At 43.3% G+C, this 67,309-nt stretch overlaps 4 protein-coding genes, 3 long non-coding RNA genes and 1 pseudogene across 60 annotated transcripts; 5 read left to right on the top strand and 3 right to left on the bottom strand.

The window, feature by feature from the left end:
* Positions 1 to 2,721: 2,721 nt before the first annotated feature.
* On the bottom strand, positions 2,722 to 7,621 carry LOC100836272 (elongation factor 2). Of its 2 annotated transcripts, none has more exons than XM_003574994.4 (3): positions 7,428 to 7,621; positions 6,020 to 6,149; positions 2,722 to 5,389 (listed from the first exon to the last, which is right to left on the bottom strand). In XM_003574994.4, the coding sequence occupies exons 2-3, from the start codon at positions 6,108 to 6,110 to the stop codon at positions 2,949 to 2,951; spliced, it is 2,532 nt and encodes an 843-aa protein (XP_003575042.1). In that variant the 5' UTR covers positions 6,111 to 6,149; positions 7,428 to 7,621; the 3' UTR covers positions 2,722 to 2,948. The 2 variants fall into 2 exon arrangements, with proteins under 2 accessions (XP_003575042.1, XP_014756629.1); XM_014901143.2 differs by having other exon boundaries at positions 6,020 to 6,154.
* Positions 7,622 to 22,235: 14,614 nt separating this feature from the next.
* Positions 22,236 to 27,163, bottom strand: LOC104583772. Of its 25 annotated transcripts, none has more exons than XR_002965387.1 (4): positions 25,918 to 27,163; positions 25,382 to 25,486; positions 22,791 to 25,272; positions 22,236 to 22,707 (listed from the first exon to the last, which is right to left on the bottom strand). XR_002965387.1 is itself a non-coding variant. In XM_024462082.1 (3 exons), the coding sequence occupies exons 1-3, from the start codon at positions 25,055 to 25,057 to the stop codon at positions 22,702 to 22,704; spliced, it is 324 nt and encodes a 107-aa protein (XP_024317850.1). In that variant the 5' UTR covers positions 25,058 to 25,712; the 3' UTR covers positions 22,236 to 22,701. The 25 variants fall into 25 exon arrangements, 1 of the variants encoding a protein (XP_024317850.1); XR_002965386.1 differs by having other exon boundaries at positions 22,791 to 25,282; XR_002965385.1 differs by having other exon boundaries at positions 22,791 to 25,059; positions 25,180 to 25,282; positions 25,382 to 27,163.
* A 457-nt stretch (positions 27,164 to 27,620) lies between these two features.
* On the top strand, positions 27,621 to 33,079 carry LOC112271973. The gene is made up of 4 exons (XR_002965568.1): positions 27,621 to 27,853; positions 27,962 to 28,130; positions 32,003 to 32,223; positions 32,318 to 33,079. It is a non-coding gene; the product is annotated as an uncharacterized LOC112271973 (long non-coding RNA).
* LOC112271972 lies at positions 30,751 to 31,497 on the bottom strand (annotated as a pseudogene).
* A 2,431-nt stretch (positions 33,080 to 35,510) lies between the features above and the next one.
* On the top strand, positions 35,511 to 36,048 carry LOC104583773. The gene has a single exon (XR_731759.3). It is a non-coding gene; the product is annotated as an uncharacterized LOC104583773 (long non-coding RNA).
* A 369-nt stretch (positions 36,049 to 36,417) lies between these two features.
* LOC100836888 lies at positions 36,418 to 39,893 on the top strand. The gene is made up of 4 exons (XR_138316.4): positions 36,418 to 36,913; positions 37,597 to 37,661; positions 38,898 to 38,949; positions 39,459 to 39,893. It is a non-coding gene; the product is annotated as an uncharacterized LOC100836888 (long non-coding RNA).
* A 3,499-nt stretch (positions 39,894 to 43,392) lies between these two features.
* LOC100837407 (potassium transporter 19) lies at positions 43,393 to 54,385 on the top strand. Of its 29 annotated transcripts, none has more exons than XM_024462617.1 (15): positions 43,394 to 44,095; positions 44,812 to 44,978; positions 45,729 to 45,830; positions 45,917 to 46,031; positions 46,356 to 46,396; positions 47,350 to 47,459; positions 47,822 to 48,062; positions 48,309 to 50,129; positions 50,558 to 50,769; positions 51,588 to 51,810; positions 51,889 to 52,137; positions 52,212 to 52,262; positions 52,375 to 52,688; positions 52,776 to 52,890; positions 52,974 to 54,385. In XM_024462617.1, the coding sequence occupies exons 9-15, from the start codon at positions 50,671 to 50,673 to the stop codon at positions 54,125 to 54,127; spliced, it is 2,205 nt and encodes a 734-aa protein (XP_024318385.1). In that variant the 5' UTR covers positions 43,394 to 44,095; positions 44,812 to 44,978; positions 45,729 to 45,830; positions 45,917 to 46,031; positions 46,356 to 46,396; positions 47,350 to 47,459; positions 47,822 to 48,062; positions 48,309 to 50,129; positions 50,558 to 50,670; the 3' UTR covers positions 54,128 to 54,385. The 29 variants fall into 29 exon arrangements, 27 of the variants coding, with proteins under 27 accessions (XP_024318391.1, XP_024318385.1, XP_024318388.1 ...); XM_024462611.1 differs by adding an exon at positions 45,151 to 45,271 and having other exon boundaries at positions 43,395 to 44,095; positions 45,729 to 46,031; XM_024462614.1 differs by lacking the exon at positions 45,729 to 45,830 and adding an exon at positions 45,151 to 45,271 and having other exon boundaries at positions 43,395 to 44,095.
* Positions 54,386 to 62,079: 7,694 nt separating this feature from the next.
* On the top strand, positions 62,080 to 65,944 carry LOC100836164 (protein indeterminate-domain 12). Its single transcript, XM_003572521.2, has 3 exons — positions 62,080 to 62,255; positions 62,961 to 63,357; positions 64,468 to 65,944. Exons 1-3 carry the CDS (start codon positions 62,108 to 62,110, stop codon positions 65,399 to 65,401), a joined length of 1,479 nt encoding a protein of 492 aa, XP_003572569.1. The 5' UTR covers positions 62,080 to 62,107; the 3' UTR covers positions 65,402 to 65,944.
* The last annotated feature ends 1,365 nt before the right edge of the window (positions 65,945 to 67,309 follow it).

The following is a 67,309-nucleotide window of genomic DNA, read 5'->3' on the forward strand; positions in this document are numbered from 1 at the left end:
CAGAACGGTGTTGCGGACAGGACAGAGAGAGGGGAACGGGTTTGGGTTCACATACGTCAGAATTGAGCTCGGGGGCTTACCGTACTACGGAGGAGGGTCGCTGGGGTGTCGCCGGAGTGGGGTCATCCTTGAGGGGCGTCCGTCAGATCACAATCTAGCACACTATCACCTCGGCCCCCTTGCCGGTGCTACGGTCGCCCTCAATCGTCGGTCAATCGTCGCAAGAGCCGCGAGTGCGAGAAAGAAAAAGAGTGGGCTGAGAAATGAGGTTGGGGAATTCCGGGAGGAAATTGCGAAGATAAATCTCATTCATTAATTCTATGTGGCTGATCAAAGTGAGTCAAGCGGACACATGGACAAGTCAGACCTGCTCCGATGTGCTTAGGACCGTCGTTGACACGGTTAATGTACTTTTAGTTTTAGGACCCAAACGTGCACTTTCATACTATTAGGACCTAGTTTTTTTTAGAGACATAGTACACACGCAGACGCTCATAACACGCGTGCTCACTCACCCCTATGAACGCACACGCGCACACCCTACCCCCTATGAGAACCTCCGATAGACTGACCCGGCCGACAGATCTTGAGAGATTGACGAAATTAACCGCAGACACCTCGCTGTTGACGGGTACGTCACCTATCACTGAAAGAATAGTGCCGGTTAAATTCTGAAATAAATCCAGGAAATGTGAGCACCCATGTTAAGTTTAGAACTTGAACTTGGCTGAGCTGGTTCCACCACAAGGAACCAGACCAGCTGAGGTAACTAAGTTCACTATTAGAACCTAGTTGACATCAAACGAAAACTTTTATGACCCCCAGGTGCTTTTAACTCTTTTAGCATATAGATACGTTCATATTTAGACGAATTTGAGTCATGGAGGAAATATAATTTACTTGTCGTAGAAAAAAATTATAACAGGACTACAGGAGGCACAACAATTTCTCTTCTTCCTACTGTCCCGGATCATCAACTCCAGCATCACTCCAACCAACGAAAACAAGCAGCCGATAAGCGGCCAAACCACACGGTGCCACCCCAACTATCTACCCCCACGATAGGTTCCAACCACGTGTCCCGCGGTACTCTCTCTCCTTGCTTCTTAATCTTGATTAGCAGATGATCGTTGGTCCCAGCGGTACCCGCTCGTCAGAAGCCCACGCTCCTTCTCTCGTTTTCTCTCTCGTCCTCTCTCAGACCCGAGCGGCCGAGGCCGTGCTCTTCTCCTCCCCGCGGGGCGGCCTCTTCTCCTCCCGTGAGGCTGTCCTGGCCGCCGACCCAGCCCGCGCCGGCTTCGACCTCCCCCGCCGCCCCTGCCCGCGTCGGTCGTTGTCCCGGGCTCCGCCAATGCGCCGGCCGTCGTCCCTGGCTACACCGCCGCCCCCTCGCCGTCTTCCCAGCCCCGCCCATGTCCGCCGCCTCCCAAGGCCCTCCCGTGTCTGCCGCCGCGGCCTGGGACGTGGAAGCCCCCGCGCGCCGTGGAGGTGACGGAGAGATTTGTTTTTGATCATTTTTTCTCGTGGTTTGAGGTTTGAGGATTGACCAAGTACTACTTGATTTTTGAAGATCGACATGGACGTTGAATTTGTACTTGATTCGAGATTTGAGGATCGAATTTGTACTTGTTGGTACCGTGATTTTGTCTTGGTACATGATGTACCTCGCTTCAATTCCTTTTTTCTATGTTAGATTCATGAGGTACTGTGTTTTTTTTTTGCGGGGATGAGGTACTGTGTTTTGATGACTATTCGTACTGTGATTTTGTCTTGGTACATGATGTACTCCTCTTTGATTTTTTTTTCCATGTTAGATGATTGGTACCGTGTTTCGACGATTGTTTGTACTGTGATTTAGTACACGACGTACTGTTATGAATTGATGTATAAAGTCTTCATATGACGAAGTACTTAGATTGTTTCTTCTTCTTTTTTCTATCTCCATTGAAAATTGAGGAGGTACTTATCATGTAATGTGATGTAATTTATCGTTGATGAGGTACTTATTAATTGTATGAGTTGAGAACTATCATGTACCTTGATGTATATGTGATGTATCTTCATGTACTTGTCATATACCTTGATGTATCTGCCGTATGCATGAGGTATTTCAAAAACTGTTAAAATGCATGTGATGTAACATACGATGTACTTGTATCATAAGTTCATGTACACGGGATATTTAAAAGCTGATATGGTACAATTCATATAACCTAATGTACTAAATATGTACTTAAAAATATTTCATGTAGCACAATGTACTTAAAAGAGGAGAGAGAGAAAGAAAGAGAAAGTTGTCCGATGGTAATACTGTTAATCCTGCACTCTAGTTTAAAGTGTCAAAAATTAACTAAGAGAGAGAAAGGGAAGAAGGCCAAACATGTGGCTAAGGGGTGCAAATACTTACTCAACTACTCCGTATGTCACAGTATAGTTGAAATCCAGAGGTAGACAATAATAGCAGCACGACGCAAAGGTCTCCGAGGAATCGTTCGCTGAGCCACTGCGAGGTCCACCTGAGCCTTTATGTCCATGGTCGCCAAGGCGCATACCGTCCTCGTCTTCTTCTTCGCTTCCTGTGCCATTGGTCAGCCTCCTTTTCTTCCTCCATAGCAATTTTTCAAGTTTCCTGCTAAAACAGCAACTGAGGGTACGAACCAATGTAACTGACAGATAAGAAACTATCAACTATAGAACCAGGACAAGCAAGATAACAATGAATAAAGTGGGGAACATCCAAGGACCAATGTAAAAACTACCAAGTTCACCACAGATATATAATGTATGTTTCATATCTGATACATCATGGCAAACGGTAAAATATAGTTCCAACAGCACACTAGATAAGACTTGATGTTACGACAACTGAACGCAAGTACGGAATAAAGCAGCTCAACAATAAGAGCAAGTCGACCAGGTAAGGTAATAGCACAAAACATGACCAAAATTTAGAGCTTGTCCTCGAACTCAGACAGAGGAGTCATCTGTTCCTTCAGCCCCTTCCTCTTGCGGATCTCCGTGACAAGGGTGGCAGATTGGGTGCCAGCCTCCAAAGGATCAGAAGACATGATATCCCAGTGATCGAACACACATTGAGGGAATGCCTGGCCAGATGTTGCAGCCCTGAGCGTACTTGAGAATCCAAAGGACTCTATGACAGGGAGGTAAGCCTTGATGTTGTACAGTGGGGTACCAGGCCTCTGCATCTCCTCGAACACGTGCCCTCTCTTCTGATTCAGAACACCATAAATACCACCAAGGGCATTCTCCGGTGCCTGGATCTCCACCAGGTAGACAGGCTCCAACAGCCTTGGCTTAGCAGTGAGCTGAGAAGCATAAATGACCCTCCTGGCCGTAGGAATAACCTGCCCACCACCTCTGTGAATGGCATCAGTGTGGAGCACAACATCACAGACCTCAAAGCAAATTCCACGCATGTTCTCCTCAGCCAATGCACCTTCTTTTGATGCCCACTGGAAGCCAGCCACAACAGAATCCTTGATTTCATTTAGATACTGTACTCCCTTACACATATCAACAACCATGTTCGGACCAGTGGTCTCAGGTCCAAAGCACCAAATCTTCTTGGCAAGATCCTTGTCCCATCCAAACTCCTCCGAAAGGATCTTGGAACGCACCTTAGGATCATCACGTGGGCCTATGCGGCCATCATCAATGGCCTCAGCTAGTCCCTCTTCCAACGGGCGAGCTTCCATGTACAGACGGTTGTGTTTGTTGGGGGACTTGCTCATAACAGTACGGCTAGACTTCTCAAGAACAGTCTCACGGAAGGAGACAACAGGAGGGGAAACAATGATTTCAGCACCACCCATGAAGTCATCCTGCAGATCCTTCAAGCAAATTTCAAGATGAAGCTCTCCAGCTCCAGCGATGATGTGCTCGCCAGACTCTTCAATGGTACAGAGAACCATAGGATCAGACTTAGCCAGACGCTTCAAACCTTCAACAAGCTTAGGAAGATCAGAGGCCACCTTGCACTGAACAGCAACACGCACAACAGGAGACACAGAGAACTTCATTGCTCTGATTGGGCAAGCATCAGTTTCCTTCTCATTTGTGAGGGTCGCATTCTTTGTGATGAACTGGTCAAGACCAACCAAAGCAACAGTGTTACCGCATGGAACATCCTCAACAGACTCTTGTTTCTTTCCCATCCAGATAACAGTACGCTGGACACTCTTCACATAGAGATCCTTCTTCTGACCAGGAACATAGTTGGGACCCATGATACGGACCTTCATGCCAGTTGCAACCCTCCCAGCAAAGACACGACCAAAGGCAAAGAATCTTCCCTTGTCAGATGCTGGAATCATCTTGGAAACATACAGCATAAGAGGGCCTTCCGGGTCACAGTTTCTAATGGCGGTTGCATATATATCATCAAGGGGTCCCTCGTACAAGTTCTCCACACGATACCTCTGTGCCTTCGAGGGGGAGGGAAGATGAAACACCATCATCTCAAGCAGAGCACGACTGGCAGGCAGCCAAGTTTGCATGACACGCTTCATGAGAGCCTTGCCCATTAGGTCCTTCTCATCATTCTTCATGGTCACGCCAAGCTTCTTCAACATAGGCCACAACTTATCCTTCTGATCATTCATGCAGGTGTTGATGATTTGCTTGATTGGCTCATAACAGAACTGAACAAAACCTCTCTTACAAGTAGCTGAGCCAGTATTCTTGGTGGTCCATTTCTTTGTGGTTGGGTCAAAGAAGTTCTCACCCCACAGCCTCTCCATCATCTTTGATTCATCAACTCCAAACTTGGAGGCATACATCTTAGCAAAATTTGTGAGAGTGAAAGCCCAGCCATGCAAACCAGCAGAGAAAGCCACGGTCCCCTTTTCTGGGTACACTTGGACATCACCAAGGAGCTTGTCTTCATACGTTGCCATGATGACATTGGCATTTTCAATGACACGGGAGAAAGTCTGATACGCTTCCTCACCTTCAACTTGAAGCTCAAGGAAGCACCTGTCCATCTTATTCACAGTAAGGACAGGTCTAATCCTCTCACCAAGAGCTTGGCGGAGCACAGTTTCAGTCTGCACACAGACACCCTCAATACAGTCAACCACCACCAAAGCACCATCAGTGATACGAAGAGCAGCTGTGACCTCCGAAGAAAAATCAACGTGTCCAGGTGAATCAATAAGGTTGATCAGGTATTCATTCCCATCCCTCTCACCCTTGTACATCTGGAGTGACTCATCAGTCATCTCATAGAAAAGAGAGATACCGGTGGATTTGATTGTAATACCACGCTCTGCTTCATCTGCGCGGGTATCAGTCATGCGAACATCACCAGCAACTTCCTGGGCAATAATCCCAGCAGCAGCCACAAGGGAATCCGTAAGTGTAGACTTGCCTGCAAAGATGTAGATAACATGTAAGAATATGGCACAATTATTGCATTCAACAGAACAGAAAGCATGAGCACGATGAACAGTTGAACACAATTTATATGCATAGACAATTGAACATTTTAACCTCTAAACTAAGACTAGTAGTACACAGCAATCCAGTATACTGAAACCATCCAGAGATAAAACAAAATGTAAATAAGACAAAGTAGGTGCTCGGTGACACATCTTGACAAAAAATATAATATACATTTGCAAAACAACAAACATATAAGATAATATATGCAGTAAGTACAGCAGTGAGTTTGGAGCTTATAAATTGTAATAGTCACAGCAATTAACGTGATTATACCACAAACTAGGTAGATTCTGAGCTCTGGGATGACAAGTTAATATTAAAGCAGAAATCAATCATATAATACGCTGTAATAGTAAAGTCCATGGTGCAATATAGACTTGGTATTTTTAGAGATGAAACTAAGCATTACAAAAGAATGTCAAACAGACAAATCAACTGGTCTAAATAGCAGAATGATTAATAATAGCACAGACATCACAAACAGGCTGTAAACACATCAAGCAAGAAAATTCAGTATATAAACTCAACAGTTAAAAGTCACTATTCAGGCACATACCATGGTCGACATGAGCAATAACAGACATGTTACGGATGTTATTCTTCTTGTCCATAATCCTGCGGAGCTCCTCCGCTGTAAACTTCACCATCTTGACTGCTTTTGAATATCACGCTGAGAATATAAGTTCCTGTTCTAAGATAGCAAGCTATTAGTACATAAGAAGAATCAGGGGTGTGAAGAACTAAACGAGAAAAATCTCACAGTGCACATATAATAATAAGTATTCAAGTAAACAATCAAAACTACCCACACAAAAGAGCCCTTGAAATTAGTACTGAATATCACAAAGGTTTGAATAACGTATAAAATACTTTAACCAAGAATCACATCGCCATAAAATGAAATATATGCACAGAATATTGTCACTTAAGCATGATCAGAAAACTTAGTTGACCAAAGTGCACCAAGAACACTCCAAGAAACATGGTATTTTGATTAACTAAACCATCACATGTTTCCATCATAGTTTAAAGCTAGATATGCTTCATAAGTATACACAAAATAGCTTGCAACATGAATAAGCATGTGCTTCTGAACAGTAGATCATAACAACTTCAATATCATATACTCCCTCCGTCCCATAATTCTTGTCTCAAATTTGCCCAAATATGGATGTATCTATTCCTAAAAAGCGTCTAGATACATGTAATATTTCGACAAGAATTATGGGATGGAGGGGGTACCTCATAACCATTTTAATCAGCATAAAACATTAATTGTGATGCAGAATAACATGCGGACAAGAACGTCATGCAGAACGCCCGAACTAAAATCACATCAAACACAAGATAATTATAAAGCTATATCCATTTTTTACATAATAAACCTAGGAGGTAATGATATGTACAATATCATATACCTCATGACCATTTTAATCAGCATGAAACAATAATTGTGATGCAGAATGACATAATCAGCAAGAAACTCATGCAGAAGGCCTGAACTAAAATCACATTAAACACAACAAGATAATGATATATGCATCAGCAAGAAACAACGATATGTACTCCATTTCTACAAACTGAACACGAAAACAGGGAACAACCGAAACAGCTAGGCCAAGGCAAGCAACCTAGCACTGGCAGAACCCTGTAGCTACATATTAGTGAACCCCGTAAACAGGTGGCAGAATAGCCAAACTGTACAAACAGACCAACAACTTTTCTTCATAGAACTAGATCGCTGTCCACAATTGACAACACGAGAGAAGCAGATCTAAGTTTGAAGACAACGATATAGAGCAGCGAACAAGTGTTGTGCCTTGAGTACCCGATAGGGATTTTTGCCTCAGTTACGAATTGGGGAAGATTAAGGAGATGCAAAACGGGAAAAGGGCTGGATCTGTTCGTGGGGTGATGGGGGGAGAAACGGTCGGGAACGAGAGAATTGAAGGGGAGATACATACCTGCGGTGGAGGCGCTCGCACGAGGAGGAAGACGTGCGACGGAGCGAGGGGGCTGGGGCGCTCGGCAGCGGGACGGGGAGTGAAGGGGTGGCGGCGCTCGCTCGAGGAGGAAGACGAGCGACGGGGTTGGGCCGTCGGGGCGCTCGGCAGCGAGATGGGCCGGGGAGAGGGAAGGTTCCCAAGCAAAACAAATAAAATGACTGATACCCTGCCGCCGCCAGGGAGAAAGAGACGAGAAACTTAGGGTTTTTTGACAGAGCACCGTCCGGATTCACCAGTTCCACTCACCTTGTTCTGTCGCGGCGTTGCGAGTCGTGAGAAATCTCGGGTGATCCTAAGCGTTTTCACAAGTTTTTAGTATTACGAGTCTTGTGATTTTCATCGGCAACGCTACGACGAAGGATGTGATGCCGTCCAGGATAAAGGTATTCTGGTTCTTCCTCTGCTGCAGCGGTGCCATATTGTGCAGTGCCACGGGGCCATAGAGTTTTACTCACCGGATATTTGATGTGTCCGATCACGCGTATTTTGAGTTTATGTCCTCGCAGATCTGTTCGTACAGATTTGATGAGTTTTGTCAGTGTGTCATGATGTTTTTGTTGGTCTGATCTTTTGTGATTTTGGAGTCTTTCTCTGGCGTTTTCGTGAAGATCATGTGGTTCGACGATCTGCACCTCTAGGGCATCATCCCCAGCCCAAGCATGTTAAACGCTCACGGCTTCTCATCTTTTTAGATGGGCGACTCAAGGGGCTTTCTAAAACATTTGAAGGTAATCAAGTTCGTGCAGGGGTACGAGTGGCGACGTTGCCGCTCAAGTCTAATTGCAGTTCTTTTGCTGAAGTTTGGAGAGTATTTCGTGTTGCAAAGATTGATGCCACGGAGAATATGTTTTCGAGAATTTTCATTGTACTTCTTAGTCATAGGAGTTACTTTGTAGTTTCTTGTGTCTAAGATCCGAAGCATTGTACATGTAATGGTTTTCGAGTTTGAATAAAGTTACAGGAGATTCTAAAAAAACAAATTTAGGGAAAAATTATACTCTCATGTTTTCCTCGGCGTGAAACCCTAGCCGCCAGAGGAAAAAATCCCGTTTGTGACCAGGAGGTGAGGGGGAACCGCGGATCAACATCTGACATCGTTTTAGTACCTTCTTGTAAGGTTTTTGTGTGTTCTTAGTGGCGGCAGCCTGACGGTGGATGCGACGACGCTTGGATTAACGGTCTCTCGGCTCCATCCTCGTTGTGGCATGGCTATCATGGTCTACTCCATGGAGTTTGTGAATCTAACGGCTCGTAAATTCGTGATTTTGATCATCTTCCTCATCGGTTGGGCTATGATTCAATGGTTCGACAACCAGTCTTGCAAGGGGTGTGTCCCCGGCCACCGCGCGTTCAACAATCTTAAGTTCTCACCCGTTGGGGTGGGCGACTCATGCGGCTCAGTAAAACCTACAAGGTTAGTCCAGCTTATGCATGTTTGGTCATCTACTGTTTTGTCACCAGAGATTTGGAGAAATATCAAGATGCGATCGGCGCGGCTAGAGAACTTGGCTTCAAAGTTTTTTTTTATGTAACTTTCGGGTTATCCAAAACTTTGTTGCCGTCTTAATTTTTCGATCAATTGTATTTTGTTCGTTGAATAAATAAAGTCAGATCTTTGTTCTAAAATACAAAAGCAAAAAAGTGAGAGATAAATGAGCTGAGAGCTCCCACCCTAGGCCTAACTGAGAAAAAGTACTTTAATAATTTATGTGATGTAAAAAATTTGTGGCTAGTTGGTACAGTCTACCCGAAAATGTGTGGCAATTAGAAAAAACCGGGAGCTAGTGAGACGGGCCCCACAAACGTGTTTTTTTTAATTTTACCCTGTTTATTATGCCAAGTATCTATGGGTTTTTTGAAACTTTAAGTAAAATATTTAATTCTTGGTCGGTAGTATCAAAGCCCCTCACTTCCCTTATGTTGCGAATTTTAAAGCACAATCCAACGGCCGAACAATCAACTTATCTCTGACTAAAAATCATGCGACTTAGATATAACAAACCTGGATATCTATTTTGTTAAGTATGTAAGTATGTAATTGTTTCTGGAGAAAAATATAATTATATATTTACTTCTGTAAAGACCTAACTTGATAATTCACCTCCATGTGTTTATCCATATTTGAAACATCAGATTATTAGAAAAATGGATAGCATTAAAATTATCACACACTTATAATTTATACCCATATATGATGCGACATTGTTTTTCCATTAAATTTATTGAAATATTGAATGTTAAAAACAAAATGTTATTAGAATTATTAAATAAAATAAAAATAAAAACATTAAAATATATTCTGCAATTATAAAATATAAATATTAAATGTTATATGTCTGTTATACGAATCGCCCTACCTAAACATTTTTTGTCCTTCCACCACAGAGATATGTGTTGTCTAGCAGGCCATAAGAACGATCAGTGGTAGAAGTCTTTTTAAGGCCTGACTAGTGTGCAGTTTTGTTTCATTTCGTGCATAAGTTCATGAACATGTTTCCTAAAAATAAGTTCATGGGCTTGTTTTTCATGTTTGGACTTTTTCATTTGTTTTTTTAGTTTATGTTGTCTTTACTTATCATCGAAGCAAATGAAACCAGCATGGGATTCTAAATCAAATTGAAGCCATCGATGAATACAAAAAAAAATTGCATATATTTTTCTTTTCATAAAATAACTAATTAGAGTTGGAGAATACATATGTGTCAAACTTTGTCAGCGGTAATAAAATTAATATATAGTTGTACGTGGTTGCATTTGTTTTTAGTGTCCGAACTGTCTGTCTACTTGTGTTGTGTAAATTTTTTCGTGCAGTAAGTTGCACAATCAGTGCTAGTAAAATGCACAATTAAAATAATGTTCGATTTTTGGCAATAACAATATGCATTGCACGTGCATTGCCACGGCCTCTTAATTTCTTTGCTTTCACTTGTAAATATAATGCACACAAAATGCATGTTCATAGACAAGACAACAACATAATTTGACGCTCAATCGAAAATGAATTTAGATAAGTCAAAATTTGACTTTCCGTGTATGGAGTAAATGTATACGGGCAATACACTGTCTCTTGAAAATAAATCCTAATGGTTAGACGATGCAGCTGCACTTTTTGCTTGCAGGGAGCGCACGCACGCCGTAGACGTCCGATCGGGCTGCTTGCATCGAACCGCCCAGCCACGTCCCGACCAGGTGTACTTTTTGGGCCAACGAGCGCACACCCATCCGCGTATCTGAATCGAGCCCAACAGGCAACGGCAAGCTGCCCACGTGCGTCCCGACTCCCTTCCCCGTCCTCCCCGGTCCCCATCGCCGCGTCTCCCCCATCGCTGCTGCTCCTCTTGTCCCTCCGCCTCCTCCTCCTCCCTGTCGCTCCCACCTCCGCTCCTCCTCCTTCCTCCGTCCGGCGCGGCGGGGACGGGGCTGCAATCGCGGCGGAACTCGGCGGGTCTGGCGAGCGGCGCAGACAAAACCGTTAGTGAGGGAATCCAACGCGGTTGGGATAGAGAGGGATTCCGGCGCGGCGGGGACGGAGCGAGCCGCGCCCAAGCGGGGCGGAGGGCCGGCGAATCCAGCGAGTGGCGGGCCGGACTGCTTCTGCACACCACGACCTCCTCCACGCGCAAGGCGCCGCCCGTCGGGATGGAGGCTGCTCGGCTCGATGAGGCCTCCGCTAATCAATGGTCATTGGTTGATTTCAGTTTATTTAGCCGAACCGAAATGGCACAGAAGAAGGAAACGAATCGAACCTGCAGCTAGCTAGGTGCGTTGCTTTTGAGTCCGTACGGTTCCAGCTTCCTGATTTCGTACTGCTGTTGCCGGCTTGTTGGGTTTTGTTCGTTCTCTCCATGCATCATGTGTGGAGAGCCAGTACGTCGACACCAACAGCCGGACCTGCTGTCCCGCTTCATGGCCGACGGCCGTGTCCGTGGGCACAGACGCCATGGGAGACGAGGACTCACCTTCATCCCCGCGGGCGCAGGGCACGACACCATCTCCTCGGCGCTCACCACTCCGAGCCGTCACGGCTGCCATGCACGCGGAGGCCGCCGCCGGCAGCAAAACGACAATTGATGCAATTCAACTTCAAGTTGATGATCATTTGCAGGAATTAGTTGTCCATTTGCAGGAATTAGTTGCTTATTACCATCATAATGTTGTTTTGATTGATGCATGGCACATGTTTGGCGGAGTCCGTCCCATATTAAGTGATGAAATATTACATGTATCTAGATGTTTCTTATGTATAGATACATTTATATTTAGACAAATTTGAGTCACTTAATATAGGATGGAGGGAGTACATCTAGTTGCTCTAATTGGAACACATGGTTGCAAATTCCCGTGGAAGAGTTGCTAATATAAAGTTGCCACATCTTGGCACATCGTAAGGTTGACCTTTGCCAAAGTTGCAATTATGGAGGCAAAAATGCATTTTTGTCAAAAAAACTGCTACAAATGAAGCACAAGTTATGATCAATCGTTCCATCGTGGTACTGAAGAAAACTTTAGTTGTTTGTTGTCAAATTTTTACTGCACATCAAACAACTTTGACTATTTTTTGGCAACATTATCTTCTCTATAGACAAAAAGTACCATCGGTATATGAGCAAAAGTAGCTAGTATAAGAACTAAAGTTGTTGGTGGGAGCCAAAGTTGCTAATATGAAAGGTAGAGTTGTTGGTATAAAAGCCAAAGTTGCTGGTATGCTAGTCAAGGTTGTCACGAGGCATACCGACATTGTTTGTGATGGAGCGAAAGTTGCTAGCATGGGTTCAAAATTGTCGATATAAGAGCCAAAGTTGCTAGTATGAAAGTCAATTGTCGGTATATGAGACAAAATTGCAAGTATGTCCGAGTCAAAGTCGCCGACATAGGTGCCAAAGTTGCTAGTATGTGAGTCATAGTTACCGGTTTAGAAACCAAAATTGTTAGTATGTGAGTGAAAGTTGCTAGTATGGTAGTCAAAGTTGTCGGGATAACTACCAAAGTTGTTAGTATGTGCAGTGAAAGTGTCGGTACAAAGGCCAAAGTTGTTAGTATGTGAGTGAAAGTTGCTGGTATAGAATTCAAAGTTGCTAGTATGTTTGTGAAAGTTGCCAGAATAACAACCAAAATTGCTAGGATGTGAGTGAAAGTTGCCGATACAGAAGCCAAGTTGCTAGTATGTGAGCGAAAATTGCCGGTTAGAAGCCAAAGTTGCTAATATGGTAGTCAAAGTTGCCGGTATATAAGGCAAAGTTGCTAGTATAGTAGTATGAAATTCAAAGTTGCTAGTATAAGAGGCAAAGTCGCTAGTCTGGAATCTAAAATTGTTGGTAGAGACCCAAAGTTGCTACTATGAGAGTAAAAGTTTGTCAATATGTCAGTCAAAGTTGCTCGTATGAGTGTCAAGTTGCCAGTATATGAGCCAAAGTTGCTGGTATGAGTGTCAAGTTGCCAGTATACGAGCCAAAATTATAAGTATGAGAGTCAAAGTTGTTGGCAAAAAAATGCAAACTTGTAACACATTAGCGAAAGGTTCCACCCGAAACATTAAAAATGTTTGCGACATAGTGAAATTTGCTATAGTGGGCAAAAATTGCAACCAGTATGGAAGTCAAAGTTATCGTATATATAGAAGCCAAAGTTCCTAATGTGAGAGTCAACGTTGCTAGTATGTGAATCTAAAAGAATAGGTTGTTAGCATGTAAGGCAAAGTAGTCGGTGGGAGACAAACAACGCCTCAACGGGAGCAATTCCTGGGGCTAGGACAGTGAGAGAAAGGAGACAGTCCTGTCCAAGATGCGTCGCTTGTTGTCTCGTGATCGGTCCATTACCTAACTCTCATTCGTCTATGGTTCTATCCACGGATGAAATGCGAATGGTTAATCGTCAACGGCCATAAAAAAAGAGGAGAAGAATTGCTCTTGTGCGATGGGACCGCTCTGGGATTCCCCATCCACATCCGTAGTATGGATGGGTTCTTTACGTGTCCTTAAGGGTAAACACTCATGAATGTTTTCACCAACTTTGCGAGGGTTAACGAGCGGGATGTTTATCTCTAAGCATGAGTAATGGAGTGCCATGCACTTGCTGATATGCGATCCAAAGTTGCCGGTATAGAAAGTTTTCAAAAGCCACGAGAGTGGAGCAAAAATTGCTACCGGTATAGGAGCGAAAGTCGCTAGTATATATGAGAGCAAAAATTACTAGTATGTGAGCCAAAGTTGTCAAACAAAAGACAAATTGCCAGCACAAAAGAGAAAGTTGCAATCACATTAGCGAAAGTTGTCACAACATACCAGGGTTGTCTGTGTTGGAGGCAAAATTGCGAGTGTATGAGACAAAGTTGCGAGTGTAGAAGGCAAAGTTACTAGCCAAAGTTGGCTAGTATTGAAGTCGGTTGTGACTATAGGAACCAAAGTTGCTAGTATGTACTCCCTCTGATTCTAAATTCTTGTCTCAAATTTGCCTAAAATATGGATATATCTATTCTTAAAAAGCGTCTAGATACATGTAATATCTCGACAACAATTTATGATCAAAGGGAGTATCAGTTATCGACATAGAAGCTAAAGTTGCAATTATGTGAGACAAAGTTGTCGATATATAAGCCAAAGTTGCATTTTTGTGTATACTACAGCATCCATGACTCATTTTATGGACAACGTTGTCCTTACTTTTCTTTAGCAATTTTTTCTTTCAAAGTAGCACTGCATACAAAGTTGCAAAAAATACAAAAAGTGACATTGTTTAACAACAAAATTGTTTTTTTTTTTAAAAATTAGTCAAAATATACCCAACTGAGATCTAGTTTTGAAGACCTCGTCGTGATACAGCCAACAATGAAAACGGATCATAATTACGATGCTCCGTTTAAAAGTTATGACGTTTTGAAAACAAAAAACGAATTAAAAGCATGCGCTGGACAGCACGTCTGCACATGGGATTCAAGCATGTTCACACCTTCACAGGCATCCCACGAACAAGTTGGGTAATTTTTTTTCCTTTTGCGCCAATCGAGTGGATTCCGTCCTTCCCATACTGGGTGTTGGCTCGCAACGGTTAACCATCAGCCGGCCGCTCCCTGGTCGCGTTCTTGTAGAAATCGACTTGGACTCCTCTAACTCTAACCACGGCAGATAGGTGTCACCAGACAGCATCCTTACAAAATTCCATAATAAATATGGAGGTTACTTTTGGTCAAGTGACTTTGGAATACCATATATGCAATTCATATTTTTTGAACCAGTGTACCACTGTTTTCCTTTTTGTAAGTGCAATGTGGTAGATATCATCAAAATTCCACAGATGCCTTGAATTAATTATTGCTTGTTGACATAATTGAACAACACTGATTTGATTCCTGCCAAATCAGTGCTCCAAGATATTTCCTATGTTTGCCACAATCAGGATTACTACTGCTTCTGCACGGCTTGAACACATCAACGAGCACACATCTAGAATCTGGCTGAGAAATCCACAAAGTCTGAACCACCAAGGCAAAAATAAAAGGACCAATATCGACACAATTGGAACCAAATGGGGGCCGGTGGGAGCTCAACCTACTATCTTCACTAATTTGATTTTACAGACAGAAGAAAGAGACTACAATTTGTCAGGCAACCTAACGACCCATGAGTGAAACAACTAATAAGAGATCACTGATTGAACACTGAACCAGCGGCTTGGTTATGTGCGCTGCCGTAGCGAGCGACTTGGTTGGGTGCGCCGCCACCGCGACCAGCAGACTCGGGTCGCCGCCACCTGCAGACTTGCGTCGCCAGGACCGACAAGACAGGGAAGAGACGGGAGGAGAGAGAGTTAGGGTTTGGTAACCACTTATCGGATGAAGGTAGGCGCCGCCGCCACCTACTCCTTCGCAGCGCGCCTCCACGCGAGAAGTGGACCCCCCCTGCCGTGCGCCGCTCGGCCGCGCGCCGCCCCGCCCCGCTGACGCCTCGTCGCGCGCCATCGAAGCAATGTCCGACCAGCGACATAGGGCCGGTTACCTTGCTGCTAGCGCCGCGTCGCCTGTTCCATGGAGGAGGGCCGGAGAGGGGAGAGGGAGAGGGAGAGGTGAAGAATTGGAAGCCCGCGAAGCGCCGCCGCCGGTTGTCCAGTCGCCGCCGCCCTCCACGCCGGTCGCGGCCGCTGGTCCCCATTTTTTCTCTGGTCGGGTGGGGGATGGGAGGAAGAACAGCGTCCGGCGGCATAGTACGTACGGGGTGGGAGGAAGAAGTGACAAGGGGTGACCCGATATTCTGGTTGATCTCGCAGTAGACGGATGATAACTCACGAGAGGTTTACGAATCTCTGACTGGTCTCTCGTTGCCAATGCAACAATTCTCAACCTAGTTGATATTCGCAACACCACACGCTTGTGCACGTAGCCTCTGACCACGAAGCGGTTTTGCAATCCACCAATTCCCAATGAAACAATAGATAACACTTGAATTTTCAGTAGCAAAAACATCAGATCGAAACAAAGTGGTGAAGATGAATTTCTGATCGAATCAAAGAGAAATATAATTTCAGATGAATGCTTGCAGCTGTTCAACGAAAGGTTCTGAATAATCTAAACATGATCTAACCCTAATCGTGCGCGCCCCTCAGCTTATATAGGACGGTGGACATCCAGCAACCTAATTGGATTCGGCTTCGAATTTGGTTCAACCCAAACTTGATACAAACTGACCCAAAACGTTGGATTCAGCCCAAACTAGGGGCACGCAGGCCCAACTCTCCCTCAACGTGCGTTGATGCCTTATACATGTTTGACGTGTCATAAGACTTGTCCTACCATCAGCCTATCGACTTCTATTGCTGTTGGATTTCCTTCTCTTCATGTGGTGCGCCGGCCTCCCTCTCCTCCTTCGCGCTCTTCTTGATATTGGAAATCAGTAGCAATGGATCTTACTGCAACTCTCCTCCTCCACGTGCAATGCTTGAGTCATCTTCAAATCTGATCATACATAGATACATAGACTTAGGTAATATAAAGCTCTCATCAATTAAAATATCAGATTCAATTAAGAGTGAGTTCACCTGTTGCTCAAGTAGCTTTGCACGTGCTCTTGTTATTGGCCCAAGTCTAACTTCATTGGGCTTGTCTGGTGCAGCAACATCATCAATTGGGGTTGATGACAAAGGACTAGGGATGTCCTCATCATCCTCCCCCCTTGAAAAGGCGTCGACCTCGACGCAACAAGGTCTTCTCCAGCATATGGTGTCAAATCAGCAACATTGAATGTATTACTAATGCCAAACTCATCGGTTGGGAGATCAATCTTTTATGCATTGTCATTAATCTTGGCAAGCACTTTATATGGTCCAGCACCACGTGGCTGCAACTTGGACTTGCGACGTTCTGAAAATCGGTCCTTGCGAAAATGTACCCACTCCATGTCGTCGGGCTGAAACAATACCTCCTTGCGCTTCTTGTTCACACGTTCAGCAGTGTACTTGCCTTTCTTCTCAATTGCTTCTTTTGTCTTCTCATATATCTTCCGCACAAAATCTGCCCTCTTGGATGCCTCCACGTTGACACGCTCTTGCATGGGTAGGGGCAGCAAATCAAGGGGTGTTATGGGTTTAAAACTACAGACCACCTCGAATGGACAGAGCTGCGTTGTTGAGTGTACTCCCTTGTTATATGCAAACTCCACATGCGGCAAACAATCCTCCCACACACGCAGGTTCTTCTTGATCATGGATCGCAGCAACATTGATAGTGTGCGATTCACCACCTCCGTCTGACCATCAGTTTGGGTGACAAGTAGTGCTGAATAATAACTTGGTCCCGAACTTCCCCCAAAGTGTCTTCCAAAAATAGCTCATAAACTTCACATCACAATCAGAAACAATTGTCTTTGGTACTCCATGTAAGCGCACAATGTCCCTGAAAAACAGATTAGCAATATGCCACGCATCGTCGCTCTTGTGGCAAGCAATAAAATGTGCCATCTTGAAAAAACGATCTACTACCACAAAGATTGAATCATGTCCTTTTCTGGTCCTAGGCAAGCCTAACACAAAATCCATGCTAATATCTCCCCAAGGAGTAGTAGGAGCAGGAAGAGGAGTATACGAACCATGAGGTTTCAGCTTGGACTTTGACTTATTGCAAGTGATACATCGTTTCACAAACCTGTCCACATCATGCCTCATCTTAGGCCAATAAAATGATCAACAAGTATAAGCAACGTCTTCTCACGTCCAAAGTGGCCCATCAAACCACCTGCATGTGATTCCTGCAACAATAGCAAACGCACGGACGATTCTAGAACATATAGTTTGTTAGCACTAAACAGGAAACCATCATGTATGTGATATTTTTCCCAGGCTTTCCTGCTGTACATAATATGGGGCAGCAAAATCATGATCAGCAGCATATAATTCACGCAAACTCTCTAAACCAGGAACTTTAACATCCAAAAGTGTCAATAACATGTTTTTCCTAGATAGAGCATCAGCCACCACATTATCTTTACCTTTCTTATGCTTAATAATGTACGAGAAAGACTCAATAAATTCAACCCATTTAGCATGATGTCTATGCAAATTAGATTGAGCTTTCAAATATTTCAATGCCTCATGATCAGAATGTATGATAAATTCTTTTAGTCACAAATAATGTTGCCAAATCTCAAGAAAACGAACAAGAGCATACAATTCTTTATCATAAACAGGATAGTTCAATTGTGCACCATTCAATTTTTCAGAAAAATAAGCAATCGGTCTACCCTCTTGCATCAACACACCTAATACCAATTCCACTAGCATCACAGTCAATCTCAATTGTTTAGTGAAAATCAGGAAGTACAAGCAAAGGTGCAGCAGTCAAACGACGTTTTAGTTCATCAAAAGCATTATCTTGGGCTGGGCCCCAAAGAAACTCAACAACTTTTTTAGTTAACTCATTCAAAGGTGCAGCAATAGTACTGAAATCTTTTACAAAACGCCTATAGAAACCAGCAAGACCGTGAAAACTTCGTACTTGACTAACATTCATTGGAGTAGGCCAATTTTTAATAGCTTCAATTTTAGACTCATCTACCTCAACTACATGTTTAGAAACAACACATCCCAGAAATATGACCTTATCTTTGCAAAATGTGCACTTATCAAGATTACCATAAAGCTTAGCATCACGCAACACTTGCAAAACTTGTCGAATATGATCATAATGTTCAGATTCATTGCGGCTGTAAATTAATATACAATCAAAGTACACAACCACAAATTTACCTATGAAGTGCCTTAAAACATGGTTCATCAAACGTATGAAAGTACTAGGTGCATTAGTTAATCCAAAAGGCATGACTAACCACTCATATAAACCGAACTTTGTTTTAAAGGTTGTCTTTCATTCATCCCCTTCTTTCATTCTAATTTGATGATAACCACTACGCAAATCAATTTTAGAGAAAATAGAAGCACCACTCAATTCATCTAGCATATCTTCCAAACATGGAATTGGATGACGATATTGAATAGTGATGTTATTTATAGCTCTACAATCTACGCACATGCGCCATGTACCATCTTTCTTAGGAACTAAAATAACAGGAACATCACATGGACTTAAACTCATGCGAATATAACCTTTGTCGAGAAGCCCTTGTACTTGTTTCTGAATTTCTTTCGTTTCCTTGGGGTTGGTGCGGTAGGGGGCTCGATTGGGCAGCGAAGCTCCTGGTATCAAATCAATTTGATGCTCTATGCCTCGCAATGGTGGCAAACCAGCAGGTACCTCGTCCGGAAACACGTCGCTGAAATCCTGTAAAACATGAGAAACACCAATGGGCAGCGGGGTCATGTCGTTAGTAGAAATGAAAACACATTTGCACAGAAGCACAAAAGGCATCAGTATAGGATCCTCGCTGAACTCTCTCAAATCAGATTTGGTGGCTAGCATTACTAAGGAATTATCTCCCTCACCGTTCTGTTTACCACTCAAATTTGGCTTGTAGCTCTTGCTCACCGAAAGTGGAGTCGCTCGCCTATCTAATCTCTCACGCTCATTCTCACAATTTACTTCAACTTTCTGCCTCGATTCATTTACGATTTGCTGCGGTGTCATGGGCCTTAAAGTAACATCCTTGCCACACCAATTCAAATGATAAGTATTGGCTCTCCCATCGTGGCGGACGTTCCTATCATATTGCCATGGACGACCCAACAACAAGTGACACACGGTCATGGGAACCACATCACACTCAACGGTGTCTTTGTATGGTCCAATCTAAAATTCCACACGCACCATATGGCTGATCTCCATCTCCCCACTATCACTCAACCATTGAATATAATATGGATTGGGGTGCGGCAAATATTTCAATTTCAGTTTTGCACATAGCTCCTTACTAGCCAAGTTTCGACAACTACCACCATCGATGATCACCTTGCATGCCTTGCTAGGACCAACAATAGTCTTCGTTTGGAACAAATTCTAGCGCTTATTTTCAGAATTAGGGGAGACATTCAGCACCCTTTGCGAACACATAATGGTAGGAAAGTGTGTCGCGTAGGCATCAACAACACCTTCATCATAAGCATCTTCATCCTCCAAAGGTTCAGATTCAGGATCAGCATCATCACCGGTCTCATACTCCAGATCCTCATTCACCAACATAACCTTCTTATTGGGACAATCTCGCTTGAAGTGACCCTTGCCACCATATGTATGACAATTCATATCCCTATTTCTTGATGTAGACATAGAGGAACCGGCAGCACTAGCAGCAGGTTGTGTCGGTTTCTTGGTGTTGATAACAGCAGATTCGGGCTTGCTTGAAGAAGTATCACGAACACCCGAAGAAGGACTTGGTGTAGGCGCCCCACCCGATGGGCGTGGCGTGAAACGACCTCGAGCCGAAGTGGAACGAGCAGCAAACTTCATGTCTTCGGCTAACTGAAGTTCAGCCTCCCGTGCATGATGTAGCAACTCGGTCATGTCATAATATTGGTGATGCCGAATGATGCGTTTGATATTGTATGTCAAACTAGAAAGAAACCGCTGCATGGTCTGTTCTGGTTGCTCACGAACTCTAGCATGCTGCATAATCAACTCTATCTCCTGAAAATAATCATCCACGGACATAGTGCTTTGCCTCAAATTCTGCAGCTTATCATAGAGAGAACGAATATAGTTGTGTGGAATAAAACGTTCTCGCATCACTTCCTACATAGTTCTCCACGTGATAATTGGTGGATCACCATCTTTCTGCCTAGTACGCACAATGTTATCCCACCAACGCAAAGCATATCCATCAAATTCCGAAGAAGCTAACTTGATTTTTCTGTTCTCGGTGTACTCATGCAAACGCCATAATTTCTCTACCTTCAGCTCCCAAATAAGATATTCTTCCACATCAGTAGAGCCCTCAAACTTGGGAATAGAAAACTTCGGTTTGCCCAGCCTGTCATCATCACGATGAGCGTGCTGTCCATCATCATGATCAAAGTCACGGCGTGCATGACCCATAGGGAAGGCACCAGCATGACCATTCCCACAACCTCCATCACCACGGCCATGCCCACGACCTCCATCACCACGACATTATGACGCCGATCCTGATTATGCTGCTAGCCACGCACATTATGGGCTGCACCACCATCATTAACGCTATCATCATCATCATCATCATGGTGCTGATCTTGCTGTTGTTGGCGCTCAACGAGCATGCGCAAATCAGCCACCGCTTGCGTCAAATCAGCGAGAGAGCGCTGCATGGTTGTCACGTGACCTTGTGTCGCTTGACCCGTGTTAATGGCCTCATCAACCTTCATCTCCACTTGCTGCAAATCTGAAGATATGGGTTCAACCGCTTGATTTATCTTGAACTTCAAGTGATCACGTAGGGCTTCATATTCATGCCAATGCACCACCTCAGTAGCAGCCTTCTTCTGCAAAACATCACTTGCACCATCCTCGGTCGACATGATTAGAGCACAAAAAGGAAAAATATGTGTCAAAAACTCTCAACTCACTCAAAACTGAAAGAAACAATGTATCTTACCGTTCCAAAGTGAATTAGTATATCTTACCAACTTGGATGGATAGAACGTGCACGGATGTGATGAAGCGAATACCAAGGGAGAGATTATCACACGACAAACCAGGGTATATGGTGGAGCTTGGTAGGGATACCTAACAACACCAATTCACAAATCCTAATGCTGATCGTATGACACACTACTCACAGGAAACGCACACACAAAGATAAGTGGGGGCAAAATCCATGAAAGGAACGAGCTGAAAATGTGAGATATATGTCGGAGTAATGCTCGTGTTGCAAATGCACTAGAAGAGACGCTAGCAAAGCTCAAGGTATCTAGGCACAAGATTGCTCCAACTAGTAGATAGAACAACTCAAAATAGCAAATTTGTAGCACAGCTTTCAGCCACGTTTCTGCTCAAAATTTTCCCGCTACAACGGCGGATGGCTAAAAACAATCCCGGAAGTGTAAAAATAGTATAGGCTCGAAAAAAAATTTGGAGAGCTTTCCATGGAAATCTGATACCAAGATTTTAAGGGGTGGCCCGATCTTCTCGTTGAGCTCGTAGTAGATGGATGATAACTCGGAAGACGTTGACGAATCTCTGGCTGGTCACTCGTTGCCAATGCAACAACTCTCAACCCTAATTGATATTCGCAACACCACACGCTTGCGCACGTAGCCGCTGACCACGAAGCGGTTCTGCAATCCACAAATTCCCAATGGAACAATAGATAACACTTGAATCTTCAGTAGCAAAAACACCAGATCGAAACAAAGTGGTGAAGATAAATTCCTGATCGAATTAAAGAGGAATATAATTTCAGATGAATGCTTGCAGCTGTTTAATGAAAGGTTCTGAATAATCTAAACGTGGTCTAACCTTAATCATGGGCGCCCCTCAGCTTATATAGGAGGGTGGACGGCCAGCAACCTAAATGGACTCAGACTCGAACTTGGTTCAACCCAAACTTGATACAAGTTGACCCAAAACGTTGGATTCAGCCAAAACTAGGGGCACGCAGGCCCAACTCTCCCTCAACGTGCGTTGATGCCTTATACATGTTTGACGTGTCATAGGACTTGTCTTACCATCAGCCATATCGACTTCTATTGCTGTTGGATTTCCTTCTCTTCATGTGGTGCGCCGGCCTCCCTCTCCTCCCTCGCGCTCTTCTTGATATTGGAAATCAGTAGCAATGGATCTTGCTGCAACTCTCCTCCTCCACGTGCAATGCTTGAGTCATCTTCAAATCTGATCATACATAGATACATAGACTTAGGTAATATAAAGCTCTCATCAATTAAAATATCAGATTCAATTAAAAGTGAGTTCACCTGTTGCTCAAGTAGCTTTGCACGTGCTCTTGTTATTGGCCCAAGTCTAACTTCATTGGGCTTGTCTGGTGCAGCAACATCATCAATTGGGGTTGATGACAAAGGATTAGGGATGTCCTCATCAAGAAGAGCCCAGACCTCGATCCGAAACCAAAGGCGAAAGAAAACGGTTCGGCCCGCATGGGGCGGCCCGACCCACTCCTGTTGTGCATCCATGTTGAGCTAACAAGTTTTTTTAATTTACATAATGACAACATTTTTCTATTTCTCAACAAGTAATTTGCACAATTAGTACTAAGAAATTGCACAATATAATTATGTGTAACTAAGGCAACAAGAATACGTGCGCAAGTAATAGGGTATGCGACCGAGAAATAAGTATTTCTGAATCAACGGTGCCATAGTTAGACCCTTTTAATAATTAATAAATATGTATCCTACAAAAATATTTGAACACTGATTTACAAGCGACTGTTCGGGATCTTCCACCAACCTAAAACTGCACCCTAGTGAAATGACTTTTGTGTACTCTATTTAAACTCTTCAAGTACTTGGTTAAAAAAGATATATGCTTTACCCAAGAAGAAACAAAGCATAAGGGAACAAATCTACAATAACATCAACTCAATTAGGAGTTAGCTTAGAGTAACTCCAATGGGATCCCCCAAATGTCCTTTTTTTTGTTCATTTGGGGGAGCAAGTGGACATGTGTCCGCCCCATGTCCGCCCTCATCACCCAACCACACCACCCAAATTTCTCTCCCAAATTAGATTTTCCTTCTCTTTATCCATTTTTTCTCTCATTTTCACATTTTCTTCTCCTTTTCCCATCTCTTGTTGTGGGGCCGGGGCGGACAAAAGAGAGGACCGGACAATGTCCGGACACTCCAAACCTCTCCCAAATTTAGGGTAAGTTTGGGGATGTGTCCGGACAAACATGACATTTTGTTCATTTAAGGGATACCGTTGGGAGATGATTTTGGGGGCAAAATATTCATATCCCCAAATAAGACATTTGGGATAGCTTTGGGGGATGTCATTGGAGATGCTGTAAACTCATTTCTGAAAATAGAAAAAACTAAACTTTAATCTAATTATACAGTTGTCCAAAATGACATGAGAAGTCCTATTTACCAAGCCTTTGTGAGTATTGGTTATGTGTAAGAGGTCGTGTTTATGAAACCAAAATTTATGTCTTATGTTTACCAAAGCCACTAAAATCACTCCACTACTTAGCTTTGTTGACCAACTTGTCATGTCAGCGTGTCGACCTTGCCTGCCAACAACATTACGTGTTTAGAACGGATGGAGCCATACGAAGTACTACTTCCATTTCTAAATAAATGTAATATAAACTTGGATAGGAAGTCTGATTTAGCATAAAGATGTAGTAGAACATCTTATGTTTAGAACGGATGGAGTACCTTAAAAAATGTATCCAATGAAAATTTGTCACAAACGAAGAGTCTACGTAAGTTTTGGTTAAAAAAAAATCGGGCTCTCAAATAATTGATGTGCATGGATTCCTAGAATTGAACCACCCTAGAAACATATTCATACCAACTCATGGCCACGGAAATTTTGTTTTTTATGCTAATTTATCCAAGTAAACTCATATTTTAAGGAATAGCTAACTGCCCGTGCGTTGCAACGGAGATATAAACTATTTATCGCTTAATAAGAATTGTAATGTACCAGTGCGTTGCAGTATGTTTTGTTTTTAATTCAGTGATGCTCATGTGATTTCTAATTGTTTACAACCACGCTGAAAATGTTAGGTTCATCTTGCAAATATTATGTCTTGCGCATGCTGGCATCAATTGCAAAGGGGTATTATGATGCTGCAATCAAGACATGTACTAACAAATAAGGAAACACGATTCCAATTAAATATGTACTGTATACAACATGTATGCAGCATACCTAAATAGAGCCCAGTTAAATATAATGCAAATTAACATCAAACGGCACAACTGGATCTTTTGTTAAATTATCCGGCACCACACTTAAGACTAATTCATATTCAAGAACCATCAACTAAGTATACTACAAATTTCTGGAAGAAATCAAATGTAAATGCTAACCAATATCACACAGTTTCCTTCACACAAATGAATAGACTAACCAATATCAAAGCAAAACAAAAACTCTTCTCTATTTTAAGTTCTAACCTTTAACTTGGGAAAGAAAAGAGCATGGCTTCTAAGGACATCACTGATGATCACACTAAGGCCAGGTTCTGTGAGGACAATATCTGAAGCACTCATACCTGCATCAGCAATAGAAAATACCAATATCGGCTTTCTTTAGGGCTAGCCCATCATCTACTCAATCATCAGTCATTCCACGGATATGCTTCCGTGTTTGCAGATGTTTCATAATCTCATACCTATGTTGTACTTTATGAGTTATTCACCTGGATGTAGTGCAGGTCATTGCTTTTTCCATTGCCTTTGGACATGAAAATACAGTCCCCTATCAACTGTAATGAGCTAGTATTGCACCAGGTGAGTGGACAAATGCTTTGAAGCCTGTTCGAATTACTTGTAACATCATGGAAGGAAATTCCAAAAACGACGACAGATGCTTACTCTAACGTGATTAGTGGCCCCAACTTTCTCAACTTTGCGCACAAACTGTTCAAAGGAGTTGTATCAGACCATGTAAAGCTTGATCAAATTGGCAAGGTCCTACACCTGACAGAAGACATAAACTCAAAATTAGGAGGCCAAAAGATATCAGAATCTGCACATGTATATCGTGAGGAATGGTAGGTTGTGCTCCTTCATACACAACACACATAAGCTACAATCATATCACCGAATATTTAGTTGACACATCTGCAGTAAATAACTGAATGATTCCAGAGCGTTTATTTTCCCTGATCAATGTGCAGACAGATGAGCTATGTATCACAGCAACCTGTAAGAACAATGCAATTAAAGTCGAAAAATGAGCAGATCAACCCATTGCAACCAAAATGTACAACAAGAAAGTGCAGCATCAGCACGTAACACCGGTGCTTCTACACAAATTGACCATCTAACTGGAACTGCACAAAGGAAAAAGAGGAACCATTGTCCCTTTTTTGTCTGAATTAATCGGGGCAGGCAAACTGCAAACACACCTCGTGGCCTCACCATCAGTCATGGAGCAGCAGCTTGCACTTGCACTTGCACGAGCAGACAATAAACTAAGTCCCGGCAAGCACTTTCAGTCCTACTGAGAACCATGACCAATATAACGAAGCACTAACTTGATAGCATACAGGAAAAGATCGCTGCTGAATACAAGCCTACAAGGTATTGTACAGATAAAGAGATAAATTACCCTGGAGAGTATTTGATTTTGATCAGAATATAAAGATGGTTCTATTGAATAACAAAGAAGTGAATGAGTTCTTCAGTGACAATAACTCATATACTTTTATGCGGTCATGAAGTAGATACTGTGGCTCCAATTTGTTCACTAAAAAATGGCCTGGCATTCGTGCAAAACAAAACTGATACGTCGCCTATCATATTAGTACACGGTCTGAACTATCGGTCACCTATTACACATATCAGGATCAAATCACTGAAAAGTGGTAAAGCTGTAGCTAATGCCTGGTGATGGGCAGACGATTTACTAACATGTTACACATTAGCTAAAATAACTGCAGTTGAAACAAGTTTGCACAGTTAAACAGTAATGCAATATATGTCACTGGCGTCTTAACAAAGTTTGCATCATATGTTTCAGCCATATATAATACGATCTCTTTCAGGTCACAGGAGGAAAAAATCATAGTCCAGCTCACCATAGGCAAAGAATTTAAAGCGAATGTCAGCTTGCTTAAAAAATCACAAAGCAGGAACTGCTTATTTCGTCCTTATGTTCATACTGTACCCAAAAAAAATCATCCAAGAATAGTATGATTCAGTAATCAGGACCCGTATGGGCTTACGGGAATGGCAGGTGGGAACAAATATTGGCTTAATAAGACCATGCTTTTAATTTAGTGAGATGATAGCAGGTCGGATGAGCATCAGAATTACCTACAGCTACAAGAAACAGAACTCGCCGATAATTCTTAATTGATGGTGGTGTAGAGCCAAAGAAGTTTGTAACGGGTCGTGACTCGTGACTCCATGGCGGCAACGCGGCGGCGGCCGTTTATGCTCCATGGCAGCGGCGGCCGATCCAGAGTCGATGGCGGCGCGCGGCGGCGACGGGCTGTCCATGTATCTTGGCCGGCGGGGCCGGATGCGGGCGGAGGCGGCGGGCGCAGGAAGGAGAGCGGCGTCGGTGATGGACTTGGGTAATCGCCGAATCGGGCGATTGGGAATGGAAAACCGGGCGAGCACGGGTCTTCGTTCGTCCTTTTTCTTCTTTGGCCTGTGTTTCCTTCCGTTTTTTCCGTGCGGGACAGAGACGTGCGATCGGGGAGCGAGCGAAGGGGCGCGACGTACGACGGACGATGGACGTACGCAAAGTGCAAATTAATAAGCAGTAAAGATAAAGATTAAAAATATCACTTGTAATTAAAATTAAGGCAAAGCCTACTTTTTTTAGGAACCGTGCCAGATTGCAATCTATTTTCATTAATAAAAAGAAAGGAGCCGCCAAACACAATACAATAGCCCTACTTGAACTAAAATACTCATACAATAGCCCTACTTGAACTAAAATACTCATACAATAGCCCTACTTGAACTAAAATACTCCTATTCAAATTCAAAAAGATCCAAATTTATCAAGATGAGCTGAAACGTTTACGGTAGGGCCAAGAATGACAAAATACTCATCCCTAATAATTTCATACTCCTTACAATTCTTTTACGAAATACTACTCCGTATACGTGAGTCGGCTCATATATGTATTTCCGCGATCGCAGGAGGTGAGCCGGCTCGCGGAGGAACCGCACGGGATCTCAGGGCGGGGAACACAACATATGCCTTTGATCTCGTGTATCACGCGGCACAAAATCGCCTACTCTACTAGCTCGCCAGAGAGAGCTCGCCTCGGAGTAGGCGACTAGATCGATCTCCCGCTCAGCTGCTCTAGACGAAAGAAAAAAGAGGTAAAGTCTCGATGCTAATCCATCAGTTCATCTGTTACTGAGTTAATAACTAGGAGTACTGATTATGAAATCTTGATTCCTGCTCTTGTTCCTTTGAATCTGTTGCAGCTTTTATGCTTGCACGACCTGCTGAATCTGAACTTGCGAAAGATATAGGGATCAAGCTGCAGACAGAGCATGCTCGCAACCTGTTCGTCGGAATGCTGCCATGACTGTGGACTGCGTGCCGGCCCTAGAGTCCATACGATCATCTCCTCTGAAGGGAAACTATCGTGAGGTGAGTTGGTTTTGACGGTATACCATCTGTTACGGTGATGAAAGCAGAGTTGGTTTTTTTTTTTAGACAATTGGCAGCACCCTATTATTCGTAAGTTGGATCTGTGTTGAGGAAATAGGAAGACACAATGGACACAGGCAGAGGATAACCGACGGCTCGGTGGTAATGGATGTGTGGTGGGACAGGGGAGGACGGGAGTAAATCGCTCAAAACCACCACAATTGAACACCTCATACAGCATAATCACCACTCTTCATGTTTTTCTTCTTCAAAAAAGAGCCACTCGCAGGGCAAGTCGTTGCAGAAAACGGCAATCGTTGATTGCCGACTCTTAGCATTTTCACGGCTTTTCTGACCTGTGGGGTCCAGGGTTGATGTGGCATAGCTCAACTCTGAGGTGGACATGGGCATATCTCTCCATTTCATCTCGGAGCAGCGCCCGGCTGGGAGATCTGCTGCATGACGTTGTAAATGACTCGGCCAGTGGCACAATGTAGGCGTTGAGCTGCTCGGTGGGAGAGCTGTTCGTGGTGGGTGCAACGAAAATCATCTCATGGCTCCCCTCGTTCCTCTTGAAGGAGTACTTGCACTCTCATTGTCGCATTTCCCTGCACGGACACCTCATACATACCCACTCCATCCTTGCTTTTCATCGCATCGCCGCGGTGATTCCACGAACACCTTCTCCAGACACGCTCCACACTCCGAGCGATGGTCAAACACATGCACACGTCCACCTTAGAGTGGGAGAGGGATAGAGATGGGAAAGAAGATGAAAGTGGGGCCGCGTCCACCTCAGAGTTGAGCTATGCCACATCAACCATGACAGGTGGACCCCACAGGCTACAAACGCTGTTAAAATGCTAAGAATCGCCGATCAGTGTTTTCTGCAACAACTTGCCCCACAAGCGGTGTTTTGTGAAAAAGAATGAAGTGTGGTGGTTATGTTGTTTGATGTCTCTGTGTTCACTTGCAGTGGTTTTGAGCAATTTACTCAGGAGGATGGCTAATTCTGAGAGAGATTGACACATGGCCCCATCCATTTCTTGATGTATCCTGTTACGACCTAGATGATCTGGATCTTTGTCGGATGGTCGAAAACAAAAGAAATAAATTCTAAACCATAGACAGGAAATAAAACGAAACACAAGGCTAATCCAATGGCTAAACTTGGTCGATCGAGATTTAAGAAAGCTCACTCTGCCGAGGATTAGGAATTCTGCTTTATATGGTAATATGCTAGATGCTTTATTGGGTAAAGTGACTAATATGTAGCGTTGAACTGTTGATGTGGCATATGCGTGGGACCTAGCCCATCAAACTTTTAGGGAATGGGTTGAGTAAGGGAGTCAAGTGACTGGTTCTGATACTTCAATACTGTTTTTTGGACAGTTTTGAAATTCCAGGTTGAAATTGACATCTTGTCCTATCATTCCATTTTGTAAACTGTGGAAATACTTCAAGTTTCTCATGTATATATCTCCTTGAGTAGTTGAGATGCCGCCCCCATAGTGCTTGGCACCATTTTATTTTATTTGAAGATAACCTTATAATTTGTGTTAAAGGCGGTGGAAATGAAGCAAATGCCTTTTGAAGTACCATTGTGTCCTTATTGTATATTTCAGGTCAGGAACCTAATTGTTTTCATTCTCCACCGTTTCGTCATAACACCCCTTTGGCAAATGTTGTTTTCATCTCTAAACTGTTTTGGATGCTGATCATGGATTACTGAAAGCTAATAAACTATCAGTCTATCACATGCTGCAAGGATAACTATCAAACCGGTAATCTCTTCCATTCTGACCCCAATATGTTGGAGGTCTAGCAAATCAGATTTTTCATTTGAAGTGTTTTTTTAAATTGAAACATAAGTATGGAACAAAGAGAATAGAAGGTGGCCAAACCAGAAGATCGCCAAGAACAAAAGAAAAAGGAAAAAAAAGGAAAGACCTGGGACGGGTCAATGAAATCTAACTACATTTAGATGCCAGGATAATGTTAGGCTGGACGCCTGGACCTATGAGCTGCAGTCCAAGGTTTCATGCCATCAGACCATGGAATGAAATCTTATGCCCCCTAGACCCAATACATCAACGACCCAATTGTGGACCCAGCCCTTAACCGTTCGATCACATGATCTAATCGTGCCTGAATCCCAACTCTGCCTGCTCTTCCCACGGATCCACATCCTACGAGCACTAGATGGGGTGGAGCCTTGGGTTTCGGTTGCAGGGGTCGTATAGGATTCTTTTTTTTGCCTCAAGAGCATACCTCATAATCTTGACATGCATTGCTCTTATTAACCACAGAATTATTTTTAAGTAAGATTCTTCTTTGAGAAACTAAGAATATAAAGATTTTCTTTGAGCATACTGTGCAGCTCTATCATTTGTTCAACACCAAGTTGAGCATACTGTGCATGCACAAACAAGTCTGTGTATGCTGTTTATGGTGAATGATGACTTAGATCTCTGCCATCACACGATCTAAGACATGGGAGTTGTCTGTTCCTAGTTCTTGATGAGCCTGTCACTTAGTTACCATGAATAGAAAGCTTAATATGTTGGGAGAAACTTAACAAAGCAGGACTCAACCATTTTCAGGGCTGAGCCTTATCTAAGAAGAACAAAAGGAACCATTTCAAGGTTTGTTATCATAGAACAAGAGCAATACAGGTTGGCACTCTTACATCCTTATTCGGCGACTATTACATTCTTATTCAGCGACTCGTTAACCCACACACCACGAAACAATTTAATTAACTGACTCACAGTTAGCACAGAGACACATGGCAAGCACAATTGAACCCACTGACTCACAAATACTCTCACCTTCTCACACAACTGACCATTATGTAGCTGAAAATTCAAGAACACCACATAGAATACACATACAATGAGTGCATGATAGTGGCCAAAAGGACACAGTAAACCGGTGGGTAAACTAAGAGTAGCCCTCTCCTCCAAACACATATTTAGATGGAGAGAGGGAGACCTGGAAGAAAGGCTTAGCCTTCCCTTGCCGATAAGACTTGCCTTTTTTCTTCTGCATCACTGAAGCACCCCTGCTCACACGCCAACCTCCAGTGCACCCGGAAGAAGGCATGGCAAGCATGCTTCTCTTGCAAACTCACACTGCTGACAGCGTGATCAGGTAGCAGCAGTGTCCTCTACACTTCTTCTTCCTCCTCCTTGACATCATTCACGAGGAGCTCTGTTTAGTTGGCTAGGAGGTTAGAACCAATGCTAATATGGCCATGCCTTGTGGTCCTCTTATATAGGCATTTTCACAGCAACTGAATCTCAAGTCTCTGCGAGCGATTGGTCTGTATAACAATTGTTAATTGGCAATGGGGGATTCTCTTCTTTGGCCGTGCTGAGGATTCTAGCATATCAGCACCCACTTATCTTTCAGCCATTCGGTTCTAGTGCTTTGGTTACTTTTATGGGTGGCCATTAAGGCCTTAACACTTTGTTGAGTAGTCTAGCGGAGATAGACTCCAACCAGGCATTATGAGTAGTGGCCTGGCCTTGTCTGATTAGTGCAGATACTCTGAGGTAAGATCAGTGCACACTTGTCACTAAATAAACAACAGTTTCATACTTCTTTTTTGAGACCAATGCCAAGGGGTCTTCTACTACCTCCTTTCGTTTTTATACTCTGAGGTAACATCTACAGCTCTGAATTAGTTTTGTTAAACCTCATGATATATCTTCATAGTAATACTTATTTGATATTGTAGATACTAGTACATTTTTTTATAAACTCGGTCAAACTTTAAGAAACTTTAAGAAGTTTGATTTAGGACAAAGCTAGACCATCTTATAAAAAGGAACAGAGGGAGTAGGTTGCAAATGATTTTCTGTCTGCAGCTGCAGTCTCAGAGGAATATTTTTGAGACAAATCTGTAGGAGAGGCTCTGACAGAGAATATATTAAGAAAAATAATATGTACAAGTGCATACAAGGACGCAAGCTCAAGGCAGAGCACCAGAAAAGGGAAAAAGATCTCAGAGGAATATGAGTACTGAACTGCTGATTCACTATTAAGTGGCTCGTCAAAATTATTCCAAGGACTAATATACTGCACACAGGTACTTGAAAATAACTCATTGATCAGATACTAGCACGCCTTTGATCACATAAGTTTGTCAAGAGGAAAATAAATTGTTATGCTTTTCCATGCAGATGGATTCACATAGTGTCTTCTGCAGACAAGTTCTCTCAGCCATGAGATGTTTTCGCGTGACCTTGCCGAATATCCACCTGCAATGGCAGAGAATGGTCAAATCGGGGGCCCAGAAGATCCAGACATTCTTTTCCCTATGGAAGATGGATGTTAAGGAGGAGACGACTCCCTGTATGCATGATTCATCAAGTGCAGTCCAGCACTAAAGGAAAGCGAAATAAAAGAGTGGCACGCTTTTGGAAAGCACCATGGTCCATCCATGGGCAGTTGAGCACGCCCCTGCAGGAACCCCAATCTGGAAAAGGATAGAAGAAATCGAGCCAGAATCTGATTATTTATGGACACACCTCCGGTTGGGGTATCCACCATCATCCAATGCGGAGCACAGTGCGTGCTGAAATAGAGGAGGTGGCGTTACAAAGATTCATACCTGCCATTCTGAGCTTACACCGAACTCTATCGGGTAATCTGAATGGAAAGCAGGGCTTTCCACTGGGTGGAGCTGATCGGTCATTTGTCTTGTAGCAATGATCTTATCGCCATGTTTGCATAAAATGGAGGCCATAATTACCACTTTATCATGCTTCTGCCTGCCTTTCCTCATGGGGATATGCTATTTTATGCTATAAAGAGCAGATCATGGTCAGGGATAAGACTAGAATGACCTGCAAGTGGTTTGTTGCTCATCATCTCTACTTTACTTTCATGAATGATAAATTGCAGTGTTCTCGTTTCTCAAGAAAATAAATGATGATTGATTATGTGCTTTCCTTAAATTATGCATGATTTAACATGCATGCACGCTATCAACCACATTTTTCTGATTCAACAAAGGAGAAATATCAGACTAGCCTTTCTGGTTTTAGGCTTTGCCATATTAGCACTTAAATTAAAGGAGGTGTTCCCCCTAAATTCTATTGTGCTTGCTCTGTTATGTTTAAGCTCTTTGTAGGATTCTAGAATCAGTGGCTGTTGCTTGGTGGATAGTTCCAGATGTTGCATATCTTGTCTGTGCATCTCAGAAACGAAAGAATGAGATGAAATATGTTCTTGATTCAAGGCATCTTACTTTATCTGGTGTAAATCAGCATGAGGATTCGGTCAAACAATCAGCAAGAGAATTTTAGTCCAGTTACTTCAAATGATATCTTATAATAAGTACAGATTCCTTTCGTCAGTTCTTTCTAACAAAAATCAATGTAAAGTGGTCAGACCTTGTTTAATTTAGTTTGAAGTTTTAATTAGAAATCTAGTTTATTAATTATAAAACCATGAAAATATTTTGTTCCTTATTCTTATAAAAAATGTTCTATTAGTAAAACAATTCTTCATATCAATCAATCAACCAATCAATCAATTATTATTATTATTATTATTATTATTATTATTTCTATTTGTTTAAAGAGTAAAGACACTCCAAAAAATCTCATCATTGGTTATAATTTTTTTAATTCACCATAAAAAAGGCTCATAATGTTCAACTACTTCAAAAGAAATGTATTCATAGACCAAAATAAATATTCGTCCTTGGTTTACAATATTGTCCACCTTTCAATTACAAGGTTAGCGATTTTACAGATAAATGTTAGTATCTGATAAGGGTGGACATTTTCTTAAATAAAGGTGAACATCTTTTTTTTATGGAGGTGAACAATTTTTTTGACAAGGGTAAACATTTTTGGAAACGCAGACAACTTTTTGACAATGCTGAAAACCCTATTTTTAGTAAAGTTGAAGTTTTTTTCAACGACGGTAACAACTTTCGTGAATTGTGAGATATTTTTTAAGATAACACAGATTTTAACTTTATAGAAATCATCTTTAAAAACACGATGATCGCAACAATAATTATTTTAGAGCACTTTCTTCAAGTGTGTGCATTTATAAAACAGAAAATATGTGCTATTGAGATGGGAGTTAGGATTGTTTTCCAGATTTTGTGAGACGGTCATGGGTGCATGCAGCAACTTCGAATGGGTGCTGGCCGTCGCAACCATGCTAAGAGCATCTCCAATAGAACATGTCAGCGATGTAAGTAGGTATCAAGAGTGTGTCATGTGAGATTTTTTTTTAAGAAACAGAGTACAAACGCAGACACTCACACACGCGCATACACTCACCCCTATGAACGCACACACACGCACCATACCCCTATGAGCACCTCCGAGAAACTGAGCTGGCAGTTTTTGAGAGATTGACGAAGTCACCGCAGGCGTCTCGCTGTTGACGAGTACGTCACCTACCACTGAAAGAATAGCGCCGGTTAAACCCTGAAATAAATTCAGGTAACTGTGAACACCCATGTCATGTCTACCCTACCCTCGCTGTTTTGGTTCTTGTATAATAAACTTTTTTTTTATGAAAAGTGAAATAGGGGTTACTTGTATAAGAAACTATTTTGGTTCTTGTACCAAAACATAAGTAAGAACAAAACACTTGTTAGCAATGGCCTATGTAACACCTTGTTCAAGATGCCCTAATGTGTGGCCTTGCGTAATAGTGCAGTCCTTTCTAAAATTTTGCGAGCGTACAAACAACACAATTAAGTACAGGAACATACCAGATGAAAACCTTTATTCAATGAAAACTTATTTTGTTTAATCCTATATTATATCCTAAATGGATTGGACGAAAGGTGGAATATCCCTAACCTTTAATCACATGGGGTGGTTTTCATAGAACGTGTTTAAATGTTTAGGGGCTCCATTTTTCATCTAATCCATCTATTTGAGATCTAATGATCAGGATAACGTTTCACGTGGTACGTCACCATTATTTTAGTTTATTTTGATCGGGAAAGACTTTCATCAGATTATAGTTGCACCGTTGAGTAACATAGGAATAATGATTCCAGGTGGATCATCTAACCAAATCTTCTCTGGGGAAGAAGCATCCTTACCTAAACTATCTGCTACGCTGTTGGTTTCTCTGGAGCATTACCGGAGGAAAAAGCTGTATAAAAAAAAGTACGGGAGAAAAAGGCAATGTAGTTCGATTGGCCTTAGCTCGAGTAGTTTGATTGGCCCACGCTATACGGAATAGGAAACGAGCCCGAACGAGTATGGGCCGCAATTCCGTGGGCTGGGGATGGAGTAACGGCAACGCAATCGGACACGACTCGGCCGTGTGGGGAAACGCACGGACCTCAATTCGACCCCAACCCGGACCCGGCCGCTTACATATACATACACGCCCCCCGGCGGCCTCTCTCAGCGCATCAGCCCGTATGCAGGAGGCCACAAGCAGCAGCAGCCGCAGATCCCGCGATCAACGATCCATCATCCATCGCGCAGCCGCTTTCGCATATGATGGGCCGCGCCGCGGGCAACGATAAGGATAAGGAGAAGGCGCGCGTCGTCGTCGGCGGCGCGGCGGCCCGGCTCCCCACGGAGAAGAAGGAGCGGGGGCCGCTAATCCGTGGGGAGACGAGGACGAAGAAGACGCGGCACGAGGCGGTGATCAGGGAGTTCGTGCAGCAGGAGCAGTTCCGCGACCTCGCGGAGCTCTTCGGTGGCGTGGACCAACTCCTCGACCTCGTTTGCAGCGACGACGCCTACTACGACGACCACTAGCTAGCACTAGTACTAGTGACTGCTGCATCGTGTTTCACTGTGGCGCTCAGGCCGAGGCATGTATGAGCTGTGTTGTCAATAAAAAGCCGAGGCATGTACTGGTACTCCTGAAACAATAATAAAGCCAATCATGCCTACGATGTCGCTTGATTATATCATTCCGGTTGTCGTACGTTTATCGCTTCTGCTCGCATTTTGTTCCTCCGCCACCCGTGTTCACTCACGCTCCTTCAGAATTTCGGAATCTACTCGAACTTTTAATTTCAGCCGGTGGTGATGGGTTGGATGCCCATCTCCGCTGTGCCCATACGAAAGAAAGCAGTACTCCTGCTTTTCATATTTTTTTCGAAATATTACGTGTATGTACGTGCTTTCGGGAATAACAGTTTTACTGTAGCACAGGCGCCTGCTTTTTCGTTAAAAAACAGGCGACGTCCTGGCCGTCCGATCCATCTTAAAGATTCGTGCCTTCTTCCTTTTTGCTTTGCGTCTTATCGCTTCTTCCTTCTGTCGTTGTCGTCCAGTGAGTTCCACTCTTCCGTTCTCCCCTTTCTCCCCACTTCCGCCCGCTTCAATGGCGACTCCCCGTGCCGGCCAGCCGCCCCGCTGCCGCCCTAGTTTCCCGCCCCGGCACCGCGCTGCCGCCGTCGTCCCCCGCGTTCTCGCGCGGCCTCCCCGCGCCGACCGCCCGCTTCTCTGGAGAAAGCCGCCGACGAAGCACACGAGTACCCGTCGCTCAGGCCCCTCGACCCGTCGCAAGAGGAAGACCCGTATCCTGACGAGGTAATTTCCTGTTCCTTCCCTCGTCCGGTTGGCATCGCGTCGCTCTTTGTTTATCTCCTGAACGCTGACGCTTTGGTTCATGGACGCGAAATGTGGTGCTGGGATGGAGGCGGACGACCTCAATTTCTACCGGATTGGGTACGTGCAGATGATGCGTGCCTACAGGATCGAGTTCCTGGAAGGGCCGGATAAGATGGGGTGTATTCTTCCCGGGACGTCGAGCCGCTCTGCAGAGCTAGAGTAACTAGCTGAACCCATTACCTTCTCCTCCTTGTTGCGTAGCATTTTGCGCTCTGGTTACTGATGCTCATCTTTCCAATTGGATTGGACAACTTACTACTTAGTGTTAATTTTGTCCGAACATACATACTACTAGTGCAATTACAGGGTTCTAAAACTGCAATTGCTATTCAATACCCGTGTTTTCAGCTTTTCACTGTTTGTCTTTGTTATTGTTGTGGTAGGGGTTAATCCCCTTAATCATTTTTATATTACTGTGTAAATCTGGTTTTATTTTATGTGGCTTATGGGTCCACATTTTTGGGCTAGCACAAAGTGTCTACTCTGTTGTATTTCTTTTGTCAATTTGTTGAAGTCGTTTAATTAGTTCTCAGTGTTTCCAAGGTGTTTAGTGCAAGTTGTGTCAGTGTGTGTGTGAGATTTTTACAGGGTATTAAGCAAATTCCTTCCCTATACTTTAAGTGTTGCTTTTTTATTGTGGAATAGTACATTTAGACTACAAATCCTACTCCCCTTTAGAACAGAATAGAGCCCAGCTTAGTTCCATTAGCCTATGTTCCTTTTTTTTTAGTTGATCTATGGTGTGAAAATTATACCACGTGAGTTTCATGCTCATAATGGTTTGCACAGACCTCACATGTTTACCGTCCTGATAATTCATTTTCTCATCAAATAATATTCAGGTTGTGCCAGTCGCTTCAATACTTACACCAAACCAATTTGAAGTTGAACTACTCACGGGATTGAGGTATTTAAAATTCAGACTTTTGAGGCTAAACTTAGCTATAGTTATTTAGGCTGCCGGAAGTAACTACGTGGGTGTTTCTTATGGCAACCAGTTATATACAAGCAACAGAGATGCTTCTGTTTATTCAGATCAAATCAATGAAGCTTGTTCTTCCTCTGGTTTCAAACATTCATACTTCTATTTTTTGGGTTGGCGCTCACTCAAATTAATGAAATCTACAGCGTGTTGAATATTTTTGCGTGCGAGGAGCATCGTGGGGGCTCTGTTTGCCGCAGTGTCCTGTGCCTCTTGCACACATTCTTTGCTTCCTAAAACTTTTCATATTAATTAATTTACAAGATCTACTTATTTTTGTTGGCATCATGAGGCTATAGCTTTTCCATACCTACAGCTTTTTTCTTGTCTCAAGTATTTTTGGCTTTGCCTTCATGGAGCCGTAAATAGTTATTGTCAGTTGTTTTAAGATAGCTTATCAATCATTTTATTCTTCTGTAGATATAGACGAGACTAAATAAATTGACGTGTTGTCAGTCTTATAATGTCTTACCTTGAGTTTGTCTTACTGATTCCAAGGGTACCTAATTTCTTAAGGCAACCTTTTGTAATTTCATGATTTTGAATGGGTGTAATTACAACTCCTAGTTATTGCAATCAGCACCCCCCCCCCCCCCCCACTACAATTGCATGGGTTTGGATGGTGTAATTCTAGCTCCCAACTAGTGCAATCCCATGATCTTTATGCGTGTTTTGGTCGATCTTCCCCGTCGAACTCTTGGGAGTAATTGCAATCAGCTTTTGCACTACCCCGCAACTAGAGTTGCATGTTTTGGGATGGTGCAATTTTAGCTTCTAGTTAGTGCAATCTTGTAGTCTCTGCGATCTGTAAGAATGTCTTATCTGTGTTTTGGATAACATACTTTAACTTATTTATGGTTTCATAGTTCTCGCACTGTGTGTTTTTGTTTGTTTTGTAGTTGGAAGCGTGCCGCCGTAATAATTCGAATCGTAGGGTTGTTGGATGTCATGATTCGAAACTGAAATTGTTCGGTTATATTTTTCTTATCATGGCAAATTGCAGCGCCCTTTAAATTTAATTGCACTACTAACTTTTGCAATTCCAAGAGAACCAACTTGCATTTCAAATTTCATTTATGTCCCTTTCTTTTATGTTCAAATTAACTCCATGAGTATATTAACTCCTTTTACTTTTTTCATGTCTTTCTTTTGTGGTAGCAGCAGTGCCGCATAAGCGATGCAGAAGCAAGACCAGAGATTAATTTCAAATAAGGTATTATTTGTTTTGTAAATTGCAGTGCATTTTCAGTCAAATTGCGCCTTTTTCTACTATCACAATTCCAGCATTTTGAATTTGCAATTGCACTAGGTCTTGTATATTTTGTTTTGCAATCTATCTGAATTTGCACTGCCTTTTAAATCAAATTGCATCCCCTTTTCATCTTGCTCGCTCTATATATATTATGACTACATTTTCTTTATTTGAACGATGTAGCTATCTTTTGCAATTGTTGCACTTTAATATCGATTTCTAAGTTTCATTTTGACATTGCACTGTCTTTTGCCTTTAATTGCAGCACCTTATCTTCTGCAATTCCAAGCTTACCAAGTTGCAACTGCTAATTAAATTCTTTTACTAGCTTTTCCTTTGGTTACTAGTTGCAATTTTACGAGGTATCATTTGCAACTGATGCACTTTTAATAAATAATATTCTAGTTTTATAATTAAATTATAAAGTAGCTGTTATACATGCATTTTTTTTGTTTCTGTTATTTCTGTAGCTTTGGCTCGACTTGGAGAGGCAAAGAAAACATATGCGGGAGGGTTTCGGTCTGTGCTCGTCGGCGGCGAGGTCTAGTTGGTTGTCTAGAGAGTTGCTCATTTACTCTGTTCGCTTACTCAAGCTTTTTCTTGACTAATTATGCTGCCTGCTTCGGGCGGATGCGGCGAGGCGAAGGCAAGTCCAGACGAGGCTTCCCATCTCTTCTCATTGGTGGCACAATCTGCTAGCCCCGTCTGGTGGTTCCTTTGTTTTTGTTTGCGGCGAATGGGAGTATGAGACGCACCGGCTAGTTGTTATCTTAAATTGCTCACTGTTCTAATTATTCGCACATAACTGTATCATGCAATAACAAGATTCTCAATGCGCAATTGAATCTATGTTTTAATTAAAATCTAACATTGTTAGCTTATATATATATTCACTTGAATTGCAATCATGTTTCTACTTAATAGTGCACTCACAGCATGGACAGTGTGCAATTGCAATCATTTTCTTGTCCTACTACTGTTAGGTTACTAATTTGTCCTTTTGTTCTACACTGCTATGGTTGCAGTGGTCGAATGGTACTAGATGCTTGATCATGTTGAGAACATATGCTCTCTAGCATCCTCTCTCCTATAAATCTTATATCTGTTTTTGCACCTGTAGCTATGCAATTGTGGTGGATTTATTTTGAAATTGCACCACAATGATTTCTGCACTCATCTTCAAGGAAAGTTCACGCTTGCTTGTTTGTGTCGGGAAGCTTTAAATGAGCTTTTAGCTTGGCATTTTATGATGTTATATATGGCCACTGTTCCAGCGAAAACTTAGCACTCTGAGTAGCCACTTTTGTGTTGTTAAGGCATGATCAGATAAGATCTGCCTCTGTCTTAATGGTAGATGCACGACATGAATATTAGCTTATGCTAGTGGTATGTATTTTATCATGTCTGTATATGGTCAGTGCTCTAGGTTTTATTGCATGCAGCACTGTAAATGCACTTTGTTAAGTTATGATCATCTAAGTTCTGCCCTCTGTCTGCTTTGCAAATGCATTTTTGTGTTGACTGCTCCTTTCTCATAGTGTTTTAATTTTGTTTGTCAACTAACAAAAAAGTGCCTGCTTTTAGAACAAAAACCAGGCGCCTGGTTTTGCCCACAAAACAAGCGTTGTTCTTTGTTTTTTTGTAGGAAAATACATAAGAAGTCTTTATTTTGTTTTAGTCCATTACATAGATCAATGGCTTACAGAAGGTGCCTGCTTTTAGAATAAAAACCAGGCGCCTGGATTTTACCTCCAAAACAGGTGCCTAGGGGATAGACAGACCCTAAGAATAATACATCTACTTTTAGGCCAGTTTCAGACAAGAATTATGAGACGGAGGGAGTACATAGCCTGTGTCCCACATCCTTCCTTCATTTTCCCCATCTCACATTAAAAAAACAGAGGAGTGGTTTTTAATATTATTGTGTACGGAAAAACACCAAAAAAAATTATAATTTGTACCACTTTCGATCCATATTAGTTGTCGAAATATTACATGTATCTAGACGCTTTTTAGACATAGATACATCCATATTTGGGCAAAAAAAATGACAATTAATATGGATTGGATGGAGTATTAATGAAAGAAGTTTAAGAAATTGTTCGGTTGGACCGTCAACTGGTTGGGTCCGCCCCTATTCATCATCCATTAAAACTCGAGCAAAACACGGATTCACGTGCCCGACGGACCGCCTGATCCAAAACTTGCCACCACAGTGTGGTTGGACCAAATCCAGGATCTACTTCAGAGTGAAAGGACACTATATCAGAGCGTTGCATCACCCAATACGATGGCAGCGGCGAAGCCCTCACCGAGCGCCTACAATAGGACAGGTAGAAACTTTTCCTTTATTGAGCGACGAGTTTTGACCTATTTTGGCTAAAATGCTCGTCTTGTGGTGTTGGTTACATGCACCGTTTTGTTTAAGTCAGCGATGCATATTTCAGTTTTATATATCAAAATCCATTGCTAAATGCTTGTTAATATGATTAGCGTTAGTGTCTCCTATATCTTCTTGTGGTCGTCCATTTGGCTTTTAATATATGACAATAGATCTTCGCTCCATTTTTTTTAATATTTCGTTCTTAAAAAAAAGAAATACATGAACACTTTGGCTATAAAAAGGAATTTTGGAGAAGCACCTCTTTAGGTGGTGGTGAAGTTGTGAGTGCACTATTCCATCCACCAAGGTTCAAATCCCGATTTTCTCACAGTTATGTTATATGTCTTTCCCTTACGGTCTCTGCATAAAAAAAGGTATTTTGCTCAATAGAGGAGAAAAACCAGAAGCTTGGACCAAATCACTCCCACACTGATGACCCCTTAGTTCCAAAATTACTCTCTTAATTTTAACAAAGTACTAATTGATTTTACCTTCTTTTGATATTTTCGGTTTTATCATATTCATGCGATATACTCCCACCGTCCACAAATAAGTGTACATTTAGCTTTAAAATTTGTCCACCGAAGAGTGTATTTCTCTATTTCCAAAGCACTTTAGACTAAGATTTTTTCTCTCTCTCATTACAGGAAAATCAAACCCAATAACATTTCGTCGTGCACTTAGCTCATTGGAGGTGGAAGAATTAAAGAGGAGAGAGAGTTTCCAATGCATTTTCTATCTCAATGCATAATTTTCTTAGAAAACCCCAAACATACGCTCTTTCGTAGTTGGAAGGAGTATATCCCTCTCTGGATACGTGTGCATATTATGTGTAATATAAATTATGTAAGACCAGTGGCGGAGACAGGCATGGGGCGATTGAGGCATAGCTCAGGTTTGCAGCAAAATTCATGTAAAGTTGTTCTTAAGAAAATTCAAAATTCAGCAAAATTTAGTGTATAGTAGATCTAACCCCAAGTGTAGGTGGTTACTTGCTTTGCCCCCTGCATAAGACTCTTGACTGAACTTGACCGAAATTGCTTCATAGTTCTCCACTAGCATCATGCAAGTTGTGCAACAATAGACACCTTGAAGTTTGAACCAAGTGTGCAATATAGATTTGTGTACTTAGACAAATATGACTTGAGTAAATTCAAGTTGGCTTTGCTAATGCGATGTTCATTAATCTCCTAGTGTACAATACTTCTCATTTTCACAAGAATAACACGCACGCATTTTGAGGTTGAACTTTGACCAACGATCAGACCCAATAATATGTAGATTATATGTTATAAGTTTTACACGTTAGAAACTTGTTTGAAATACCAATCTAATGATATAATTTTTGTAACTTGCAACCCTAAAATCATTAGTCTAATTGTAGATCAAAGTAAAATCTTGAAACGTGTGCTTGTCATTCTTTGTGAAAAGGAAACAGTATCAGTGTGAGGTTGTGGACATTAAAGAGGTTGGCAACCGAAAAGCTAGTCAAAGCTTCCCCTTTCAGCTCTCGCGAGTATATATGGCCAACGGGCTGGGCCTTTTGGCGAAGCCCGAAAGCCTGACGGGCTTGGCCCGAGTGTGCCCAGCCTGGATAAAAATCATCGGGCCGTCCACCAATGCCGCACCTAGACTTCAACCTCAGACCCTCGGATTGGCCCAGCACGGCCCGTTTATGTTTTTTTATTTAAGATTAACACATTTGACACATTAACTTTCTCAGTTCTTGGCCAACCCACCATTTTTTTTTCTATTTTAGCCCAGTCCAACTTTTTTTTTTCTTTTCTCACTGATCTGGCCCATGTGCCTAGGTGGGCTTTGGTAGGCCCGTGGGCTTAACCGGCCCAGGTCAGCCTGACTGGGCTTCGTGCTGCGTCGGCACTGCCCTATATAACCGGGCTTTACGGTGCCGGGCCCGGGCTAGGCCCATTTATTACTCGCGAGTCGCGTCGATCCTCCTTCCTCACGTGTGCATATCTTTATTATTGTTTAATTTTCAGTGCTGCCTACGTCCTCCTCCGCTCCCCACCCACGTAAAAAAAACCAGTCTCACGAGCCCCCGCGATGAGAAAACCGAGCAAAAAGAAAACCCAGGATATGCGCGTCCAGTCTGATCCCGATAGGATCCCCCGCCTCCGCCGCCGCCCTTTCCTCGCATCCGCCGCTGCCGCCGCCATTTCCCATCTCAGCAGCCGCTGACCTCCAGCACCTCCCGTGCTTCGCCGCTCTCCGCTACCCGAGCGCGCCGCCCTGCGAGCCCAACACCGCCAGGCCTCCCCGCGCTGAAACTCCAGTGCTGCAGAGCCCGACGCCGTCCTCGGTGTTGCCCCCCCCCCCCCCCACCCCACCCCACCGACGGATGGACGGACCCACCCCCCGCCGCGTCCTGCGAGGCTGATGCGCCGGCCTGCGTTGCCCTCGCGCGTCACCCAGCCAGCCAGCCCGCCCTAGGGGACTGACGGCGGCTGCCGCGTGCCGTCACGGGGCTCCTTCTTCCTCCTCGCGTGGCTGCCCATGGCGTCGTCCCTCCCATGGCGTCCTCTCCGTATCCCCTTCCCATGGCTCCGTATCCCCTTCCCATGGCTCTCATCCCTCTCTCTGATGTGGTTCCTCTCCTTGCTCTTGAACCCTAGAACAACAACATGGTATCGAATCTAATCGTTCCTCTCCTGCGGGTTAATTGGATTTCAAAATAGCACGTTGCAGCAATCAAGGCTGGAAAAGGTAACGCGAATTGATGAATCTTGTGTGTACATTTAGTCGAAGTGTTCTTATGTGCTCTGGTTTTTTTGAACCTCTGAAATTCTTGGTCCTTCACTCATGCAGTGTACTAATCTGTGAGAGATATGAAGAATTAGTGGTCTCTAAACTGAGAATTGAATGTCTTATCACCATTAGATCTAGGGAACTAATTGGAACATATATGACATTCCTTGCATTCCCCTATTAATTTGTGCAAAGAAAATAGGCATATGCTCAGTAGCTATATGCATATCTTTCCCGTTCAAGTTTTTCTGATTATATATATGTTGGCTTGAGATAGTTTTGCACAAGTTAGTTGAGCCAATGCAGAGGAACCATAGAAGAGATTCTATATTTTCCTGTCTTAAAAAATTGGGATCTGTTTGGTGTTCTCTGATATGCAAAGCAAATACACTACTGTTAGAAAGCTCCATGATTGGTTAAGTCGAACTGACCTGCTGAGATATCAATACATTCTAATATATTGTTTATGTGATGACAAAGCCTGAGCATATATGGAGAACAATTACAGCATACATCTTTATGTTGCATAACCCCTTGAGATTTAAGGGCTTGAAGGAAATAAATTGATATGCCCGATGGTCGATTTCTTAATCTAATGCTATCTGGTAAAGTTTTTGTTCAGATTTTCTTACAGCTATTAGTTCTCATATGTCAGATGTGTGATGTTGTTTCAGGGGATGTGCTTCCTCAAGTTTACTGCAAAGGTTCCAGTTTGTAACAAAAACCCCTATTTCCAGGTGTTTCGCTAGGTTGGAGCAGGTGTCAAATATGAATTATTGTTTTTGTAATATGTGTTCATATTAGCTGAGGATTGCTATAAGAGTTATTGTCAAACATCCCGGTGAGTGCTTAAAACTCCTAATTTCATATCAATTTTATATTCTCAATAGTCAATAGAACTGTTGTTTACTACTGTACAATTTTCTGTTTACCAATACCAGCTAGATGTTTACAATTTTCTGTTTAGGGACACTCGAACATTTAGCTGATTAATGAGGTTTTTGTGAGACCAGCTAGATGTACAAACTATTTTGATGCTAAACGAATCGGGAAAGAATTCTTTTGTACTTGCCACTGGCCAAATGCAAAGTTGCCCAAATTTGTATCAGGCAATGACGAAGGGTCACATATATGGTAAGAGTCACATATATTGTGCACCTATCTCTTCATATTTCTTTGCAGTTATCCGTAAGTATTGTCATGTTGCAAAAAAGGTTTTCATAAGGTCTCTTGTCTAAATTTATGCACAAATTTACTGAAACCCTGGCAATCTTTCTTATCTCGAACAGTTTAGTGATATAATTCCATCAACAGAAGCAGTTCCGCACAATGAAGAGCACTAGAGTTGTCTTCAGCCTGTAGTTGATTGTGTGCATGCTTGTGCTAGACCAATGCAACGGTACAAGACATGCATATTGCTCTGATAACTGCCATGCCATCAGTTTTATGTTGAAGTTTCGACTTAGCATAAGTTTCACCTTTTCAATGGTTCATCAACTTGGGCAAGCAAGCTGGGGTTGGCATTCTAGATTTGAATAATGTTACATTATTATCATCCCAACTGACATTTATTTGCTTCCCACTTGTACAGCTATTCCTAGAATTTAATTTAGGTTCAAAAGAGGTGCATAAATAGTGTCCATATAGGAATTGTTCTTATCGAAAAGATGGTGAAGAACAGAATTCGTTGCAAGTATAATAATTTCTTTCTTGTTTTCTCTATTCAAATACCGTTTTTCCGTAACAACGCACCGATTAAAGATCTGCCCATGGCAACAGCTAGGGAAAGATGATGACGAGCTCCTCGAACCTGATGTAGATGCGGCCCACCTGGATGCCAACCGGCACGACGAACGCTCGATAGAACCCCTGCACGCCACTCGGTTTCTTTGAGGTATGGAACAAGAGTGAATTTTATGCTCAATATCTGCTTGTGTTAATGCCTGAAAGAAAACTATTTTTTTTCATGTAGTTCCATTCGGTACAGAAAACGAATTTGTCTCTTTCAAAGACATCTCTTAATTTTTCGTGATAAAATAAGGCTAGTAACTTTTACATGAAAGTAAAAAAAAGTAATATGCCAAAAACGTGTATGTGCATCGAAAGGATCTGGACATACAAACTTTATATAATTGAGATATCTTTTATTGTGTTTGCTATTTGGGGCACTTGATATGCCTCTTGCTTGTCTGACTATCTTTACAAATTAATTCTTCAGACAAATGGTACTCAACTCAAAATACAATGGTGGCAGAACAGGTACTCCTTGAGTCCTTGATATCTACTATGAGCAGCCAAAATTACTGATCTGAATGTGTACTTCACTCAATCATGTCGCTGGCAGTAAAATTGATTCATGCAGTAGATCCTATACAGCAGCCGCTTTTGTGCTACACCAAGTAATTTCATAGTGCTAGCACATAGAAGCTTCTCTAGATAGCACTGGGGCTGATTCAGTTATATAGGTAAAGAAAATAAAAGGTTATAATGCATTACAGGAGCAGCAGGGCAAGAGTAGTAAGGTGAAGGCTTATTCCCTTGCACTAATCAATCATTGGCTAGCTGGATATGGAATCAGCCGGTCAGCGTCTATGATACAATTAATGCAAGGGAATAAGCCTTTCTTTTTATTGGGTTGATATTTATGCATTCATAAATTGTTTCTTCAGAATTTTAATCCAGATGTGAAGTGGCAAGGATGCATTATCTAGAATGAGTCTAATCATGAATAGACAAGTCAATTAAATCCATCTTGGTGATTAAGTTTATGAATCAAAATTATCTACTACTGCAGAAAGGAAGAAAACAAGTCACAGTTATTCTCTCAGTTGTGTTCATATCCAGTGTGGGTTTGCTCTGCATTTTCATACTTGGAGCAAATAGGGCAAGCTATAAATCCTTTTGGTAGACTATTACATCCTATCTACTACCTGAATTGAAGCTATAAATAACTTTGCTACCTGTTAGCAGCAGCATGGTTGTCTTTATCTACACTGCCGGTAAAATTGTATGCTTATTGCGATCCTCAATTAACAAAAAGTGGAAATGAACAAATAATTTCTGTATACTTGCGACTGTACCAGGGACAGAAAAGTTTGTTCATTTGCTTGATATTGTACTTTTTATTGCATATATAGTTTTGCATGAAGCAGGTAAATGAAATTTTCAGTGTTATGGGGATGCATGAAACCATGTGCCAACTTTGTTCTCAGGTAATAGGGGAGGGAATAAAGCTGCCGCTGCTCACACAGCACACCAATTTGTTGAATGTGCAAGCGAAGATACTATTGTCATACTACATGTCTGCATACATAGTACATAGGTATAGTATATGGATGAATGTACTCTCTGCTGCTCCCCCGATGGCTGGCTCAACCTCAATGTATGCAAATTAATCTGCTTATTTTACTCAATCAATTAAAGGATTCTGTCTTGATGTACTGATGCACACGCACACAATAAAAAGCAACATTATATATGCCAAACTTGTCATAGGTGCTAGAGTAGTTGTCAATACAAACTAAAGCCAATTATCAACTTGGCCAATTTGAAGTTCATTAAGTAATTAGTACTGCTGTTGAACTGTCAGAGTATAGTAGCTCAGAAATGTCGATCAATCCCCAACCTTGATGTTTAATATTATTGTTGCCTGAGATGGTTCTGTTCTCACATCTTGCATTGCAGTTAGCATCTCGGTCACCAAGGAGGGTGTGAAGTTCTCCACTTCTGGAGACATTTGAACTGCAAACATTTTCTGTAGGCAGAACAAGACGGTTGATATCTCTGTTACGGCCACTAATTGGTACCATGAAGCTTTACACATCCTTCAAGAAGGGTGGCAAGTGGCAACGCGCTCAAGACGGCGCAGGGTGGCTTCGATCTCAGCAAGATCATCGACATCATCGTCTCCTGTGGGTACACGTAGGTGAGAGCAACTTAAACGCAGAGACGCTAATGCTTACTTGCAAATCAACCAGGATAGTATCCATCTCTTCGATGTTGTTGGATCATATGCTTCTATCCTCCGAAGGATCGGAAGCTTGCTTTTTTGAGATTGCAGCAATAGTGTTGTCTATGCAGAACACAGGTGTAAAGCATGCTTTAAACATAATATGCTCATTGATCCAATTGCTTTCATAAATCACATTCGTCATTGAATGCATTCTTGCAGCCAAAACTGGAAAACAAGGAATTCTCAGGCGAATGCTTGTTGACGCACATGGCAAGTGAAGTATTTCCCTGCTACCATCAAAGCTATAGCTGGATGATCCTCGGCATTACTGGTTCAACTCAGAGCTTTTTTTCAGCCCGGTTTGCATTGCCTTGTATGGTGTAGGGGATCTTTTGTTGTTTTAGATTACTCTTTTCTTTTTTAGTTTGTACTCATATACACAACATGGTTTCTCAATTTCTTTAATACAAATAGGAAGCGCTCTGCATGTAACCACATTCATTTCCCAAAAGGAATTTCTCATGTTGCAAATTATGAAATGGATATTTGTAAGCCATGGGCGGCTGTCTTGATCTGACGTGTTTAATTTACATAATTTCCTTGTGCATTTAGTACTTGTTTCGGTACTTGAGCATGCATACTTAGTGATATTTACTCTTTTTCTCGGATACTTAGTGATATTTACAATTGTAAGAAGAGGGTCCATGGCCAAGTTCTTCGTTAATCTTGATGTGCATTGTATTATTGGTCCATTATAGTATTTGGTTTCCTCTCATATTGTCAAAGTTAGTGATTATATGACTTGGATCATGTACATGTACATAAGCAGCGGTGCCTTGTTATCCGATGACCATGACCGTCGATTTTTTATGTTTTCCATTCTTGTTGAGCTATAAAATGTTCATCTTGCTGTTGCAACGCACAGGCACTTAGATAGTCTGTTTAAAGGCCGTCTGCTACCCCCCTGCTGCAGGACGCAGGGCACACTCTAGGATCGTCGTGTGTTAGCGTCTGCTGTTACCTGATCCAGTCCCTCTCTCCTGTACGACCGGCGTAGGCTGGAGGCCGGACCGTCGAGATGCCGGTGGCCGGCGTCTACCGTTCATTTTGATACAGGTGTTTAATCGCTGTTCATTGTCTTTGCCTCTCGGCAGCAGCTGTGTTGGGGTTTTTTTCTTTCTTTCTGAAAGATCCTGCAAGGCTGGCTTTTCATATATTAGCAGGTGGTACTTTGTAGCACGATCGATCTTTGCACATGCATGCGCTTCTCTGACTCGACTAACCTTTTCCTTAGGCAGCCTCTTATTGGCAGATCAAGCGTGATGCCTTTGTGGCACGGTCAAGTCTTGGATGGCCCCTTGTTCCAAACTTAGCTTTTAGGGTGTTCCAAGCAAATCAAACCGATACTGAACATCTCTATGCGGATATGCCTGAGATTTTCCCGTAGAGGCAAAAAAACAAAGTCTGATGGCGGCCGGTAATATTGGAATTGGTGGTATCGTACGTGCGGGCTCGCCCTTTCGATCTTGTTCCTGGAAACCTTTTTTTTGGCAAGATCGCCGTGTTCCAAGGCGGCGATGAGATCATACGAAACGGGCAACACGTACGTAAGAAAAAGTCACACCATATCTTTCTTCCGATCCCGCGGGGAGATGAGATCAGGTCCACCGCGTCCAAAACAGAAAGAAACGCACGCAACAAACCAACAACCCGAACCCACAGAGGCCAAACGGAGGAAAAAAAAATATCTCTCCAGACTGCAGTAACGACGAGTATCAGCGCCGGGGGGAGCTGTACCAGGGCTGTGCAAGGCTGAGAATATACGGTTCTGTTTCTTCATCTTCTCTCTGGCAAGGTGATTGAGTTTATAGGGCGCCTTTGTCAGGGTGGTGGCCATGGCGTTTGCTTTCCCCTGCTGCGCGTATATAAGCCGGCGAAAGTGTAGGCAGAGGAATTACTCGCTGCTCTCGGGCGTCAGGAAGATCTAGCCGTGTCGTACTGCGTCTGTCTGCACTCTGCAGATAATCCTTCGGATCCCAGGTATTCCTCCGAACTATCACTGTTCATCTTTTCCTCTAGTTTCTGTTCCCCGGAAGCTTCTTGATTCACGTAGTTTTACCTGAAGTCACCATTTCGGTTGTACCGTGTTAGTCAGAATGTTATTACCTATTTATTTCTCTGCAGCACCGTTCAAATTGTATTACTACATATTTTGACGTTCCAAATGTATGTGGTTCTAAGTTTTTTTTCTCTCTTTCTGAAAGAACACTTATGCCAGTTACAGGACATAACAAATTTGTTGACAACAAATAGTCGATGAATTTAGATTCAGAGATATGCGCTGAATCAGGATCGATTCCGCAAATTGCTCTTATTTAAATGCTGTCACTAGTCACGGGCGTCCAACATACGTCTTCGATCAGGATCCGCTTATCAGTGTTGTTCTTGTGTTTTGCGTCCAAATGCAGTGCAGGGCAGGGCAGGGCGTGGTGACTCCTGAGAGGCCCAGAGGTACAGACCCACCATTGTAGATAAACCCTTTGCGGCGACCAGCAGTCAGTTGCACACGAAGGCCGGCGAGATGTCAATCGAAATGGAGGCCCCGGATGGGCTGGTGCGCCGGGACTCGCTCTACGGCGAAGCCGAGAAGGTTTCCGTGGACAAGCACCACGGCTCCGGGGTCAGCAGCACATGACCATATCTCCACGTGTAGTCGTTTGTTTTTTTATAAATTTCACAGAACCACAGGTTTTGAGGCAGCCTTCTCACGGAGCACTGGTAGATGCTAATCTGTCCACAGACCCACAACTTTTGTGTCCAATTGTCTCAATCCACCCAAAACACGGGTTTAACCTCGATTGACACTATTTCTTACAGGTGGGGCCCGCACGTCAGGTGACACATCTTTTTCATGAGACCCCTCGTCTTTTTCTTTTTTTCCCTCATTGCTCTTCTTCTTCTACGATGGGAATTTTCTTGAACTGGCCATGGAAATTGACCCAGGCGGTGGCGCGAGCAGCGAGGCAGCAGGCGGACCATCCCCGTGCGTGGCAGCAGGCCAGCGGGGCGGGCGGCGGTGGGGGCGGGCGCTCGGCGGGCAGCAAGGCGGCGAGGCGGGCCGTCACGGCGGGCGGCCGGGCGAGGCAGCAGCGCGGCGCGGCGGAGGGCACGGTGGGCAACATCCATGACCAGTTCAAGAAAACTCCCACCGTAGAAGAAGAAGAGCAATGATGGAAGAAAAAGAAAAAGACGAGGGGTCTCATGAAAAAGATGTGACGCCTGACGTGCGGGCCCCACCTGTAAGAAATAGTGTCAAACGAGGTTAAACCCGTGTTTTGGGTGGACTGAGACAATTGGACACAAAATTTGTGGTTCCGTGAACAGATTAGCATCTACCGGTGCTCCGTGAGAAGGATAACTCAAAACCGGTGGTTCTTGAGTACGTACGTGACGACATCCATCCATCCGGTTTAATTTTCCTATCGTCCGACTACGCAGGCAAGCTGGAGCCAGACGCTGCACCTCGCGTTCCAGAGCATCGGCGTTGTGTACGGCGACGTCGGGACGTCGCCGCTGTACGTGTACTCGAGCACGTTCCCGGACGGCATCAAGCACCAGGACGACCTCCTCGGCGTCCTCTCGCTCATCCTCTACACCCTCATCCTGCTGCCCATGCTCAAGTACGTCTTCATCGTCCTCTACGCCAACGACAACGGCGACGGTGAGCGCTGACGGACTGCCTCTCCGTTCAGTTTCTTGAGTGTGAGTGAGACTGACATCTGGTGATTTGGGTGTGCAGGAGGAACGTTCGCGCTCTACTCGCTGATATCGCGGTACGCCAAGATACGGATGATCCCGAACCAGCAGGCGGAGGACGCGGCGGTGTCCAACTACAGCATCGAGGAGCCCAACTCGCAGATGCTGAGGGCGCAGTGGGTGAAGCAGAAGCTCGAGTCCAGCAGCTCCGCCAAGATTGCGCTCTTCACCGTCACCATCCTCGGCACCGCCATGGTCATGGGCGACGGGACCCTCACGCCTGCAATCTCTGGTATTCACCTATCCTGAGCCATATGGACGTTTGTCATTAAGTTTGAGAATTATTCCTGATGTCCTTGCTTGCAGTGCTGTCCGCGGTGAGCGGGATCCGGGAGAAAGCGCCCCACTTGACGCAATGTATGCCTTGAGAAAAATGTGCAGAGATTTTGAGTTGACACGCAGCCTGTTCATCCATTGAAACACATATCTGAATGTTTTGTTGGTGTTGCGCGCGGTCTGTGGTGTGCAGCGCAAGTGGTGTGGATCTCGGTGGGCATCCTGTTCCTGCTCTTCTCGGTGCAGCGCTTCGGGACGGACAAGGTCGGCTACTCCTTCGCGCCCATCATCTCGGTGTGGTTCGTCCTCATCGCCGCCATCGGGGTGTACAACCTCGCCGCGCACGACTACACAGTCCTCAGGGCCTTGAACCCCAAGTACATCGTCGACTACTTCGAAAGGAACGGCAAGGAGGCCTGGGTCTCGCTGGGGGGAGTCGTCCTCTGCATCACCGGCACGGAGGCCATGTTTGCCGACCTTGGCCATTTCAACATCAGGGCCATTCAGGTTTAATTTGCGTGGCCATTTCAACATCTACTAGTCCAATGCCCAGCTGCTTGCATGGACTGCGACTGAATTGTTCGTGTGTTGCAGCTGAGCTTCACCTGCATCCTGTTCCCCTCCGTCGCGCTCTGCTACATGGGTCAGGCATCCTACCTCCGCAAATTCCCGGACAACGTCGGCGACACCTTCTACAAATCCATCCCAGGTAGTACAACAAGATCAAACTGACATACAATCTGGACTGGATGCGGTGTGGGACTGACTGAAAAAGACAAAATTGCGTTTCAGCGGCGATGTTCTGGCCGACGTTCATCGTGGCCATCTTGGCGGCCATCATCGCGAGCCAGGCCATGCTGTCGGGCGCGTTCGCCATCCTGTCCAAGGCGCTGTCCCTGGGTTGCTTCCCGAGGGTGGAGGTGGTGCACACGTCCAACAAGTACGCGGGGCAGGTGTACATCCCGGAGATCAACTTCCTGATCGGCGCCGCCAGCATCGTGGTCACCATCGCCTTCCAGACCACCACAAACATCGGCAACGCCTACGGGATCTGCGTGGTCACCGTCTTCTCCATCACCACGCACCTCATGACCGTCGTCATGCTGCTCATCTGGAAGAAGCACATGGCCTTCATCGCGGCCTTCTACGTGGTCTTCGGCCTCGCCGAGTTCCTCTACCTGTCCTCCATCCTCGCCAAGTTCGTGGAGGGCGGGTACCTGCCCTTCTGCTTCTCGCTCGTGCTCATGGCGCTCATGGCCACCTGGCACTACGTCAGGGTCAAGCACTACTGGTACGAGCTGGACCGGGTCGTCCCGGCGACCCAGCTCACGGAGCTCCTGGGCCGCCGCGACGTCGGGAGGGTGCCCGGCGTGGGCCTGCTCTACTCGGACCTCGTCCAGGGCATCCCGCCCGTGTTCCCGCGCCTCGTCGACAAGATCCCCTCCGTGCACGCGGTCTTCGTCTTCATGTCCGTGAAGAACCTCCCCATCCCGCGGGTGCCGCCGCCGGAGCGCTTCATCTTCCGACGCGTCGGCCCCGCCGAGCACCGCATGTTCCGCTGCGTGGCACGGTACGGATACACGGACCAGATCGAGGGCACCAAGGAGTTCTCCGCCTTTCTACTCGAACGACTCAAGATGTTCGTCCAGGAGGAGGCCGCTTTCTCCTGCCACGGCGACGGAGACGACGATGACAACGCGCGGCGCTGGGAAGCGCAGGCGGCGGCGGAGGAGGAGAAGCGGTTCATCGACGCGGAGGCGGAGCGCGGGGTGGTGTACCTGATGGGCGAGGCCAACGTGGCCGCGGCACCAGGGTCATCGTTGATGAAGAAGATCGTGGTCAACTACGTTTACACCTTCCTGAGCAAGAACCTCAGGGAGAGCCACAAGGCGCTCTCCATCCCCAAGGACCAGCTGCTCAAGATCGGGATCACATATGAGATATAGAGTTCTTCGTTTCTCCCTCGTTGTAGTATTTACTCAGTGTTTTTTTTTTCAAAACAAAATCGACAACAGAAAAGAAGGGAGCACCTATGGCTCAGTCGACTGAGAAAAACTTGTTTCTCACTCGACGAGTACCAGTACGCGGAGTTTTGTCTTTCCTTCGTTGGTAGTTATTTGTTTGGGTTTTGATTACGTGACATTGAATGTTCCCAGCTTCTGCTTAGTAGTCTCAATTTAGTCCCCGTCGGACCTGCTAGTCAAGGTCTAATGTCTCACCTGCATTGGCCCGTCAGATTATATGCTTGAAAAACACGTATCCGTGTCATAGTGTCTTACTCCGAACTAACTGGAAAATTGTGACCTAAAAATATATATTTTGTAGCACTTGCACAAGTCAACTCAACCGGAATACCTTTAAATTCGGATTAAAAATAGAAAAAGATTAGTCCCAACACCATAATACTACTACTAGAGAAAAATAGAAGCATGTTATTTTTATGGGAGTGTTTAGGGATCAATCAACTGATAAAATAGGAAAACGGAAAGCTCTTATTTCTCAGTCGATTCATTCTTAACCAATCCCGTTTCTTTATTCTCACAGCATGTGGTCTGATCCTAACTGGGCTTTTCTTTTAGCTGAGGTGCGCTTTGTTTTTTGGGTCTATTGAACAAATAGGCCAGCATGAAAATGATAAGATGTCCATTGAGTGTACCATCCAGTTCAAAGCCTGGATCCCGCAATATCACATTTAGCTGGTACGTATTCGTCGTTGTGGTTATTGGGTCTTGATTACTGAAATTAGTGTCTAGGCTAGGGTAGGTGTCGGAGAAATAAAAAATCTCTTAAATCTCAAACCCACACAAAAATTCAATTGCACACTAAGAGTCTTAACATGCAACTCATCCTAAAAATAATTAAGTTGCACATTAAGAGTCTTGATGTGTAACTCATCCTAAAAAAATCAATTGCACATCAAGAATTTTAATGTGCAACTCATCCTAAAAATAACTAAAATTGCACATTAAGAGTCTTAATTTGCAACTCACCCTAAAAAACTCACTTGCACATCACAGATCTTAACGTGCAAATCACCCTAAAAAAACTAAAATCGCTCATCAAGAGAGATGATGTGCGACTCGCCTAAAGAACTCAATTGCACATCAAAGACTTAATGTGCAACTCCGCATAAAAAACTAAATTGCACATTCAAAGAGATGATGTGTGATTCACTCGAAAAAAAACTCAATTGTACATCAAAGGTCTTAATGTGCAACTCACACTTAAATAAACTCAAATGCACATCAACGAATATGACGTGAAACTCAACGAAGAAACTCAATTGCACATCAAAGGTCTAAATGTGCAACTCACCCTAAAAAGTCAAATTCATAGCAAGAGAGTTGATGTGAAACTCGCCCGACAAACCCAATTGTGCGTCAAAGATATTAATCCGCAACCCATCCTCCACAAAATCTCTACTGCACATCAATATGAGATATGGTATAATATTAAAATTAAGAATAATCAATTACTAGAAAATTATTCAATGAATAAGTTACAAAAATTATGGGCACAATCTAAAGATTATCATCAACAAATACATGTACAACTGACACTAATGCATAGCATGTAAAAAAAAATCCCGTGAAACAAACGAATAATAGAAAAACAAGGGAACAACGAACATATGAGGCCAGCACAGCTGAAGCCTTGATCATAAAAATAAATAAAGCCAAAGAAGAAGCAAAGAATAAATAAGAAGAAAAAAAGTGCAGCTGAAGGCTTGATCATAAAAATAAATAAAGCCAAAGAAGAAGCAAAGTATAATTAAGAAAACAGAAAAAAAAACAGTTGAAGGCTTGATTGTAAACATAAATAAAGCCAAAGAAGAAGCAAGGTATAAATAAGAAAAAAGAACAAAAAAAGACAGACGTGGGTTCGAACTCACTACCTCTAGCTCGCAACTAGGAGGCAAGCAAGCACCACTGCACCAACCGGCATTTTACGTGTATTTACAGTTGTTACCTCATACAGTTAGAAGCTCCTTGTCTCTGCCAAAACACTTGCACGAATCTCGGTGCATGATTGGATGGTTCACAACATCGACTGAGAAATAAGTATTTCTCAGGCGACTGAGCAATAGCAAATCCGAAAAAAGAATTAGAATTTTGTAGCATCGAGAGTGTGCACATAACCAAAATTATTACCATCAAGGTACAAGAAAATGACTGAAAAATCACCCCAAGAAAAAAAAATGTCACCCAACACACCTATAAAACTATCCAAAAGCGATGGCTGATTGTCCCTTTGCGGCAAGACCTAAATCCTGCGGAAAACCATCTTCTTTGAAAGCAACACCACCAAAAAGTGATGCGCGCACATCGAGGTTGTTAGGCCCAACTAGATCCAGCGGACCCAGGAAAAAAATGTAGGTCTGGCAGAATTTAAACAAAGAGAAAAACATGTACAATGCAAACTCAGTAGAACATTATACTCCATCCGTCCCAAAGTATATGCTTTTGTACTCAACAATATATCAAAAATTTAAATATTGACATAATTTATGGACCATTTGTCTGTGACATTCTGTTAAGGCGCATAACTTTCCTCGTGAGATCCCGAAATATAGGGCGCACTGGCCTATTTGTCTGTGACATACCGAAATTGCCCACCAAAAAAATCTCCACCTTCTTCTCCAACGAACTGCTGCCCTTGGCCACCGCCTAAACTTCTCCCTCATCTCCCCCCATGACGACCAAGCCTACCCAGTAGCCTCCACCGCCGGCGTCCAAAGCCAAACCCTCTTCTCCACCGTCGGGCCACAAGCCTTATCCCCTCGCCTCCACTAGGGGCGAGCACGAGCATTCGAGGAGGAAGGGCGCAGGACGAGCATGTGGTCGCAGATGGCGGCGAACTCGGCATGACCTCGGCGACCAAGCTCCACTAGGTATTAGGTTTGTGGACAAATTTTAGGTGTGGCGGCCGCCGGACCATGCCGTACCGCTGCGTCCGCCACTGACTAGATCAAATCATGGATTTTCAACTTAAAGATGTTTAACGATCGAAGCTCAGACCATTGGTCCAAAAGACAATACCTGTTGAAGGTGAAAAGATCTAGATGTAGACTAGAGGGGTGAATAGGCGTTTTAAAAACTTCCACGGATTTGGCTCTATACATTCTAAATGCGGGATTAAATTGGCGGATATTTTTAAGCACAAAACCTAAATATGCTAGGCTCAACTATACTGTGCACCAACAAGTTAAGCTATAACAAGATGATCACTTAATAAACAACAAACTAGCACAAGATATAAGACAGCACAAAGCACATGTATATAAGATATAGAACTTCAAACAGGATCGCTATCACAAATTAAAGCGCAAGTGAATGAACTCGGCTTAGGAATACGCGAGGCACACGGAGACATTTATATATCCAAATGTTCACTTTCTACTAAGCTAATCACCGTTGGAGAGGTACGGGGTATACACCGAATCCCTGAAAAGCCACCAGAACGCTCACCTTATTCTCCTTGAGCCTCTTCCACAAAGTTGGGGCCCATTTACTTCGGTTAGCTTCTTCCTCCACTCCGGAGATGGCAAGCTCCAATGCCAATTCACAAATCCCACAAAGGGGAACCTCGGGCCTCTTCACAATCTCCACGAAAAGGACACCGGAGCAACAATCTCTAAGCCGTCTAGGAGGTGAACCTCCAAGAGAAACAAGCTCACGGGCTCTTACTTGAACAAATCAAGGTGGAGAGCTCAAACTAATGCACCAAATGCAGAGCAAGAACACAAAAATGCTCAAATCCCACCCAAAGCCACAAATGCTAGGGAGAATTGGAGAGGACGGACAAGAGGAGGAAGTCAACAAATGATTCCTCCAACTAGATCCACAAAATCCCTTCAATTAGATGGGAGATTTGGGTCTTGGGGGAGGTGGAGAAAGCTCAACAAGTTGGGGAAATTTCGGCTCAAGAACCTTTGATTCCGTTGGGGAAGAGGAGCCCTTTATATAGGGCCCCCAAAAATATAACCGTTGGAGCCAGTCTGGGTGAATCTAGAATCTCGTCTGGAATTTCTGATGAGAATTCGGATTCTGGCACTGTAGCAACTGGAGGCTACTGGACTCAAAAACCAATTTTCGGAACCAATCGGGGCATCTGGAATCTCGTCCTGCAAATCCGGAGGAGAATCCGGATGCACAAAAGCAGCAAAAACAACAGAAACCACTCACACGAAAACGCCAATAACTTTTGCATATGAACTCTGTTTTCGATGAACTTGGTCTTATTTCAAAGTAACAACGAGCTCTACGAACTCACATAGAAAACCAGCAAATATCAACCAAACGAGATGATGCAAAATATGCAAAGTTTTGAGCACTTTACGCATGACGAGTTTAAGGAGCATGCCCGAAAGCCCCTCTTGATAGAATGGCTATTGAATCTATAATCCGGTCTCCCACCAAACCCCTTGAGACCGGTAAAACTAGGAAAACCTAGCTAGAATATACCTTTGCCTTGTGCAATCCACTTGAGGTTGATGTAGGCGTTCACGCTTGTCTCAAGTTAGAATCCTTCGCTTCATCACGCCCACTTGGTGAAGATTCTCAATTTGCTCCCCCATACTCCAATGTGGGAGCCCTTCACTTTAAGCACATATTCATGTGTCCATTATCTCCAAATGGATGGCAAGCTTCAAGCATGTATCTTCTCGGGATGCTTATTTTGAGCTTGCCCTTCACAACCTTGATGACCGTCTCCATATGGGCTATATAAGATTGTTTCTTCAAAGTTTGCCCATATGTAGCACCTAACCCTCAAACAAATACCATATACATAGCATGGATTAGTTAACCAAGTACAATATACAATTGCTTACCATATTCTTCAAGCATAGAATCTTTGGGGTGCTTTTCTTGAACTTGCTCGTGTCAACTTTGATGAATATCACCACTTGATGTTATCCACTCATGGCTTATATGAAATCTTCCTTTTGATGCCAACCCATGAGTAGAACCTTTGCTTTATTCTCCATCTTGATATATCTTGAAGCCAATAATGAAATCTTCACTTAGTCTTCATTGCTTCAAGACTTGATTACCATATGCTCTCTCATGATTCACCATGAATAACACTTTGGACTTTTTAATTTTCTATCACAATATCTTGAGACACAATAATGGATTCTTGACTTGATTTCTTGCTCCATGACTTGGTTAACCATGACTCAACTCATGAGCACACCATAACCTTGTCATGAAACCATACTTGAATCCTTATCTTGTAATCATTCTCTCAAGATCTTAATCCTTAATGGCTCAACTTATGAGCCCAACATGATCATCATCATGCCTTCAATTTCTCTTCATCTTCTTGATCATATTTGATTCACCATTTAACTCCATCTTTGTGCCTTCAAATCCAATGGTCTTCGTACATCTCCTTTGGGACAACCCTTCAATAAGTACCTCAATTCAGACGCTCGTCCATAGGAATTTTCATCGGTTACCAAAACCACAAATCCAGTTGTCAAATCTCGATGTATATCGTTATGTTCATGAAATTTCTCATTGAATTAACCAAGTGGTCTTCATGTATTGCCTATGAAACATTCGTTCAAATATATCTCAAATGTAATTAATGACAATCCCTATGGACTAATGTGAATATGCATTGTCGTTGCCAGATACGAGCAGTGAAAGACAATTCGCATGTTTTTGGGAAAGACTCATGAGTCATGACAGCCCCCTATTCTCTCTGAAAGCTATGGCCTCGCATTTTTTTCTCCTTTGCATTCGATCAAGACACCTCTGTCCAGGAGGTGTGCAATTTGGAGGATGCCACCGCTCACTTTTTCACCTTCCTCTTTCAACTCAAGCAATTGAGCAATTTCAGGAGCTCATCCAGATAATTAACAGAAGACTAGTCCATTGGCCTTTGGTCTTACACTTGAACTTAACCAGGTTTTTGTACTGGCCTCGTGATCATTTGCCTATGGGGATATTTTGGATAATCTTGAGATTCTTTTTTTTTTCAGGGAAAAAAGCAGGTGCTCTGCTATTGCATTAAGAAGGAGTGAGAAATTGTTCTTACAAGATACTCTTCACAAAGGTTGGCGTATTTGTTTCGTTAAGACAAGGCTTTGACCAATGATAACTCAATTAATATGTGTTTTTTCATACATGAAATTTATATCAATAGATTTGTTTTAAAAGTTCTTGCTAATAATCATGATTTCGTATCATATAAGTTACATATTAATAGAGTAATTCTTGATCAAATCATTGTCTTAACGAAACAAAATACGCCAACATTTGTGAAATGAAAGGAGTATTTAATACAAGATACATGCTTCCGAGGAAAAAATTCACCTTCAGGCTTATATGGAGGTGTTTAATTTTTGACTCCTTGATGCTGGAAAAAGGGTCCATCTCTTCTTTGGTTTTCTTTGGTTGCCCATTTCCGAAATGTGCTGGTCATATTGAGCCCGGACATTACTGTGCAACGAGCTTAAGTGCATGACAATCTCAAAGCCATCAAGTTCCTTTCCACATAGAAATTGTTTAGCTTTGCTACTTTGAGCATCCGGAAGACCATAAATGACTCTATTTTCAATAATTCCAAGCCAAATCTCTATAAGTGAAGAAAAAGTTCCAGAAAGAGCTCAACCTAGTTTTACAAAGAGCGAAAAAACGAGCTACTCGAGTTTCAAGAGCTGGATCGACAACTTTAGTTATGCTTTTCCTTTCTTTTTTTCCTTATGTACATCTTCTCATTGTACTAGTAACTTTTTTTTACAACTACTATAACTTTCTTTTAATAAAACTTTTGCAGTAGATTTGTAACCTACTACCGTTTTACCTAAAAAATGCCGTTTTGGATGAAAAGAAAAACCAAAGTAAGTCGGTAACATAGGGACGAGACTTGAACATGGTTTTTTTAGGGAAAATTTACTGTCATAGGTAGGCGCCAAATCGGCGAGCGGCCCATTTGACATACGCTCCAGCATTTTCTGGCCCCAGAGCGTCTGTTTTGGAGGACATGCATGCCTTGCGCGCGTGGAACCCTTCAAATTAACCACCCGGTTACGTACAAGGCAGGAACCTCCAAATGCTAGAGCAAAAGGAGCAAAAATCTAACGGCTGCACCAACGAAGAAGCTCGCGCTGCCTCGCTAGGGTTAATGCCACGTATCGATCGTACGTACGCGGCAGCATATATACGCGTCAGTAGGGAATTAAAGAACGCGGCCACCAACGTTTGTCTCTTCTCCCGGATGACTCCCCTTGTTATTTGTACCGTCTCCTGCCCGCTGATCTTCATCAAACTCTCTCCATTCTATTTATCAAATCAATCTGATTGCGACATTGTCCCCAAGGAAACTACATTACCAGTTAACCATTCATCCAGGAGATCGTCCTTGACGTCGACAGGCTAATTTACTCACCCAGGGTGAAAGATGACATGCATTTGGCCGTCGCCTGTCGATAACTACAAGGTGCGTGCGCAGGTATCTAATCTCAGTAGGGAAATAAGAAGAAGAGATATCAGTATTATAATTAATCCGCAGCAGGGTGTGCACCAAACATAACCGTAACGAAGTGCGACAAATTAAGCGGGCATGTACAGTCACGAATTAGCATGCATGGAGCTCAAAGACTACTTCAGTTTTCTCATTCTTGTGTGGAATTAACTTGCCTGGTTAAACTAATAAACTAACCTCTAGCGATCTTGTCAAATTCCATCCGAAACAATAAAAGGAACATTCCGTGCCGACGAGGAAACCAGATTCTCATTTCCAATATATTAGCGCGAGCATTGCAGTCCTTGATGCTGACTGAAAGGGAGTTTCACCATTTTCCTAGTGTCCGCTTGCACTCCCTTCGCTCCGTTGTGCATAAATCCAGCGTCCCCTGGCCCCTTGGATCAGTACGCTGGCACCCTCCCCTGCTGGAACCCAGAACTGATCAGGTCATGTCGTCCCACACATCAGAGGAAGAGTCTCTAAACAACTTCCAGCAGCAACCCAAGCTGGAAGCCGGCGCTGCCGGACCGAGTAGAGGAGACGTGGGCGTGGCCATGCCTGCAGTGAAAAAGAGACGAGGACATCCAGGAAATCCTGGTATGCTTCCACAACTTTTCAACTAACAATTTGGTTTTAGTAGTATTTATATCACTTTTCAACTAATTAATGTTGGGTGTGATGTTCCAATCATGGTTATCTGCTTTCACCAACACACGTGCAACTGCAATATGATAACAAAAATGCATCAGAGAATTGCTTAAATGCTTCTTAGAAGGTGTCAAGTTTATCGTACATCAGCTTTCTTACATAGCTAGTAATTTCGGTATGGAAGATGATAGTGTTCTTGTGTAGCGTTGCTTAGCTTTTGGTTAAGAAACTTATGTTTTCTGTTTTATCTATGTTTTGAAAGAGATTTCCATTAGTTGCTCAGCTACACATCTCTATGGTTTTAGTAAACATATATCTCTGTAGTTTAAAGAAACCACCACACTTGATCGAACCTAAGTGAACGAACCAAATGTTAGTGTCAAGTTCAGATTTCAGTCAATCACAAAAAGGATTTGAAATGTATAAATGGTACATAGGAATAGGTAGCAAATAAATGTGCATGTTCAATAGGTCATCTTATAACATAGCATTTAAGCAAACTGTACACTAAGGATCTGGTACAGAGGAATACGAATTAATACTCTCATTCAACATAACATCTTGACCAGAAATCAGAATGATGAAAAGTGGTAACTGCACCATGCACTTCAAAGTGTAGAAAGCTAATATTTGTTCATGGTGTTCATCTTACAGATCCAGATGTGGAAGTAGTAGCTTTATCGCCAAAAACACTCGTGGCGACAAACAGATACATATGCGAAGTCTGCCATAAGGGATTCCAGAGAGACCAGAACCTCCAACTCCACAGGAGGGGCCATAACCTACCATGGAAGCTCAAGCAGAGGAGCAGCACTGATGCTAAGAAGAAGGTGTACGTCTGCCCTGAAGTCACCTGCCCGCACCATGATGCAAGCCGAGCTTTGGGCGATCTCACAGGCATAAAAAAGCACTTCTCCAGGAAGCATGGGGAGAAGAAGTGGAAGTGTGACAGATGTTCTAAGAAGTATGCTGTCCAATCAGATTGGAAAGCACACACAAAGATATGTGGCACCAAGGAGTACCGGTGTGACTGTGGAACTATCTTCTCAAGGTATGCTTCTCACTGACTAACTGACTAGGCACTTTCATAGGGTATTTAAATCCCCTATGCTTATTTAAGGCTGATATGCTGAGAATTCAGTAGACATTGTTTTTATCAAACTTTCGAAATGCGTAATTCTCCTTCAAGAAAACAAATCTCATGGTTATGATCTAAAACATATTTCATAGCCTAAACATGTTTTCAATCTAAGGTAGTACTCCAGTTAGGTACAACATTCTTTCTTTTTTTCTACTACTCTGAAGTTGTACATTTAAATCTATAGATTTCTTCATAAAATACATACATGTTGTTATGGTTGTTTATACATTATTCAATTACTCAGGATATCAAAAAAATGTTTTTTCATACAAAAATACTTGTCAAATGATTTATTTTTTTGCGGGGAAGTGTTTATATTGTACCTGGCTCATGTGCGCTCAATGAGAATAAGATACCACAAGATTCCCAGTAAGCAGAAAAATTATGTCGATACAAGAACTGCTGTAAAAAACTGCAAGATAATTTAATTATCACAACATCAAAACCTTATATATGGAACTAATTAGACCACATTTTTTGAAAAAATGCTTACGAACAGACCAAATGCACAGCCCCGAATGCACAGCCCTAGTCTATGCTGTCAACTGTAAATGGAAATCACATGCATTCCGTTGGTACCATCCTGTTTTGTAGCTAATATCTGTGTTGCTTAGAAAGCAAATTCGATGTGTTACAAATAAATTAGGTTTCTACATTCTCACATAGTCATCATGCTATTCCAGCATTTGAAGCAATGAATTGCGAATCCAATTAATTAAGTCGATTAACATTACTGTCTGTCCCTGAAGGAAATATCATATTAGGGTAACTATAAAGCTCACTGTAGCCATCCAAAATGTAACATTATGTTTCTGGAAAAGGGCAGTTAACTCAACAATATTTAAAACAATGAATTTCAATATATAAAATTTGTGTCGGCACCGGTGGGCCATCTACCCCCGTCTTCCTCGAAAAAAAAATTGTGTCGGCCCTGATGGAAATAACATATTTGTCTGTAGCCATCTAAATGTAACATTGTTCCGAAATTGGCATTTAACTCTCTTTTATTTGTAAATGCAGAAAGGATAGCTTCATCACACATCGAGCCTTCTGCGATGCACTGGCTGAAGACAACTCAAGGGTTAACCACAGCCTTGCTACAATGGTGGGAAGTCTCCATGGTCAGCAGGATATGTTTTCACATGGAGTGCCTAACCTAAGCTCGTCACCGACTGATATGGTTGCAAACATGTCTAGCAACGACCATAACTCAGACATGCATCTGAGGTCTTTATCCCCTTATGCCCTCATTACAAGGAACACTGCCTTGTTCTCCAACCAGATGTCATCGAAGGACACAGGCTTTCCTCTTGATGGAAGTGCATCAAGCTATTCTTACATGTCCATGAACTCTCCATACATGTCTGCAACGGCCCTGCTACAAAAAGCTGCAGAGATGGGTGCAAAGACCAGCCAGGATCCTATTTCACCGTTACTTCTGAAAGGTTTCCCAAATAATTTTTCTAGTGCTAGAGATCATATGGACATATCTTCTGGAAGCCAAGGAGATTCCCTAGGGAATTCAGCAGCTAATAGTGTTTGCATGAAGACTGCTGAAGATGACAGCTCTTACATGAATGGTCGCAGCAATATTCTGATCAACTCAGCATGGACCACTGGTATGATGACACCTACTACTGTGCCTTTAATTGGACTAATGAACCAGCCATTTTCCATGAGACAAGAAAAGGAGAGCCCCCACATATTTCCTGAAATTCAGACGCAGCACGACAGACAAGAAAATATTTCAGCGGTAGGAGATGCGGGCCTAACACAAGACTTTCTCGGTTTAGGAGGCAGCGGGAATTTGGATATGAGTTCTGAGACGTACAATACGGATGTGACAGCATTAAGCTATTCTGACGAGCAGCAGAAAACTCAGGAACATATCTATTCTTACCATCAGTCATCTCTTGACTCCAATGCACTGGAGAAACCCCTTTGGGACGCCTGATGCTGTGATGCAACAAACAGTTTACTTACTCTGGTAGTTCAGCTACAGCTAATCTGCCCAGGAGTAGAATTAGTCATTATGAAGGTGTAGTATGTATCAGACAGTACAAGCCGGGTTATGTTAACTGCAATCTGGTTAAGATTCCATTTCGATAGAAAAGCTCAGAAAGTAGCTGAGCAGTCTTATCTGCATAACCAAGCCATCCAGGACGGATTCAAGGCACTACTGTATTTTCACTCAGGAGAAGTATTAATAAATATTTGGGCAATTGTTGGCTAGCAAAGGAAGACCGGTGGTTGTGGATTGTAGACCGATCTACAGTATTAGCGAAAATGTAATTCCAATGGAAGGAAATAAGAACCAGAAACAATAGTTTTCCTCCTCTCTTTCTTCAAGTAAACAACTGAGCATTCCTTATCTAGAGGCTTAGGTGTATCAATGTGCTCAGTTTTCCTTGCTCCTACATTTTTCTTATTATCGTTACTCTGAAGGTCATATTGGCACATCTTTTTGGCCCAGCATTGAGTTTCAATTGTTATTTTCGGTTTTCAGTTTTTTTTCTTTTGATCTAGCTCATGAATTTTTAAAATTCATATGACATCATGAGAAATGAGAATTGTTGGATGAACCCTGGTGCAAAGGTTCCATGCCTACCAGCCATCAGATCATATATCGTGACCCACACGTACTCCTATTTTGTTTTAAGGGAAACTTACTACTTCCTTCGATCCATAATAAGTGCTACTGTTGTACTAAATCAGTGACACTTATTATGGATCGGAGATAGTACTATGTTCGAATTTGTACTGATTACTGGTGGTGCAACTTTTGTAGCATACCCAAAATAGAATATTCTGATTTGATTATCTCTTCTTCTCAAACTCAAAAATGAAAACGAAGCTTGGCTTTCGTATGGAGGGGCGGGACGGCGGCGGTGCCTATGGCGGGACCGCGGGACCGGACAGCTGCGACATGTGTGGGGCAAGAAACCAGTGGAGCGGGACAGCAGCGACGTGCATGAGGCGGCGGCGCGTGAAGGGAGAACACGAGACGGTGACATAGAGGAAGGGCACGAGGCGTGGCGCTCACCGTGGAGGAGCTCCTCCTCATCTATGGCGGCGGTGATGCTCGGGGCAGTAGGGTTGGGCGGCAGCGCTGCGGGATAAGGGATGGCACTTGGGAAAAAGGAGGCGGCGGTGGAGACTCATGGGTTGCTGCAGCGATCGCTCCGGAAGGCTGGAGGCAGAGGCGCAGGGAGAGCCCGAGAGGTACGGGGGACGGCAACGGTGCATGCCGGCCACCGAAATCGGCATCAACGGCGAGTTGGGGTAGTGGCCTCAGCTAGTGGGGAAGGTGAAATTTCAAAATTGGGGCGGCTGGGCTTTCCCTCCATTCTTTAGAACATCTCCACTCGTCTCCTTCATAAATCGTCCGGCGCATGGCCATATGGGGGCTCCGGTGCAAGCAATTCGTTTGGGGTGAAGCCGACAACCAGCCGCACCCTCCACCCACCCCCAAACGTTGACCCCCAAATTTGGTTTGTCTCAACGACAGTGGTGGTCAGTGCTGCTTTTCAGTTTCAGTCGGCGCCCACGCTAGCCTCCCTGTGAGTAGGGAGCGGGTTGGGGGACGCCGGCTAAATTTTTGGACCACACCAGCTATTTTTTGGATTTAGGGAAGTGGGCTGGATGGGTTTTTCAGAGCCAGTGCCACCATTTTGCGTTTGGGGGCTTTTAGGGGGGCGGCTGGAGATGCTCTTAGAGGATTATGGGTACATAACTTGGAACGCCAATATTTGGGTATTGGGGAAAAATAATACGGTTAAACATCAAGTGTGTATACGTTTAAAATTGAACCGACGTTGCGACTGCTACGCCTGCGACTCAAAACAGACGTGACAAGTGGATC

The sequence above is a fragment of the Brachypodium distachyon genome, chromosome 3 (genome assembly GCF_000005505.3).
Source record: "Brachypodium distachyon strain Bd21 chromosome 3, Brachypodium_distachyon_v3.0, whole genome shotgun sequence".
In the NCBI taxonomy this organism is placed as follows: domain Eukaryota; kingdom Viridiplantae; phylum Streptophyta; class Magnoliopsida; order Poales; family Poaceae; genus Brachypodium; species Brachypodium distachyon.

Bases quoted from the DNA above. Each gene is read 5' to 3' on its own strand.
- LOC100836164 (XM_003572521.2), top strand. From the start codon at position 62,108: ATGTCGTCCCACACATCAGAGGAAGAGTCTCTAAACAACTTCCAGCAG. The intron at 62,256-62,960 runs GTATGCTTCCAC...TTCATCTTACAG, and splicing joins AGGACATCCAGGAAATCCTG to ATCCAGATGTGGAAGTAGTA. The intron at 63,358-64,467 runs GTATGCTTCTCA...TTGTAAATGCAG, and splicing joins TGTGGAACTATCTTCTCAAG to AAAGGATAGCTTCATCACAC.
- LOC100837407 (XM_024462623.1), top strand. From the start codon at position 50,671: ATGTCAATCGAAATGGAGGCCCCGGATGGGCTGGTGCGCCGGGACTCG. The intron at 51,811-51,888 runs GTGAGCGCTGAC...TTGGGTGTGCAG, and splicing joins CGCCAACGACAACGGCGACG to GAGGAACGTTCGCGCTCTAC. The intron at 52,138-52,211 runs GTATTCACCTAT...CCTTGCTTGCAG, and splicing joins CCTCACGCCTGCAATCTCTG to TGCTGTCCGCGGTGAGCGGG.
- LOC100836272 (XM_003574994.4), bottom strand. From the start codon at position 6,110: ATGGTGAAGTTTACAGCGGAGGAGCTCCGCAGGATTATGGACAAGAAG. The intron at 5,390-6,019 runs GTATGTGCCTGA...ACATCTTTGCAG, and splicing joins TATTGCTCATGTCGACCATG to GCAAGTCTACACTTACGGAT.
- LOC104583772 (XM_024462082.1), bottom strand. From the start codon at position 25,057: ATGAGTGCTTCAGATATTGTCCTCACAGAACCTGGCCTTAGTGTGATC. The intron at 23,013-24,961 runs GTTAGAACTTAA...AAAACTTGTTAG, and splicing joins TTTTCTTTCCCAAGTTAAAG to CTCAACATGGATGCACAACA.